The 69,374-nt window shown below is 30.2% G+C and overlaps 3 protein-coding genes, 1 non-coding gene and 1 pseudogene across 10 annotated transcripts; 1 reads left to right on the top strand and 4 right to left on the bottom strand.

The window, feature by feature from the left end:
• The first annotated feature begins 9,064 nt into the window (after positions 1-9,064).
• LOC114191855 (ethylene-responsive transcription factor ERF104) lies at positions 9,065-10,297 on the top strand. The gene has a single exon (XM_028081288.2). It carries the CDS (start codon positions 9,067-9,069, stop codon positions 10,003-10,005), a length of 939 nt encoding a protein of 312 aa, XP_027937089.2. The 5' UTR covers positions 9,065-9,066; the 3' UTR covers positions 10,006-10,297.
• A 17,377-nt stretch (positions 10,298-27,674) lies between these two features.
• Positions 27,675-28,536, bottom strand: LOC114190250 (ethylene-responsive transcription factor ERF107 pseudogene; annotated as a pseudogene). Its single transcript, XR_014996534.1, has one exon. The product of XR_014996534.1 is annotated as an ethylene-responsive transcription factor ERF107 pseudogene (transcript).
• A 5,495-nt stretch (positions 28,537-34,031) lies between these two features.
• On the bottom strand, positions 34,032-39,830 carry LOC114191857 (alpha/beta-Hydrolases superfamily protein). Of its 6 annotated transcripts, none has more exons than XR_003606029.2 (12): positions 39,626-39,830; positions 39,216-39,411; positions 38,953-39,020; positions 38,375-38,445; positions 37,539-37,781; positions 36,144-36,307; positions 35,986-36,041; positions 35,847-35,899; positions 35,645-35,762; positions 34,662-34,759; positions 34,373-34,495; positions 34,032-34,290 (listed from the first exon to the last, which is right to left on the bottom strand). XR_003606029.2 is itself a non-coding variant. In XM_028081293.2 (12 exons), exons 2-11 carry the CDS (start codon positions 39,341-39,343, stop codon positions 34,424-34,426), a joined length of 1,071 nt encoding a protein of 356 aa, XP_027937094.1. In that variant the 5' UTR covers positions 39,344-39,411; positions 39,626-39,830; the 3' UTR covers positions 34,137-34,290; positions 34,393-34,423. The 6 variants fall into 6 exon arrangements, 4 of the variants coding, with proteins under 4 accessions (XP_027937094.1, XP_027937091.1, XP_027937097.1 ...); XM_028081293.2 differs by having other exon boundaries at positions 34,137-34,290; positions 34,393-34,495; XR_003606030.2 differs by lacking the exon at positions 34,662-34,759.
• Positions 39,831-42,159: 2,329 nt separating this feature from the next.
• TRNAG-GCC (transfer RNA glycine (anticodon GCC)) lies at positions 42,160-42,230 on the bottom strand. The gene has a single exon. It is a non-coding gene; the product is annotated as a tRNA-Gly (tRNA).
• A 2,943-nt stretch (positions 42,231-45,173) lies between these two features.
• Positions 45,174-46,106, bottom strand: LOC146884552 (mitogen-activated protein kinase kinase kinase 20-like). The gene has a single exon (XM_085675569.1). It carries the CDS (start codon positions 46,104-46,106, stop codon positions 45,174-45,176), a length of 933 nt encoding a protein of 310 aa, XP_085531695.1.
• Positions 46,107-69,374: the final 23,268 nt, after the last annotated feature.

Below are 69,374 nucleotides of genomic sequence, written 5' to 3'. Positions count from 1 at the left end.
CATCATACAATTATATGCATATACTACCTATCATTATCATCCATCATACTGTAAGCAAACATCATCTTTGTCTCAATCCGTAAAACTATTATTCATTTCAAACAGAGAAGAAAATATAACCCTGCAGTGAAACTCGCCTAAGCTAGCGAATCTCGCCTAGGCTAGGAAGTAGTCTCGCTCAGGCGAACTACCCTCGCCTGGGCGAGACCCTTTACAGTGGTTACTCGAATGCCAGAGCGAGTTCTCGCTCAGGCCAGGCTGGTTCGCCTAGACGAGAAGATGTCTCGCTCAGGCGACCCCAGCTCGCCTAGGCGAGACCTCGCGCAACACTCAGAGACAAGTGAGTAACAAAAATCCATGGAAATGCTATCCCACTTCCACTCTGGTATTTCCAGCTGTTGCAACATTCCCCCAGGTCTCTGGTGCTCTGCTTTGGCCTTCTGACAGGTCAAGCAAGACGACACAAAATGAGCAACATCTTGCTTCATGCCCGACCACCAAAAAGACTCTTTCAAATCATGGTACATTTTGGTCATGCCCGGGTGCATATTAAAGCGGCTTTTATGGCCTTCTTCAAGAATCATACCCTTCACCTCTAAGTCTTCAGGTATGCAGACTCTGCCTCTAAACCTCAACACCCCGTCAACTCCTACTGTGAAGTCCTTGGCCTTTTCGGTGCCAAGTAGTCCCACGGTCTTCTGTAGCTTAGGGTCAGATAGTTGCCTCTCCTTTATTAGAACAAGGAAATCGTTAGACACAGTTAGATGATTGCATCTAATGACTCCCTCCCCTAGGACTATCTGTATATGCATATCCCTGAACTGTTCCACTAAGCCCATCTCCTTAACCATTATATGAGCTGCATGAACCGTTTTTCTGCTCAAAGCATCAGCCACCACATTTGCCTTCCCCGGGTGGTATAGTAACTCAAAGTCAAAGTCTTTAAGAAACTCCATCCATCGTCTCTGCCTCATGTTTAACTCTTTCTGGTCAAACAGGTATCTCAGGCTCTTGTAGTCGCTGAAAACCTGGAACTGTGCGCCATACAGATAATGTCTCCAGATTTTTAAGGCAAAAACTACTGCAGCCAACTCCAAATCATGAGTGGGATAGTTCTTCTCATGATTCTTTAACTGTCTCGAGGCATAGGCAACCACCCTCCTGCTTTACATCAAAATGCATCCTAACCCCTGATGGGAAGCATCGCAAAACACTTCAAATGGTTTACTAGCATCTGGAATCACTAGCACAGGTGCACTAGTCAATTTTCTCTTCAATTCAAGGAAGCTTTCCTCACAACGGTCAGTCCAAGTGAAAGGCTGATCTTTCCTAGTCAGCTGTGTCAAAGGTGCTACCATTTTGGAAAATCCCTCAATGAATCTCCTGTAGTAGCCCGTTAGCCCCACAAAGCTTCTTATTTCTGTCACTAACTTAGGACGCTCCCACTTTAATACCGCTTCCACCTTGGATGGATCTACAGATATGCCCTGAGCTGATATCATATGCCCCAAGAATTGAACTGTAGACATCCAGAACTCACACTTTGACAGTTTCGCATACAACTGCTTTTCTCTCAAGATGCTCAAAACTGTTCTCAAGTGTTCAGCATGTTCCTCATAACTCCGAGAGTATATCAAGATGTTGTCAATAAAAACCACCACAAACTTGTCTAAGAATGGTCTGAAGATTCTATTCATGTAGTCCATGAACATGGCAGGGGCATTAGTCACTCCGAAAGGCATTACTACGTACTCGTAATGCCCGTACCTGGACCTGAAAGCGGTTTTCTGAATATCATCTGGCTTGACCCGAATTTGATGGTATCCCGATCTTAGATCGATCTTAGAAAACACTGTGGCTCCATGTAATTGATCCATCAAGTCGTCTATTCTCGGTAGAGGGTACTTATTCTTGATGGTTAACTTATTTAGCTGCCTGTAGTCCACACATAGCCTAGAACTGCCGTCTTTCTTCTTAACTAGCAACACTGGCGCTCCCCAAGGTGACACACTCGGTCTAATAAACTGTTTCTCAAGCAGCCCTTCGATTTGTTTCTTCAATTCCTCAAGCTCAGCCGGAGCCATCCTGTAGGGTGCCATTGATACTGGCCCTGCTCCTGGCACAAGATCAATAGAGAACTCTATTTCTCTAGGAGGGGGTAAACCAGGCACATCTTCAGGGAACACGTCTGGGAAGTCCCTCACTACAAATGTCTCAACACTCCCACTTCCCTCCTCAACGGACAAGTGAGTCAGAATTAAGAAATATTGAGATCCTTCCTTGATTGCCTGGTCCACCTGTTGCGAGGGTATCAACTGATCTTCATCTTCCAAGCTAGGAAACACCACCCTCTTCTCGTTGCAATCAATAAGAATATGATTAGTGGACAACCAATCCATCCCTAAGATTACATCTAGCCCTTCCAGGGGTAAACAAATAAGGTTCACTCTGTATTTGCGCCCCTCAACCTCTAACAAACACCTCGCGCACAAGGTCGAGGTCCTGACTTTCCCAGAAGCAGGCGTGTATACTACCAGGTCAAACTGGAGCTCCCTCACCGGAAGACCCAACTCAAGCACTTTAGACTCCGACACGAAGGAGTGCGTAGCTCCCGAATCATACAGAACGCATAAACTCCTACCAGCAATCATACATGATCCAATGATGAGGTTACCTGATCTGACCGCCTCTGTACTCGTCATAGCATATACCCGACCGGCTGCCTGAGGTCTCACACCTCCCCTGGACTGCTACGGCTGAGACTGTGATGAAGGTCTCAACAATGCATTCCTGTTGGTAGGACAATCCCTGATGAAATGACCTTCCTTGCCACACCCGTGACACGTCCTCCTGCTAGAGATCCGAGGGCAAGCATTCTTCATATGGGGTCCTCCACAAAGAAAGCACTGTGCCCTATGAGGCTGAAACTGCTGAGGCTGGTGAGTAGGCCTCCTAGGCCCCTGAGGCTGAGGCCTGGAGTATGGTTTCCCCCTGTCCTCATGTCTGCTCATGGACACTGATGATCCTCCCACCTTCGGTTGGGGTCGCTGTTGTGCTTCAACCTCAGCCTTAAGCTTCTCCATCACTCGTGCCTTCTCCACCAAGGCCGGAAATTCTTTAATCGAGAGTGGGGCACCATGAGCTTGAGATCTCCCCTCAACCCATTTTCATACTTTCTGCACTGCTAGTCTTCAGCCATCTTCAAGGTATGAAATCTGCCTAGATGTTTAAATTTCTCAGCATATTCAGATACCGACATGTCCCCTTGGATCAGTTGTAGGAACTCAACCTCCTTGACATACCTCACACTATCGGGGAAATATTCAGCATAGAATTTCTTCTTAAACAGCTCCCAAGAGATGGGGTCCTGACTATCCTCCAACATCATCTTCATGCTAGACCACCAATGAACGGCTTCTCCAGCAAGAAGGTACTCAGTATACGCCAATCTGTTTTCTGCAGGACACCGCTTGGCATCATAAATCCGTTCCATGTCCCGCATCCACTGGTCGGCTCCATCCGGGCTAGTCTTGCCATCGAAGCGGGATGGATGATGCTGTAAGAAATCCTCCAAACTCCATTCCTGCATCCGGGGTGGTGGAGCTTGAGACGAACCGGCTGCCGAACGATTTTCCCCCAATTGGTGTAAGGCCTCTAAGTGTCTCTGTTGAGTTGCCTCAGCTGCTAGCCTAGCAGACTCCATTTGTTGCAAGGATAGATTCTGCTGATTCATCATATTGGCGTTTTGTTGTTGCATGGCTGCAATCATTGCCTCAATCGCTCCCACCAAGTGAGGATTATCTGGGTTTGGAATAGGAGGAGGAGGAGGTCTAGGTGCCATAGCTCTCTCTCTGGCCATACAAAGAGGGAATCATTAGTCTCACTAATAGATACCACAACCATGCCACAACACTAAGAAGAACATACAACGGAAGCTAAGCAAGCTCACATCTACAGGTCCTAAAGGAACCACCGCTTTGATACCAAAAATGTAACATCCCATTTAATAGTCTTTTTAGCTATTAAACAAAATATCATATTATGATATAGCAAAGCAGATCGACAGAAAGACATACAAAAGTTTAATACAGTCATCCCAAAAAAAAAACCTATTTCAATCCTTGTACTACTACCAGAAGCAGGCTTAAGGAAAAGTACGGCTCATACATTCCAAAATGCTCTATTCTAAAAACATGAGTCCATAAACAAAGAAACACTAAGAGTCACTGATCAGGTCCGGTCCGAGGGAGACATACCATCACCTGTATTCTTCTCTGCTCACACCAAGTAATAGGTGGTCATCGCAAAAGAAGATATTCAAGGAAACATGCCAAGCAAGAAGGGTAAGCTAACAACTCACATAAAGAACGGTGAAGTCACATAAATATATACATACTTAGTAAACAAACAAACTTTTCACGCATTGAAAATTAAACCAAGTCGCTACTAAAAGACACACCAGTTCCCGACTCTAACTCAATATCTGGATTGTGTAAGCAAATTGGATCTCTTGGTAGCTTGCACCTGTGAAGGTTCCTAAACTCTGCAGAGTTTAGGCTCAAGGGGTTATCACCCAACCACTCCCAAGGTAAGTCCCCTCGCGTCTATGACTGATCGGGTCCACAGACTAGGACCTCCTGCTACTCCTCACGACATAACCCACTACGCTCTACGTGAGTCTTAATGGATTATTGGAGCGTCAGGATGCCAACCAAAAACGAGTCCTTAAATGCTTACACACACTAAGTACTTTTTCTAGGAATTCCCATGAAATCCTAGTTCACCTCATCCCTTCACAAATTCTCATTTCACCAACTTTCATCATACAATTATATGCATATACTACCTATCATTATCATCCATCATACTGTAAGCAAACATCATCTTTGTCTCAATCCGTAAAACTATTATTCATTTCAAACAGAGAAGAAAATATAACCCTGCAGTGAAACTCGCCTAAGCTAGCGAATCTCGCCTAGGCTAGGAAGTAGTCTCGCTCAGGCGAACTACCCTCGCCTGGGCGAGACCCTTTACAGTGGTTACTCGAATGCCAGAGCGAGTTCTCGCTCAGGCCAGGCTGGTTCGCCTAGACGAGAAAATGTCTCGCTCAGGCGACCCCAGCTCGCCTAGGCGAGACCTCGCGCAACACTCAGAGACAACTTCCTGATACTTTCGCTTAGGCGAGAGCCACTCGCCTAGGCGAAATTATCAGGTTTTCCGCACTGTTCTTCACATGCAAAGCTACGAAATTCAAGCCACCATCCAATTACACCTCATCAGCAGTTCAAACATGAAATTAAGCTAAGAATCATCCCCTCCAAACATACCAAGCCCCTAATTACTCGAAAGTTTAGATAATAGTTAGCTTCCCTTACCTCTTTTGTTAAGATTTGAGCTTGGTGGGGTTGAAATGGGCACCAAGGAAGCAGAGGTCTCAAATTAACCTAGAGATTCAATAGCAAGACATAGAAAAGATGGAATCTTATAATTAAATCCAAACTCAGGGATGAGCAGATGAACTCTAGCGGAAAGTGAACCAAAACGGAAAATTGGAACCTACCGAGGAGGGTGGGAGCTGAGGGTTGAAGCACCAGAGGGTCTAGCTGAGTCTGATCCTCCAGAATCTGATCACAAAGAATATAGGGAACTGGTGAGGGAATTGAGTAACTGGTAAAAACAGGAGGGGAGAACTTGGAAGCAAAGAGGGAGAGTGAGAGTTGTGTTCTCTGATGGTTTTTGAGAGTGAGAAAGGTAGTTTTAATTTTAAGGGATTTCACAAACTCTAAAAAAAAAAGGTATAATTGTAGTCTTCGTAGGATATATATTTTCTCCAAAACTAAGAATGACGAGTTCTTGCACACTCAACATCATAAAACTATTATATAAATCATGTTTTTTTTATCATAGGATAATATATGATTATCAAAATAGATTAAATAAAAAACCTCAATTATCATAGGATAATATATGATTATCAACTAGGATAATATACTTTATCACAAAGTTTAATTAAAAACCTCAATTATTTGAGGTAGTAAATATGTAAATAAAAAAAGAGAGACTAAAGTAAAAAATCATAAGAATCGTCATATTTTAACACTACTTATACAAAAAAAAAAATAGTAAACAGAAATAGTCACCAAAAAAACATACCTTAAAAATATGTAAATAATAGTAAAGACTAGCACGTGAGACTTCATTTTTAAAAGAACATATAAAATCGTAGTAAAAAAAAATTGTGAATTCGTCAGCAATTGGGTTAATACTTCTTTATACTATAATTCCAAAACCAATCACAACATAATATTACTAAATTATACCAATCTTCAATCCTACACTCAAAATTCAACTTCCAGTTATTATTTTTATTTCAGTTTTTTTTGACATTTTTCTCTTTACATTAAATCTGATCGTGAACGTTTTCATATATAAAGTATTTTCAACTATGATATGAACACAAAGTTATAAAAATGACAACTACAATTTGTTTTATCAAAAATATAAAAAGACTTAATTAATACTCTCTTTTTTTTCTTGTTCGCTTTATACATTTTGAGACAATTTCTTAATTAATAAGAGTGGAAAAGTGGTCATTTGTCTTTGCATCGACATGTCAGTTTGTTAAATTTTAAGGAGTTGGATCGAAGTTTTTAATTTGATATACTCCATTTTAATTTATTTCATCCAATCTATTAAAGTAAGAGAGAAAGGAACACAATTGATCCGTCACTTCATTTTTTTCGATTAAAAATTAAAATTAAAATAATTTAAAAACTAATTTTTTTTTTATATTACTAAAAGAGGTAATACTTACGATAATCTATCTCATCCCGTCTATTTTTTTAAAACTAACGATAAACACATTGGCAGACCAATGAAGGGACAGGGGAGTCGTGGTCCTCCCAAACTTTTTTTGAATTTTTTTTAAAGTTATATAAAATTTGTTTTATTTTTTATTTTTTTAATTATGTATAAAAAATTTAATTTTTTGGAATTTTTTAATAATAAAAATATATATTAAGAATTGATAAAAATTAAAATAGGTATCTTTTTATTTATTTTATAAAATATAACATTTAATGTTAATAAATAATAAAGCATAAAATTAAATTTAATAAAAGATAAACAAATTTATTAAGATATTTTTTTATTTTTTCTCTACTGTTTTTTTAGTTTCTCACATATTGTACTCACTTTAGACTTTTACTTGTTTTGTTTTCTTTTGTTTATGAAGAAAAAAAAAAAGAAACTTGAATACAAATTCATTATTTTGTGCTCTCATTTTTATATGCTTTATTCTATTAATGAAGAAAAAAGTAATTCTTTTTTTCTCAATTGATAGTGAAATATTAGTTTAATAATTAATATTATTTTTTATCTTACGAGCATTTGGTATATTCATTTTTATAAATATAGAAGAAAAAACAATGTACTAAGTGTTTTTTAATAACTGGTTTTTAATTGTGACTTGATTATCATATATTTTTCTTTTATTAATTACATATCGCAATTTTTATTTAGATTATGATAAATTATCTTTTAGTATTTTTTTTAAAACATAAGTATATTGATGAAGAAATAAAAGAATAAATTAATTATTTAAAAGTGATAAAATGGAAGCTACCGAGGAAGAAAATAGACAAAATCAATCTTTGACAAAAATAGGAAGTCAATTACATCTACTTGATTGATTTTTTAATCCGTCTCGTGTTATTTTAACTCTTCTTGTTTCTACAACTATATCAGAAAGATAATTTTCTACAGTGAAAATTATCAAAATAAGATTGCAAAATAAAAAAGAAGATGAATTTTTTTGCTGATGATATGATTATTTATATTAAAAACAAAATATAACTAAAAATTTTAGTATTGATTCAATTATTATTGAGTTCAATAATCTTACGAATCCATAATTAAATATATAAATTTTAAGTGTATTTTGGCACCCCATAAATATTGAGCAAGTTCCGCCACTGGATAAACAAAATTAAGGTCTTGTTGACTAGTAACTTAAGAGTACTAATTAAGGTAATTAATTTGCATTGAATTCTATAAAAAATATATAGATAAGTGAAATATTAAATTAAATTTAACTTAATCATCATTAATATAATTTTATTTTATTTAAAAGACAGAAATGTCCATAATTGTTATACATGTGTGTTTCATATTTTATTTAACATTCATTAATAAAAGTTAAAAAATAATTAAATAATAAAATAACTATGTTTTAATGTTATTAAAAATTAAATATAATTAAATATAAAGAAGTTTAATTAACGGTACAATCATAAAAAATAGTGTTAAATATCTATAAAATTTATAAAAAAGAAACAAAAATAAAATGTTTTAGTAGAGATCTTAAAAATTTCATAATCATTCTTCTATATCAGTAGGTTATTGTCTAAAACTTTAAAAGAATATTTTTATCTTTATAAAATTTGTTATATACATTTATATTATCTTAATTAATGTATTTAAGTATTTCAACTTTCAATGTAAAAATGAAGGAACAATGCAAATTAATTATCCTTATGTCTTTTGGGCAAGGATTAACATTCTCCATAAAATTAAAATACATGATAGTAATAGATTTCATTACTTCTAGGGTTTTTAATTTTCTTACAAACAATAGAAGAGTTGTTAAATTGTTGGTTGCATAGGTCATGGTCTCGTAAATATGAGTCAAGTCACCAATTTAATAGAAACAATACATTGAACATATTCATTCTATAATCTTCACAATCGTAATCACATATGACGTATATATTTCTAATATTTCTTTTTTGCAAATTGGAAACAGGAATTCACACGCACACAGATACACATAACATTTAATGGCACGAACACACCAAAATCATCAACTTGAAATTTTAAATAATCTCTGTACTTGATAGCCACGATTACGAAGTAGCCTCGAAGGGTCATTTCTTGAAGCAAGGACCCACACAAACACAAAAACACAACACAAGTCAAGTTGACATTTGAAAATTCCTAAAACGACAATTAACATAAGACGTGACATTTCTTCTAACCTCAATTATTGTCATTGATACTAACAAAACGATGCTTCCTCTCACCATCTTCGAAACCAACCCACTTCTTCATTTTCTTCAATCTTTTCCTACCTTTTTCACATTTATAATCCCCTCACTCCCATTTTCCACTCACCCAATTCAAATTCTTCACCTTTCCAACTTCACAACACCAAAACTTTTCTCCCTTTTTCCCTCACTTCAACACACCATGCAAACCTTTGAACCCAACAATTTCACCTTTTTCATCCCAAATATCACTGATTACTCACTACCCCAAGATCTTCAATTTCAAGCTCACATGACCAACAACAACAACAACACACCAATGAACCAAGTCTCATCTTCCTCCAAGCCTCCAAGATCCTCAAATCTCAGCAACCGCAAACCCTCTTTGAAAAACATCACAATCCCTTCCATATCTTCAGGTCTTGTGATTCCGACAACATCATCAACAACATCAATTACAACCTTGTATAACAGCAACAGTCAAGTTTCTTGTTCTTTGGATGATGCCAACAATAGCAGAGAGGATGATAAGCACTATAGAGGGGTTAGGAGAAGGCCTTGGGGGAAGTTTGCTGCAGAAATTCGGGACCCCAATAGAAAGGGTTCAAGGGTGTGGCTTGGAACCTTTGACACAGCCATAGAAGCTGCTAAGGCTTATGACAAAGCTGCTTTCAAGATGAGAGGGAGCAAAGCCATATTGAACTTCCCTTTGGAGGTTGGAGAGTCTGAAGAATCGGTTTCAATTATGAAGGTTGGTGTGAAGAGAGAAAGAGAGGAAGAAAGTGAAGGGAACGAGGAAAGTAATAATAACAATAAGGTTGTGAAGAAAGAAGAGTGCTCTCCCAAAGGGGTGTGCCCTTTGACTCCATCATGTTGGAAAGGGTTTTGGGACACTGATGTTATGGGAACCATCTTTAGTGTGCCTCCTTTGTCGCCGTTATCTCCATTAATGGTTGTTTGAAGTTATTTTCAATCCATGAAAGAAGAAAGTGGTGTGAAGAGAGAGATGATGCTGGTGATTATTATCCTCTCTGATTTGGTTTTGTTAATTTGACTGAACCATCGATGAAGATGATTATGGGTTTGTTTAGTGTAAATATAGGATAGTAGTATATGAAGCAAGATTTCTTTGTTTGTTAAACAAAATTTCATGCTTATCTTCTTCCTTCCCTTTTCTGTGTTCTTTGGTCAGAGATTGTACTGCACTATAAGCAATATTGAAATTTGTTTATTCGTTTATTGAAAGTTGAAAATGGCTGGTGAAATTTTTTATTGGATTTGAATTCTTTGGTGGTGAATCTTGTCTTATCTGTCCTTTTTCAATAAAATTATTTGCTTATCTAAACAAAAAGTTAAGTTCAAGTTTGAAAAGCAGAAAAAACTGGGATTACGATACTTTAACAATAATTGTTGTTTAACAAAGTTCGAGAAAGCTTTTTCAAATGCACACCAAATATTTTTTTTTTTAAAATTATATCATATATTTCTTTCATCCATTAAAATGGTGTTACACATGAATATGTATATTGTAAAAAATTTGTCAAAAAAATTTTATTAAAAAATAATTTTCCTATAAAAATTTGATATATAATTTAGACTTAACTCAATTCTATAAGATTAATTAGTAAAATGAGGTTTATATATTTATTTATATATTATAAATTTTTTATTTCTAGTCGATTTAAAATCTTTAACAAACTTCTTAATATATATATATTGAGTGTTAGACTAAATATTAATAGATAGTCTGATAATAACTTACTATTGAATGTATGATAGGTCCAACAAACAATAAATCTTACTAGAATAGACCTTAAACCTAATTTTATATCAAGTTAAAATGTGTACTTTAAACATAACTTAATTCTACAAAATTAATTTATAACGTGATATTTGCACTCGATTATATAATATAAACTTGTCTAATCGAGGATTCCAACAATAAATTTTTGGTTGAGAAAGGTTTGAGAAAAATATGCCAAAATTAGAGAAAATAAATTTGGTGAGTTGAATCCTCTATCCAAGTTTAGTCTATTTATTTATATTTAGAAAATTGTGTGTATTTTATTTTATTACTAAGAACAAATGAATATTATAGTAGTTGTAAATTAATTTGTTGTAGTAATTAACTAATTATTTATTGTTTATGGGTAGAAACAATTTGTTGTTGTAAGGAAGGAATGATAGCAATAGGGCTTTACGAGAAAACTTGAACCTTTCATTTATTCTTTTGAACCTCTTTACCTATCCCTTGCCGGTTCTTGTTTGTCATCTTTATTGGCTAACTAAGAGACTAGTCCTCTTCCTGGCTTGAAAAGTCAGTAGGTGGGGTAAACATTATCAAGTGAAAAAAAAGAAAAAAAAGTGCTTGCTTAATCAACAAAGTAAATAGGAGAACTTTAGTCCAGGTGATGGTACAACGCTCCATATATCTATCCCATTTTAAATAGGGCTTCTTGCCCTTGCCTTACGAGGAAGAAAGAAATGAAGCAAGTCATATTATGTTTTAGTTCCAAAAGAAAGTCTGCCAGCGGACTAACCAATGCTCAAGTAAAGAAGGACTTCATTTCTCTATAAAACTTAAGAAGGTATGTAAGAACCCTTTTCTTTTTCAGAGTCTCATCCATGAGCGGTGGATAGGAGAGGTCTTTCTATCTACGACTCATTCTTGGTCTCGAAAACAATTCTTTGACTTGGTTCACTCCGTTGTAGACTCTATCGATCTTGGAATGGGTAGACGTACAAGCATCGGTCTGTATTCGTGTGGCTCTGTGAGCGAGAACTTCCGAAATGCAAGGCATATATAGCTTTCACTCAACTATGTGATACTAGTTGGTATCAACACAGAAAGGCTATAGCAAAAACTCTTATTTGTCATCAACATGATAGGACTTTACAAAGAATGTACTAATGTATCTTCTTTGTGAACTCCCTTTCTTCTAAAGACCTAACAGAGTTCATAGTTTGTCTAATTTGTTTTGGTGTGATCGACGAGAAATTTAAAGAGATCTAAAACAAACTTGAGAATACGACATTTTTTTATAGTTTTATTTAAAATTTATTTTCAAACTTCTTGAGAATAAAACAATTAGTACTAAACAAAATAGTATTTTTCTTAGAGGCCTAAAACAAAGAATTTACCTAATTAAACCTTAAGCCAGCTCTAATAAAAAGTAGTTATGATTTGGAATAAATTTCAACTAAGAGAATGTATTGATATAAAAGGACTTACACTTGAGGAAAAAAAATAGTTGTAAAACTAAGTGTGAAAATAAACTTCACATTAAATAAAAATGAAAAAAAGATAAACATAATAAAAAAAATTTACCCTAAATTTATGACCTAAATATTTAAAGTTAGACATTATTTCAATTTTAAGTAGTTTTCATTATTATTAAATCTTTCTAATATTATTTTGTTTAAAAGATCCATCATTATTCACCTTTTTTTTTTCATTCGATGGGAAAGATTTGTACATAAAGTTTGCTGACCTTGATATTTAATACCCAAAATTACGAGTCCTATTATATATGTGTTGCAGTTTCTAATCTAATATGTCTAATAATTCTGTGACGATGTTGTTCAATATTTTAGTTCTATTCATTTTTTTTTAAAATATCACTGAATAACAAGATTAATGTTTGTTTTTAGTTTATATTTTTTGTATTTAAGAATTATGTATATCTTGAGAAAATATTGATTATAAATTTTTTTATAGTATTTTATAATAATATATATAATTTTTTTTATAATAACACAAATTTTGTTAATTGATTATATACTGAATTTGGAAACTTATAATTTTTTAATATTTTTTTAATTATGTAAATTATTTATTTCATTATTAATCATTTTTTATTTTCAATTTACATTAGTTTTCATTAAAATTGAACTGAGAGTATTTTAATAATTCTCTATATTATCTAAAAATCACATCGATTAAACCTATTTCAAATTATCATTCATTTTCATTCTTTCTAATATCTTTTTGGAAGATGATATTTTAACTTATTTTCTTTGACCCACTTTTAATCCATTGTTTCAATCACCATTAGATCATTTTTTTTGATTTTTTTTAGTGATGTGATATGATAATTTAATGGTGATTGAAGTGGTGAGTTAAAAGTGAGTAAAAAAAAAATGGGTTAAAGTATCATTATCGTATCTTTTGGCCAATCCAATTATGTCTTTTGTTTTCTTTAGTCCAATCCAAATGATAAAGTGGTCCGGCGTATGAACCTGCTATAATTTAATAGGTTGGATCGGTTTTCTTATATATAAAAGAACGAGCTATATAGATTTTTTTTTTTTTTTGGATAAAAATTATAATGAAAAATAATTTAACAAATTAACTTTTCATATTTTGTTATTTTAATTTTAAATCATTAACAACTATAAATTAAATTTTATCTATTAATTATAATAAAATTATTTACGATGTAAAGGTAATAGTTGTTTTAACTTATCACATTAAAGACATTAACTAATTGGTTAAATACACATACATTAAGATACACATGCACGATATATTAAAATAAAAATTATCATATCCATATTTTTAACTTAAATATGATAGATCAATCAAATTGATACATTTTATCAATTCTTTTTGTTATATATTGTTCAATTTTATTTTATTTTTTATTTTCCTTGGTGTATAACTTAGATTTACATTTAGATTCCTAATATATTTTTCCTTTATTTATAGTATAATTAACTTCTTATTGATATATTTCTTTTAAGCGGAAGCATCTCAAACCACAAAAAGTATTATCATAATAGGACACACTTAAAGCAATTAGTTTATTGGTCTTCTTTATTTGACGTTAAACTTTCTCATTTTTATTTAATGTAAAACTTAAACTTACATTTAGATTATCAACAATCTTTCGTTCAAGTGTGAATCCCTTCACATTAGTGCATCTTCTTGAGCTAACAACCCTTACTTGTACAACCGTTCATTATAATAGAACACACTTTGTTGAAGTGCACTGAAGAAGACTTTACATAAGGGACAATATTGTACTGGTATAAGTCGATCACCGAAACAAATCTTCAACTATATTATTATTGATGGAGGATTTACCGAGAAAATTTAACAACACTAATAAGACATGAATTCAACTCACATAAGAAATTGACATAACTTCTAACCCAGAGCCCTAAGACAATATAGTTATGGGTTTTCTTTACTATATGGTGCTCAACTTTTACAATTCTACTCATGTAAGACTTATACTCACTCTTGAATACTCAAGAATGTTGATATTAAATTTGTTTAAAAATTAAACATATTATAGACATTAATTGGCGTCGTATGTTGGAATGAAAACTCTCCTAGCCCTTGACTAGAGCTTTGTTTTGGTACATCTAATAGTCTCACATGACTTAGGAGTTGAGGCCAAGGACAGTATACATTCCTTCTTCAACTCCAGGCTTAAAAGCGGATAATACCTCAGATGTGATGGTTGACTTTAACGATGTCACTCGACAGACTTGAGATCAGAATAGTTGTGTTATTTGTGGGAACGAAAACTCCCATATGCCTCTATTGGGGACTTGTTTCGGTACACCCAATAGTCCCACATAGCTTAGGAGTCGAGATCAATATTAGTTCAAATACACCTTCTTCCTTCAACCATTTAAGTGTTTTTTAGTGACACTTCAAAAAATAATGATTAATTATTTTTTGTCTCTAAAATTAGTTGCTATTTAAAAATATTCTTGTAATGAAACAAAACCGTGAAGAGATTTTAATATTCAAAACAAACAATATCTCATATGGGTTATTAACTCTAGCAACGAACTTGTGATCAAAACAAGTAAAATATTCTTTAAAACAAGCATACACGTGTGTTCAAAATGAAGGATAATGATATTTTTTTAATAAAATTTACACTTTTATTTGAGAAAGTTTACTTTTGATCTATCTTACGAAAATAATTTTATCCAAAACTTGGTTAAAATCTTTTTTAATAAGTAGATTTGTTCCTTCGTTGTTTATATACTATAATTTTGTTAAATTAATGTGTGACGTATTTTATTTTACAAATTTTTTACTTAAAATCGTCTTAAGATAATTTATGTATGAAGTTAAAATTTCATACAGATCAAAAATAAAGTGAATTAATAATATAAATAAATAAAATCTCACTTTATACATATCAATTTATAAAATTGAATTGATTAGAGTTTAGTATATAAAAAAAATTATCTCCACAAAATTTATTATTCATTGAATATACGGTATCATTTACAATTTTACCAATATTTCTTAGGGGTGATCATGGATTGGATCCATTTTTCATGGATTGGATCCATTTTGGATCCAAATAATTGGATTAGATTTTCGATTCAAATCCATTTTTTCAAAAAAAATAGATTGGAGTTTTTAAAAATCTAGATCCAAATATTTAGATCAAGTTTAAATCCAAATCTAAATATTTGGATCAAGTTCAAAATCCAAAATCTATTTTTCATAAAATAAATTCAAATTAAATTATTTAAAACTTGTGTTCATAGGATTGACACCATAGAATTTGACAGATTTTTTGTCGGGGCGAACGAGGCCAAATTTCAGCATAGGATGAACTTGGATGACTTTCGAACGAATTTCGGTCGGAGACGACGTGACCAAATTTGGGCCAAGGTCGACTTGACAAAATTTCAGTCGATATCGACTTGACTGGATTCGACTGAATTTCGGCCAGAGCCGATTTTGCCTAATACGACCAAATTTTGGCCAAAGCCGACTTGGCCAAATATGGCCACATTTAGGCCAGGGCCTGATCAGTCAAATTTCGGTCAGAGTTGACTCCACTAAATTCGTCGATCGAGACCGACTTGACTGAACATGGCCAATTTTCGATCACAGTCGACTAAGTTGAATATAATCAAATTTCGTTCGGAACTTACTTGACCGAATACGACTAAATTTGGGCTAGTGCCGACTCGACCAAATTTTGGTCATGATCAACTCGACTGAATTTGGCCAAATTTAGGTTAGGACTGACTTGCCTAAACATGACCAAATTTTGGTCGCGATCGACTCTGCTTAATACGACCAAATTTAGGCAAGGACCAACTCAGTCAAATTTTGGTTGAGGCCAACACGACCGAATTTTGACCGGAGCCGACTCAACTGAATTCGGCCGAATTTCGGTCCTAGCCAACTCAGTTGAATACGCCCAAATTTCGATCGTGACCGAGACTCATTTGAATACGGCCAAATTTCATCCTAGGTCATCTTAGCTGAATACGACCAAATTTGGGCCAGAGCCGACTCGTCCAAATCTCAATCGGGGCCAACTTGATTGAATTCGACAGAATTTTGATTGGAGCCAACTAGGCTAAATATAGCCAAATTTTGGTCGCGGTTGTCTCGGTTGAATACGGTCAAATTTTGTCTAGGTCGACTCAACCCAATGTAGTCAAATTTGGGTCGGGGTGAACTCAACCGAATACTTCCAAATATTTTCCAGAACTAGCTGGGTCAAATTTCGATCGGGACCGACTTGACAGAATTTGGCATAATTCAACCAAATTTTGTATAAGGTCACGCCAACTCAATCAAATACGACTAAATTTGGACTAGTCCGTCTCAACCTTTAACCTAACCTAACAAAAAATATAAACTGAAAATTTGGATTGGATATTTTGGATTATCCATTTTGAAAATATATATTTAGAGTATGGATATACAATCCATAAAATATATAAAATGTAGATCAAATTGATATCCAAATCCAATAAAATGGATTAGATTTTTAATAAAATGAATATTAAATGGATTGGATCATAGCAAAAATGGATTGGATCATGAAAATTAGATTTTTTGCTCATCCTTAGTTTAACTTTTTAGATCATCCTCTGTTTCCTTTCGCTCATTTAAGAGTTCAATAAATATAAATTATTGTTGTTATCCTCAGAATTTTTATTTTTATGTCTTAAATAAAAGTTAATTATTACTTTTGTCCTCATATTTTTATTCTTTCAATTTTATATGTATTTAATGTCTTTTCATTAATACATTTTTTTACAAGAGTATAATTTAAATTTGTTAGTACAAATTTATGGATACATTAACAATTCTTTTATTAAACTTCTAAAATTTTCAATTAAATTGTAAGATTTAAAGTTTATGAATATAAATTTCAAGGTTTAATGTTTATGGTCGTATCACGTATCACGTCTCACGTCTCTCGTTCCACGTCTCACGTCCCACGTCTCCCACGTCTCATGTCCCACGTCCCACTCTCATGTCCCACGTTTAACGTCTCTCATCTCACGTCTCACGTCTCTCGTTCCACGTCTCACGTCCCACGTCTCATGTCTCACGTCCCACGTCCAATGTCTCACGTCGCACGAACTACGTCCCACATCCCACGTGTCACGTCTCACATCTCTCGTCTTTCGTCTCACGTGGCACGTCCCACGTTTCACGTCTCACGTCTCACGTCTCACGTCTCACGTCTCACGTGGCACGTCCCACGTTTCACGTCCCACGTCCCACGTCTCACGTCCCACGTCCCACGTCCCACGTTTCACGTTTCACGTTTCACGTTCCACGGCCCACATCTCACGCCCCACGTCTTACTTCTCATGTCTCACGTCGCACGTCCCATGTCTCACGTCCAATGTTCCTCGTCTCACGTTTCACGTCTTACGTCTCATGCCCCACGTTGTGTCACGTCACACGTCCCACGTCTCATGCGCCACGTTTCTCATGTCTCTCACGTCTCAGGTTCCACGTCCCCCATTCCGCTCCCACGTCCCACGTCTCATGTCTTCCACGTCTCACATCTAATATTTCACGTCCCACGTCCCATGAACCACGTTCCACGTCCCACATTCCACGTCTCACGTCTCATGTGGCACGTCCCATGTTACACATCCCACGTCTCACGTCCCACGTGTCACGTGTCACGTCTCACATTTCCCTTCTCACGTCTCACGTCCCACGTCTCACGTCCCACGTCTCACGTCCCACGTCTCACGTCTCACGTCTCACGTCTCACGTCCCACGTCTCATTTTTCACGTCTCTCATGTCACGTCTCTTGTCTCACGTCCCACGTCTCACATCCCATGTCCCATGTCTCACGTCTTACATCTCACGTCCCACGTCGTCTTACGTCTCACGTCCCACGTCGTCTCACGTCTCATGTCCCACGTCGTCTTACGTCCCACCTCCCACGTCCTACGTCTCATATTTCTCGTCTCACGTCCTACGTCTCACGTCGCATGTTTCACGGCCCATGTATCACGTCTCATGTCTCACGTCGCACATCGCACGTCCCCCATCCCACGTATCACGCTCACGTCTCACCTTCCACGTCTCACGTAGCACGTTTCACGTCTCACGTCGCACATATCACATTATTGCACTAAAATACTTGATTCTTTCATAAAATAATGGTGCTTTGGTTTACTGGTTGCAGTATTGCCAAGGTTCTTCTTTGCTTTTTATCTTTCTTCAGATAATAGCTTTTTATTGATCGAAAGAAGGAAGAGAAAGAACATTATTTTACCGGAAATAGGAAAGCTAACCTTATGCAACAACAGTAATTTGAAGTTTTTGTATATGTCTGCTATCATTACATAGATGATTTTAGAAAAGTATTTAGATTTTGGCAGACTATATTTTTTTTATTGGTTTTCTGTTCTGACATTCAATATGCGAAGAGATGTGTCACAAAATTCTAATCAAAGGTGGGTAAAAAATCCATTTTTTATAATCCAATCTATTTTTTCTATGATCTAATCCATTTAATATCTATTTTATTAAAAATTTAATCCATTTAAAATCCATTTTATTGGAAATGGATATTAATCTGATATATATTTTATATATTTTATGAATTGGATATCTATTCTCTAAATCTAGATTTTCAAAATGGATAATCCAAAATATCCAATCCAAATTTTCAGTTTATATTTTTGGTTAGGTTAGGCTAAAAGTTGAAACCGACTAGTCCAAATTTAGTCGTATTTGATTGAGTTGGCGTGACCCTATACAAAATTTGGCAGAATTTTGTCAAATCGGTCTCGATCGAAATTTGGCCCAGCTGATCCTGGACAAATTTTGAAAGTATTCGGTTGAGTTCACCCCAACCCAAATTTGACTGCATTGGCCTGAGTCGACCTAGACAAAATTTGACCGTATTCGGCCGAGACAACCGCGACCAAAATTTGGCTGTATTCAATCAAGTTGGTCTCGATTGAGATTTGGTCGAGTCGGCCCTGACCCAAATTTGGTCGTAATTGGCGTAGACGGCCTAGGGTGAAATTTGGCCGTATTCAAATGAGTCGGTCACGATCGAAATTTGGCCGTATTTAACTGAGTTGGCCACGACCGAAATTCGGCCAAATTCAATTGAGTCGGCTCCGGTTAAAATTTGGTCGTGTTGGCCTCGACCAAAATTTGACTGAGTTGGTATTGGCCTGAATTTGTTCGTATTTGACAGAGTCGATCGTGACTGAACTTTGGTTATATTTAGGCGAGTCGGTCCTAACCTAAATTTGGCCAAATTCAGTCGAGTTGGTCATGACCAAAATTTGGTCGAGTCGGCACTAGCTCAAATTTAGCCGTATTCGGTCAAGTAAGTCCCGAACGAAATTTGACTATATTCAACTTAGTTGGCTGATCGAAAATTGGCCATGTTCAGTCAAGTTGGTCCCGACCGACGAATTTAGTGGAGTCAACCCTGACCAAAATTTGACCGATCAGGCCTTAGCCCAAATGTGGCCATATTTGCCCAAGTCGGCTCTGGCCAAAATTTGGTCGTATTAGGCAAAATCGGCCTTGGCCGAAATTCAGTCGAATCCAGTCAAGTCGATCTCGACTAAAATTTTGTCGATTCGACCTTAGCCCAAATTTGGTCATGTCGTCCCCGACCGAAATTCGTTCGAAAGTCATCCAAGTTCATCCCTTGTTGAAATTTGGCCTAGTTGGCCTCGACAAAAAATCTGCCAAATTTTATGGTGTCAGCTCTATCAAAAATCTAATACACATCCATTTTGGATCCAAATAATGGATGTGGATCCAAATTTGTGTCCATAGGGCTGACACCAAAGAATTTGACAGATTTGGCCAAATACTTCCAAATTTTGTCTAGGACCAACTAGGTCAAATCTCGATCGAGACCGACTTGACAAAATTTGGCCTAATTCGGCCAAATTTTGTACAGGGTCACGCCAACTCAATCAAATACGATTAAATTTGGGCTAGTCCGTCTTAACCTTTAGCTTAACCTAGCAAAAAATATAAAGTGAAAATTTGGATTGAATATTTTGGATTATCCATTTTGAAAATCTAGATTTCGAGAATGGATATTTAATCCATAAAATATATAAAATGTAGATTAAATTGATATTCATATCCAATAAAATTGATTGAATTTTTAATAGAATGAATATTAAATAATTGGATCATAAAAAAATGAATTGGATCATAAAAATTGAATTTTTGTTCATCCTGAGGACATGGAAATCATAAGTTTTACACTTCAAATTTGTAAATCCTTTTTAAAGAAATGTCATTTATTGAGCATCTTAACCTGTGTGAAAGAATTGTTTGTTGGTCTGTTCAACATTTGTCAAATCACGAATTGCAGAGGAAGACGGAAACCAACCAAACTAGGGTTTGTGTTTCTCTCACTTTCTCCCATTGCCTGTGTTTCGTTTTTCACATCATTTCAACATCTCTCTCATCTTCTCAAACAACCCACACACAATGAATGACTTCATTTCAATGTCTCTCTCACTTTATAATAACTCACTCAATCAACTTGTTTTATCTAAAAAAATTTATAAGATTACTCAGGTTTGCCAAATTCACTTCTAAAAGAAAAAAAAATGAATTTTAAATTATTTTTTCTAAGTTAATTTTCTGGAAGCCCTTTGGGACACTTTTTGCATAATATTTTCTTGAATGTTTCAATTCTTACGTGATTTTGAGACTTTGATATACTTCTTCCAACATGAATTTGACAATTCTCCTTCTCTACTTAACCAGGTTTGTTGCTGGCTTTTTTGTTGTTAAGTGCAACCTTTCCAAATCTCTACACTTGTTATATAATGTTCACAAGCATGACAAAAATATGTGGATGGTTCATGAAAAGTTGTGTGTTGGACATAGTTATAAAGGTATTAAAGCAATTCATTATACACAATTTTATGAACCAACTTAGGGTACAAGATGTATTGTTCATAACCAATTTTAGTGATAAAAAATTATTAGTCATTAAAATTTTAGTGACCAATTTAGAAACCAATTTATAAAATAAAAAATGATTGGTTACTAAAATAGTTACTATTATGAATACAAAATTATAATTGGTCTCTAAATTAGTTTCTGAAATTTAGCTACCAAAGAAAATTGGTCACTACACATTAGCTACGAATGTTTTTGTTACTAAAAAAATTAGTTTTTAAATTAGTCTCTAATTAGTTGGTGACCATTTAGCGACTAATCATAATTTTTTTATTCATAATAGTGATTATTTTAGTAACATTTTTTTTAAATTGGTATCTAAATTAGTCACTATAGTGACTAACAACTTTTGGTTACTAAAATTGATTATAAGAAATTTTATATTGTCTTGTCATAAACATTGACATATTTATCTAGACTTGTGGTATCGTCATACTTACTTATCGTAGGCTCTTCTAGACTTGTAAGAGGTGAGTTTTCATAATACCATCTACGAAAGGATATTTATTACAAATTCTCACATCTGTGTTTGACAAGTTCAAGTGAAGAAACTTAAGGTGAACTTGTGGATTGTTATCTTTTCTTGCTTTCATTGTCTTCTGAATGGGCAAAGATTGATGGAAGGAACTCAATCATGTCATTACCATAGTTCTTTAGTAGTTTGGCTAGTACAATACATCTTGATTCTTCTTTAGTCACCTATAATGATTACAAATTCAAGTATTTTCTTAGGACTTGAATCTCTTTTAATCTTGCATTACTTCCAGCTTTGGAGCTTGTGAAAAGTAGAGAAAATGTAAGAAGAAAAAAGTCGAATTGTTTCTTAAAACTTGTTGGATACGTGTCACAAATATTGTCAGATAAAGAGTATTCATACTATAGTTTTATATGTTAAGCTTTAATTGATTTACTTGTTATATAGAAAGTTTTAGTTTTACTTGTTTAAAATGATTTTTGTATTAAATGTTTATACAATGCCTCTACTTTTATGTTAGTATAAATGGAAATAACATTTAAAGCAAAAGAGATGAACAAAAGAGAGAGAGTATTACAATCTTCCAAACCAAAGTAGAATAACTTTGCATTTTCTCATTTTGTTATATCAAATTTATCTTAAAACATTCAATTCCAACTCTAATATTTCAACACAATGAATACACTTTACACTTTAACTAGAAAATCCAAAATCAAAGCAAATCATTTTATGAATTTTTCAACTTCTACATGTTATAATATTCTTAAAAGCACAAAATAGAACTACTCAAAACTTGTATTTAGTGAAGTACTAATGGTACAGAAAAGGTTTATCCCAATCTCCATCGTCCAATCAACTTTGTAATGAATCAGTCACATAATTCATTAAATTTAAACCTATATCCTATCTAAATTCAACTAGAAATAAATTAAAATTATCAACTCCTTTAAATTGATTAATGTGTTCAAGGAGTGTCTCAAAAAACTTGAAGTTAAGAAAAATCCTAATTTGCTTTCATACGAGGCTTGATTCACAAACCAAACATATTAACTTAGCCTAAGAGAGACTTATCTATTTAACTCTCACTTTATAGACAATAACACAATTCTTTACTTCAAATCAAAACTAAACAATAAAACTTGAGATATAAAAAAAGAGAAAAATGTACTCTAATTGAAACTATGTTCTATTATCATCTTATCATTGTCTCCATGTCACTCTATAATAAAAAAAATGAGAATTACGTCTATCAAATTAAAGAAAAAATATATAGGAAAAAATGATAAAATTTATAAAGAATAACTAAAATTATAATTTATATACTTAATTTTGACTCTACTTTCCTTTCTAAAGTATAATGACCCAAATTTCTTCTAATATACATTAATTAAGTACTCAATATTCATCTTACAGGTTAGACAACATAGATAATATTGTGTTTCAAAATACATTCAAAATAAATTATACATACTTCAAAACATAAAATAGAAACTTAATACATTTTTTTATAAAGTTAAAGGGATTCTCTAAAATATTCATATACTAATCCTTCAGTCTCTTGTTCTAGCCCCCGTGCTAATATCACCATCATTGCGTAAGAAAAGAAATAAGAGACACACAATTGTAAGAGTAAGCTAATTTTACAAAAGAATAAACTCAATTAGAAAGAGATCATATCTTATCACAAAAATTGTCCAACTAAAACTTTGAAATAGTATAAAATTTGTAAAAACAAGGGTAAGTTAATGCATTTAAAAATGATGAGAAATAATATTAGAAATTATAACCATGAAAATAAATATGGAGAAAATCAAAGTATAATTGAGAGGAAAAAATAAGCTCTTAGATTATCTTGTCTCATTTCTCCATATATCACAACTCATTTCTCCATATATCATTTGCCATGGTGTTTCAACACTCAGGACCACTGTCCCCAACCAAGTCATGATAGGATTAACATGCTAGCTCCTTAAGTATAATCCTCTTTAATATCATGTCGTCTTCCATGTGATGTGAAGCTTTCTTTGACTCACACCACCTACAGGGGCGGAACAACTTAATGACAGAGGGGAGCCATGGCTCCCCCAACCAATTTTATTTTATTTTATTTTTTATATTTAAAAAATAATATTTATAAATTATTACTTTATTTATATTTTTTTATTTTATTTTATTTTATTTTTTATATATTTAAAAAAATATATTTATATATTACTACTTTATTTATATATTATTACTTTATTTATATATTATTACTATTTATATTAATTTAGTTTGAAAAATCTTTTTTAAAATTTAAAAATCACATTTTATTTCTCTATTATAATTTCTTATACTTTTTTATTTGGTTTCTCTCTTCCGTGCCTCCATCTCTTTCTCTCGTTTTATTTTCATCTCAATTTTCACCATCAATTCCTTGTTATTTTCAAAATCAAATTGCACTACAGCAAGATTGAAGAGTTAAGGAACATTTTGGACCGAACAATTTCTTCTTTTGAGTAAGTTCATCTTTTCCTTTTTTTTTAAGCAATATATTTCCCTCTTGTATGTGACTTTTCTACGCTCTAGACATATCTCTATCTGTTAGAGATCATAAAATCACGCTTTAATTGTTGATCAAGCTCTTCTTTGTATAGATAGAGCTATTTTAGGCTTTGAAGTTGTGTAAGGGAAAAACAAGATTAGGAATTTACTTTAAGGTAAAGGAAGCTAATCATTTAGAAGTTATTAGTTTTCTTAAAATATTAAGGAAGGCGTGTGATGAAGATGAAAAAAATGCATCTACGTCATCTAAATTTGAGAAACTTCATGAGAATCCAAATATTGAAGAAAACGAAAAAAAATTCTCTAATGTTTCTAAAGTTATATATAATGAATTTAAAAATACTTTAGAACGTGATCCGGGGAAGTGTCTTCAAATTTGGCAATACCCACCAAATCAAATTGACGAGGTACGAAGGGCTTATCTAAAATGGGATTCATATCAAATGCATCTGACTAAAGATAACTTTTGTTTTTTTTATATATATTATTGTTGATGATAAACTTTATGTTACTCTTTCATATATATTATTGTTATATTGTTTGGATTCTATTGTCATGAATGCTTATTTTGAATAAAAAAATGATGTAAAGAAATTAATTTTTTTTAATTAAAAGAAATTATTATTTTTTAATTAAAAATAATAATTTATATATAACAAATATAATTTGGCTCCCCTAAAATTTTTGATCAAGTTCTGCCACTGACCACCTATATATCTAACTCTATGTGAATGAGATACTAGTTGAGTCAAAATAGTTTCACTCCTCAAAGTATCTTTCAATGCACTTAGACTCAACCTAAGTTAATATTTCTGTTTGGAAATACTAATTTGACTAACACATACTAAACTTTATATATACACATACACTGACAAACATAAATTCGTACAATCATAATTATCTTAAGTAGCATAAAAGAAAACTATTTAACAAACTATAAGTCACTTCTAATTCACACTTTAGAACAATCATATAGGCATACCACGAATCTCATAATGCAAACATCATGCCATATTCAATACCACATTATTGTAATACAAACATCTAATAAAAAATATTCAGTTTTTGCAACAATAATACAAATTCACAAGTTTTTAATCTCTTTAAAAGTGTTCAATTACTTTAGGCTTTTAAGAAAAAATATTATACCATACAAAAAACATCCAATCCTACAAATTCAAACAATATCTTTACCATGATAATATCAAAGTCACATCATTCCTCTTGTTGGACTTAGGTCGAATCGAAACAATTCCTTTCTCATATTATAGGCTAACTCTTCCATATATATTTATGAAATTTCATACTAATACATTATCAACCACCCTTAACTATCAATTTTTCTTTTAAGCCAATCTCACCTCATTTTTTTTAAAATAAAAAAGTACCAACCACATAGCCTATCCAAAAAAGTAGTTTCTCATCACAGTTCCACAATTTCATAGTTCATATCAAATCACCCTTCTCGTAAAGATTGTTTCCAAATTTCAGCAAATATAAAGACAACATTCATACTACAAATTTTCAAATTCAACAAGACCTAAAATTTTTAATTAAATTACCTTTCCTTAATTAATAAAGTTTGTCTTGCCTTCCTTTCTTAATCGGTGTCACACACGAAAAATTATTCTATATACACAATTAAAGGCCCGATCAGCTATTAAAGCACAATTTTAGTATCTCCATTAGAGGAGATTTCAACAAATAGGAAGGAAAATCAAATGCAATGAAAGAAGAGTCGCATGGAGAGAAGGAGAAACATGTTACTTTATATTATTTTATAGCAAAATGACAAAAAACAAAATTACCTAAAAGGAAAGATGGATTGGAAGCTTTGATAGAATCGTGTACATCACAGTGTTAGTTTTTAAAAAGGATCGTGGATGTGTTGTGGGAAAGAAAAGGAAGATGATATTAAGGAAAATTAGAGTTTGAGATAAAAGGATTTATTTTTTTTTAACGATGGATGTTCTTGTATAAAAAAACCATGTAAAATCAAATCTAATAGTATTTATATTGAATATGAATAAAAGAATTATATAAATATAGATTTTATAAAACTCTTTCAAATAACATAACTTATAAATCTTTTTATAAAGATGATGTAACATATTACATAAAATAAAAAATAAAATTTTATAACATGACTATTGGATATAGCCAAAACAACCTTATCAAACCAAAGTTTAACTAATATATAGCTTGTAGCTTGCCACTTGTATTACTTATCTTTGTTGCACATGGAAACCCTACAAATTGCAGAAGAAAATGGCGACAATTGTCATTTTGGAGGAAGATAGAGTTGCCACGTTAATGAGGGTGAAAGATAATGCAGCCAAATGCTTTCATGCTACCCACAATACAAAATTAAAGAAAGAAAGCAAGCTAGAAGATTATTCTCATCTTTTTTGGCAGATTCAACTCTTCAAGTCACTTTTAGAAGAAAGAAATGTAACACAGAGTGACATAAAAGCCTTTAATGCTTTAATTTGTCTTTTATATTTATAAATTTATATTTGATACTTTTTTACTTTTATTTTTTCTAATTTATATTAGTAATTATTGTTAGTTTAATATTGAAATAAAAAATATCAGTTGATATAGTTAAGACAATAAATAATATTTTAGATGAATATAATTATATTTTTAGACATATAATTTAATTAAGCAATATTTTTATTAATTAATATAAATAAAGTAAGTCTATCTATACTATTTTTTTTCACTTGATAATATATTTTAATATATGATAAAAATATTTTTACTTAGATTTTTATTTTTTATCGAAAGATCAATAAAATTTAATCAATTTAATGATTTTATTGTAGATTTTTTGTTTTCTGAAAACTTGAGGCAGTACTAAACTATTTCATTTAATGTCTTTTTCTGACAACTACTCCGACAAGATACAGAAATGGTAAAAGACACAATTTATGAACCCTGTTTTAATTTTTCTTTTCATTGAGCTTCATCTATCCACCTGAACTCCCTTATCTTCTTTTTTGTACACTACCTTATAGATAATTACATTTTTATTAGACCGTTAAAAGTAATATTATTTTTTATAAAAAAATTCCCTAATCATCAATTAAATTTATTTTTGTTGATTTATTAAGTAACTTGTGGAACACATTAATTTAAGTATTTTGTAGTTGCTTTATATACTACATATAGTTTTAGAAAATTTAAACACATCTAAAATATATTTAACATTATCCATTAGATTAATCAACATGTTGCAGGAACGAATGCTGGAGAATGAGTCCACAAATCGAAGGTGAACTGAAAAAAAAGTTTTGAAGTTTGGCTCAACAACAGAGACAGAAAAACAAGAAGAAAATGTGTCGGTTCATTTTGTTTCAGTGTATTCTGTAACAGAAACTGATTAACATTCTGGTCTTAAGCTCCTCAAAGTTAGTAAAACTTCCATAACATAGATTTTCACACAGACATTCGACATTAGCATTGCTTCTATGTACAGATTAAACAGGCAAAAAAGCAATCTTATTTTTCCAGAAAACAAACTAGCTAATGCTATGAACTGTTATGTTCTCAGTTTCTCATGATACACCATGATGAAGATGGACCTGTGGGAGCTCCAATTCAAGGGTGTCCCTTCTTCTTTTCCTGCCACAAGTGTTTGGTTTTGGATCAGACACTCCAGCCTCAAGAGGGAAGTTAAGAATCGCTTTGTGACCCCTCATCTTGAAAGCAGCAGAATCATAAGCCTTAGCAGCATCAATTTCAGTGTCGAAAGTTCCAAGCCAAACCCTTGTACCTTTCCTTGTAGGGTCACGGATTTCTGCAGCAAACTTACCCCAAGGTCTTCTCCTAACTCCCCTATAACGTTTTGCTTCATCATGTTCTACCTTCTTTGCTTTCTCTTCTGATTCTGATGATGACACCAATGGTTGAGGAGAATTGCATTTGTTTAAGGGGGGTGTTGATGTGGAGTTTATGATGGTTTTGTGATCGAGAAACTCCATGTCTGCAACCAAGTCATAGCCTTCAAGGAAAGTGAAGAAGGTGGTGTTGTCTGAGAAATCAAAATCAAAGTGTGGTGATGAAGGTGATGAAGGGGCTTCAAGCTTCACAGGGTTGAGGTTGGAGAAATTGGAGAAAAAGGAGGTTGAGATGTTTTCACCTAAGAGGTGTTGGCTTATGAGATCCAAGTTTGAAGTTTCTTCTGCTGTTGTCATCTTTAAGGAGTGGTGAAGAAAAATATGTGTGAGGTGGATTAATGGATTGAAAAATGGTTAGAAGCTAAGGTAGATATTTATATTTGTTTTTCAAGGGAAAATAGGTCCCCCACGACACCAAAGTCTTTGTTCAAATAGTTGTTTTCAATTAACAGGTCATTTGATGATGTAAACACAATCCTCTGTTCTTTCTACCGTATGCTCTCTCCACTTGGAATTTCGGGAAACCTTCCAACTAAGATATTTCTCATAGAAATACTAGGAGGTTGGAAATTTTGAAACAACAAGAATAAGAACATAAGAACAAGAGTACGTAGAAATTTAAGTGTGAGTCTAATCCTATATTGGTTAGAAATAAGAAAATAGAGCAATATATAAGGATAAAGATCTATAAATCTATTATTTGAAGGTTTTGAGTTAAGAATGGTATCAATTTCTTATATAGTTGGGTTTAAGTCTCATTAATATTGTATTTCTTCCGTAAAATCTCCTCCTTGTTCCTAACAAGTTCTATCGATCATAGAACTGATAGTTAAAACCGGTTCAAACGTATGGTCCTTGTATCAAAAGTTCTTTTAACAAGACTTTTCATATAAGCATGTCCTCTCAAGAAGAATGACTGTACAGAAAAAGCATGCAAATTTCAGCACAACGTTCATGACTTAATGTTTGCATGCAAATTTTGTACCTTAAAATTTAAAACTACCATGATGTTTTAGTGAATTTGATCTTGTTAATTATTGTTAATGGTCCTTGGCATATCAGACAGAAAAGGGTCCTATACATTCAGTTGTGAGACATATCAGAATTGATGGTTGGAGGAGAAAGGAGGCTGTTTTAGGTGTTTTTTTTTTTGTGAGGTGTTTGTGGACACTGCATCTTCTTATCCAAACTGTGATGTCAGTGTTGGAGGTGTGCCCACAAAGAAAAACACAATCTTTAATTGCATTTCACCAAGTTGGTCCTTGGCATATTCTCATGTCCTCTGTTGTTCTTGCTGGGAAGCAATGGACATGGACATCAGGGACAACAAAATTATGCAACTTGTGCTACCATTTTCTGCAATATATAATTCTTGTTTACAGATATTTGTACATTTCTTTATTATTTGAAAAATTGATATAATTTAATTTTTTTTACTAAATCAGATATAATTTTAATTTTGATAAAAAATTATTTATCTGTTTTAAAAAATTTAACAAAAATAATCAAATTATATCGATTCTTAAAATCAGAGTTAAATTATATCAATTTTTATAAATTAAGACCAAAATAAGATTAAAAAACACTTAAAAACTAACTAAATTGATATTTTTAAATAAATAAAAAATCAAATGAATAATTAAAAAAAATTTAATATGAATTTTACTTTAGTGGGAAGTTTTGTCCATGTCTAGAACTCAAAAAGTTGGTTTTGGTTTTTGTCTACTCCCTATATCTGAATTGCAAGTTATAGAAAGTGGTTTTTAATAGTGTTGATTTGATGGGACCCTAATCCTCAACTTGCACCAAAACCATTGGCCATGAATTTTGATGCCATTAACCTTTCACATAAAATCAAATCACCCTCATTAATACGTAGCAACACTACTTGCCCAACTAGCTTACCAAATCCAACAACGATGAAAAAATAGGTGTTGAGAAATAACATTGTGTTCAGTCCAAAATTAAATTAAATTATTTCCTCTGATGGCTTTTAAATCTGAATGTTGAATTCATTATCTGGAAATAGAACTTTCTGAGATAATTTAAAACAACACTACATCTATTTCAGAATTTGATTTATTAAATTCATGTTATGAAAGGTCATTATTATACTCCCAAATTCGTTTTTTGTGATTGGATGATAAAGATTAAAAAAACATCAATTTGTTCAACATTTTTGTACAAATATGATAATATTGTTGGATTATTATATATACAAAATATTCGCTTAAGTTCTCATTTTGATTATAGGAGTTTGATGCAGATTTTTTTGAGATGCGGACTTATGAAGTTTTATAAGTTATATTACCATATGAAATATTATGGATCATTTAATTACAATATTAAATATTATGAGTGTCGGAAATTTGTAAGGATCGTGAAAATATGAGATATAAGATATATGTTACCGAAACAATTTGCTATTTTATTTTATTCATATGAGTAAGTTGATAGATTCTCCTTATTTACCATCAAATCAGTTAAATCAAACTAAAAGTGTGTTCTTCACCCTTTGTCGCATCTTACATAATGGTCAATCGATAACCACGTGGGAACGAACTGAAAATAATTTTTCCTTTTCAAATATAAATTTAGACGATATACGGACTTAAATGAGTACGGACTTAAAACGAATGTTAAAACGAATGTTTATTATATTTGACAAAGAACATTTGAGAATTCATTCACGTTTTATGTTGATTGTACAATACCTGTGTAAGCATTCATTAACACAAACATTAACATTATCTATGAAAGATTTGTTTTTTTCATTTTCTTTAAATCGAATGATAAAAGAAGACTTATTGATCAAAACATTATATTAGAAGAAAATAAACGATGGGAGATGATCCTTCTTAGTTATTAACAAGTTTTGATGATGATGACGAACAAAAGGGTTGGTGATAGTTAGAAGAAGAGACTATTTTTTCAATTATTTTTTAAATTAGCTTCTCTTTCTCTTTTAGGAGTAAATTAAATATTACAATAACATAATATGAAATAAAAACTTGGATACATGTATTAGAATATTTTTTGTAACTTTTTTGTGTGATATGATTAATTATAATATTTTGTTTGGCTAAGAAAGAGTTAATATTATGATTCGTGACGTCTTAGTCAATGAATAATGTCATTAATTTCATAGTGTGGGACATTTAATTCTAATTATGCAAGAAACATTGTGAATTGAACCACTAGATCACAGTAGGGTGCCTAGGGTAAATAACTCCATGTTGTTACACATTATTAATTTCTCTTTAAAATTGGTCATTGAAAACTCTAGAATTTGAAACAAGCCGAAGCACATATAATAAGAGCATGAACATTAAAATACATAATAAGTAATAAAGTAGGATTTGTATTATAACTTTTAAGGATAAAATTATAAACGTTTTCATATAATTTTTATAAGAATAAAATACAAACTTTTCTCACATAACTACATAAATTTTCTTTATTAAGTTGTGATGAGTATAGTCAAATTAATTCTTTAATTTTATGTCCTTCTTGTTGCATGAAATATTTTTATCTTACTTTATTGATGGATTTATCAATAGAAAATTTGTTCGAAAATAAATTTATAAGTTACTACAAAATAAATTTATCAGTGATTCATTATCGATGAAAATATTTGTCGATAATATAAATTTTAATTTATTAAAAGATCTAATAGACAAATATTAGTTGCAAATTCATTACTAACAAAAATATATGTCGGTAATTTAAGTTTAAGTTTATTGATAAGTTTAAGTTTATCAACGAATTTAATTATGTTGATAAAAATTTATTAACAATTATAAAAATTCTTATAATGTATAAGTGTAACATCCCAATTTCTATTATAAAAATTTATTGTCAATTTATTGTTAAGATATCTTTCTTAGAGAAATTATAAAATGATTATAATTCTAAAAATTTGATAATTTAAAAATAGCATACTAAATAAAGTTGAACATATAAATAAAACCAAGCTTTTATAATGTTAAAATAAAGGTAAAATGAAACTGAAAATTTATGACATTTTTTTGGAAAAATATTTTTTTATGAAACTTAAAATGATCATTTTAAAAATTTAAAAATTCTCAAAGAAATTGTGGGGTGTAGAAAGTAAAAGACTAACAATTTGACCATGGGTTGTTGTAGAATTCTTAAGGCAAAATTTTGTTTCATTTTTTAAGACATGACAATGTGGGATGAGTCACGTGAGTCGACCCTCAAACTCAAAAGAAAAAATGTCGAACAAGTTAGTGTTTTAATCCATATTTGGCTGCATAACCTGCAACTTGCTGGGACTAACGACGAGTTGACCTATATTTGTCTCACATAACTCTTAAATTCCTAAAGTTTAGTAACACTAACATAACATGTTATATAAGTAACTTACTCATTTGTGTTCCTTTTTTAATCCATTCAAAAGTAGCTTGTTCATTCATATTATCTTCCCTATATTTTTCTCTTTATCTCACAACCACTCAAAGCAAAAGGAGTGGTAAAACTCTTTTTATTCTTTTTTACCTCTCCCTAAAGCTTATATTACATGTCAATATTCTTAAATTCGAACTAACACTCTCGTCCCTCCTTCCCTCCTAAATTTTCAATTATAGTTAATTGTTTTTTAAATTTTGTAGACTTCTTTTTTAGTATCTATCAAAAAAAATCTAAATTAAACACTAATCATCATATAAATTACTTAGTACTTGTAGTAATTATTCAAACAATTTAACATGACGCTTAATCTTATATATATAAATGCTTTAAGATTTACCTCGTATTATTTTTATAAATGATCCATTGTATGCTATTAAAGGTAAAACTCTCTATGTATAAGAAAGTTAAATTAGGGGTGGTAATATGAATTTGTCCTGGTGGTTCAGTCTGTAAGCTGCCAAAAAAATGCGGGATGGAGCAAGATATTGGACTCACTGGCTCGCAGAAGTTCGATCTGCATAACCTACGGTCCACACGGGCTAGTTCTTAACTCGTATAAAATAAATTACACTTGTGTAAATTGATTACTTTTTTTTTGGACTTCTGCATACATGTTTCAAGTTTTTGTGTAAATGAAAAATAAAAATATTATATATTTTTAAATGTGATAAAATTTTAAAAAATAAATCGTATGAATATAACAAAAATTTTGAATTATTAATTTATCATTCAACTTCCCAAAGTCTTTCTCAAAGTCTTTGTTTAATTTGATGAAATTATTAGTTAATAAAATTTTTTAATTTATTGAACATCAAAAACTTTATCATTAAAAAATTAAAAAAAAAAGTTGACCAACTCGCGACCTACTGAACAAAACTTATGAGACGAACTAAACTAGCCTAGATACGACTCTCATGAATAAATTACATTTACTTTTACAAATCAAGAAATTGAATTAAAACTAAAAAAAAATTAAAAGACCAAATTAACATTTAAAAAAGAAAAACAGAAATCGTGACTAATTAAACCTGAAATCAATTTACAATAATAATAATAATAATAATACATTCGCCTAATATATATTTTTTCGAATTCACTGCCTGACTTCAAAATCACTACTGTTATTATGATCACCGTAAACTCTTCAATATAGAATTAGTATAACCTTAAAATCAGGGCTATTAGAAAACTGAAACAATTATTATATATTATATTATTTACAGGCTGTATTTTATACAAATATTTTTATTTATATATAAACTGTTTTGAAATATTTAATTTTTTATTATAGAGAACGATGTGGGCCAGATGTAAAATAAATAAATAGTTTAATTTTAGTGCAGTCGATGTAAATTGTCAATTAATTAAAAATCATCACCTGACCTTTAATTAGTTATTATATGGTTAATAAATTAACTGTACATACCATATGAACAGATTAAATTACAATGTAAAAAACATTTACATAGGTGTATATATACAAATCAATTTCGTAAATAAATAACCTTAAATGCGGATACACAAAAAATGGAATATAAATATTTGAAATTCTATTGTCCCCGTGCATTTCACGGTTTCCGACTAGTTTATACAGTGTCAAGTTATGGATGAGATCCATAAACAAAAAAATCATTTTCTTCTTCACGGCAATTTCATCACTCAGGAAACCAATTGTTTCCATCCTACAACGAATTCAATTTCAGATAAATTCGATAATTATCAACTCTAGCTTACTTATAAATAGCATAGTCACTTTAGATTTACCTATAGGAAGCATATATTACCAAGAAGGCATATTTAAGAGACAGAAGGCTGCTAGAGAAGAAAATGATCAATCATATGCTGTATAACATCTGCACCTTCTATTTGTGTGATGTGGTCTTTGACCTGTAAAACATTGTAAGGGATGAAGGAAGAACATGCGCAGATAAAATAAAACAAAGCATTCAAACAAGTCAGTTTGAAAGACTGGGTATATCAGAAGAGGATAATTTAAATGGTGATTAATTATGAGCCATACATCAAAATTTAAAGGGTATAGCAAGACACAGACCTGAATGATAGTATGAGAAGCAAATCTATTCTTACTATTGCGGAAGCTAACATCTACTTTTTCCCATGACACACGAGATAAGCCTGTTACAAGCTCCTCTGCAAGTTTTCATTCGAGTTAGAAATAGTTTAAAAATTGAAGATAACGTAAAATAGAAAGAAACAGACCCCCGTGACTCTGTGGCCCAAATTCAGGACACTTTAGTTATCCAGGGCAAGATCAATGGCACCTATAACAACCAAATCTTGTCCTCTTTATTACCTAGAGCCAGCTACAAATGGATCAACAAAAATTGCTGGGGTCTACAAAATTAAAACAAGTGTAGAGCCATCTAGCATAAAGACCTTTCTATGGTCTCTGTTAATGAAGCTGACCATAGCTGATTCATAAAAAGAAATTTGTCATTGTTTATCAGGGTTGGTTCGGGAACTGTTCAGCTTTTCCCATGGTTTGATTGCACCATTAAAGATATTCACCTTCCTACCTACGGGATTATTTAATGCTTAAAAGTTACTTGATGCACAAGATTATGGATTTCTTTTTAAAACAAACAATTTTGGATATTGTTAGAATATTCTAAAAAATATCTCATAGTATCTTGATTTTGTACCTTCCGAATAGTAATTTAGAGTATGCTAGATGACCTCCGGAGTGGTTTCCATATTTCATTATTTGATTTTATCACCTACTGCAAATAGAGGTTGGTGCATTGTCTTGTTTTTGTAACACATCAGTACACACCATACTCTAAACCAAATTGCAATTGACGGACAAAAATAATTTAGGGAACGGCAGCATTAGATTAATATTAATGACATCAGTAGTATTCACACGACTGATTGGCCAAAAATTATATGGATGCAGAAAAGTAAGGGAAGATTAACCATGTAGAGGGGGTGTAGTGGAACGCAAAAAACCTACAATGAGTGAAGATCCAAAACCAAGAAAAGTTTACATTCATAAAAAATACTGAAGACGCTAACCTTCTATCTTGTCAGAGTTGTTATCTTCCAATATGTCATACTGTTCAGCATCAGAACAAGCCTTGCAGTGCTCTTCATATACAACATGTGTATATTTTTCATTGACGGTATCCTTCCACTACCAACCAAATAATTTAGCTCATTATATGATAACAATGATCCATTAAATCAGACAACATAAAAAGATAAGTTAGTAATATACATTTGCAAGTTCACTTTGACGTCTAATTGATGACGTTCTCCAGCCAACAATATCTAAATTATTTTATAAAGGAAAACCAAATAAAATAATGTGCAATTAAATGCACCTAGAATCAGTAGAGAGAAGCAAATAAGGATACGATCATAGTCCACATTTGAATATGCAAATCGGCGTTTAAAACTGCGCAATGCAGACCTACACAAGACAATCAGAAGACATGAAGATCCTTTAGAGGAATCAATCTCAGCAAATTACATGTATATGAAAGCAAACAAATATATGGTGCAACAAACATACATGAAATACAAATCACCGTAGTCTTCAATCATGCGTTTAAGTAATGGAGGTTTTCCTTCATCATCATCAGTAAGGAAAAGATGCCGACCAGTTCTTCTAAAAATGAAATGAATAACACAACTGGCAACTTTCTCAAAAGCGGGTACCCCCAAAAGAAATGGAACCTGGTTCAAAAACCATTAACATATTTAAATCCCCAAGTAGCAAAAGGTGATACAACTTTCTTTCCCGAAAATAGCTCCGGTCAAACATAAGAATTTTATGTCATCCCTAATGGTATTGCAACATACTTTATAAAATTATCTTCATTACAACCTATGAAAGAAATCCAAAAATAATCATTTTCTATGGAAGACAGACTGATGGAGAAAGAAATAGAAGACTCTTTAGAAGTAATTATTTATACTGAAAAAGTCTAGTTACACTCCAACAACATCAGGTCAACTTTGGACCTTTTTAATTATCAATTAATAATTGATTTAGTGTATTGTTCCTGGGCCTTGGGGAGTACCTTCAAACACTTACTATTGGTTTCATCAAATATTGGAACAAGTTGTAGGATGACACTTCAAATTTGCAATGATATTGACAAGCCAATAGATATAAGTTATCTGGATGAGTAAACGGAGTGATAGAAACCCAGTATCTTATTAGAAAGTCCAAGGGATTGCTCCCCTCAATACAGTGCCTAACGTGCAGAACTTAAACAATCTGCACCTCCCCATGCATAATGGCCCAAATTCTCTCATAAATGAGCAGATATCTCTCTCTGTTCTTTTCACCTCTTTATTTATAGGCAATATGCCTTATTTCTCTTATTATTCTGGTCCAAAAGTAACTCACTCGCTAATATAACTAAGAAACCGTTAAATAGCATTACTGTAACAAACTACTAATGGGGGTTAGTTAAAAGAAGTCTACGTAGGTGTGTTTACCAACTCCAAAGCAACACGATCAATACTTAATTATAAAACCATTCAGTTTAGTGAGAAAAAAAGTCACTTCCAGAAAAGGTTTAATCAACTTAACCCTAAAAAAAAATAACCATTTTAAAAAACAAAAGTGAACCATTTTATAAAGTGGTTTGGTTTTTAAAAAGCCAAACCATACACAGGTCTAGGTCTATACACATGGATAATTAATTTTGCAACAATAAAAAATAGAATGACAAAAGATCAATAACTCAAAACCTATACCATACTGATTAAAATTCATTTCCCTCTTCCATAAAAAGTATTATAGGGGTTACATGTGATGAGTAGGCCAAAATTTCCCTAATGTGCACATGAAAAATGAATCTGGAAACTAAGCTACGCTAGATTTATTACATTGCCAACAATTTCTTTGGTTAATCATTATGTTTGAGAAACCAAGAAAAAATTAAGATGTTCGTACCTGCTTATTGCCCCTTGATCCTAAATGAGGTGTGGCCACAGCAATGAAATTCATAGCCTCCAAGCCACCTATTGTGCCCACTGGGCTCTCCTTATTTTCTTCATTGCAAGAGTCCTTCATAGATCCTTTTTCAGGTGGCCTATACAGCCTCCCAATTGCGTATCGTGCCACTAGTCCTCCCACAGAGTGTGCAACAAAGGATATCTTACGCATATTTGGCTTGCTTCGAATCACTTCAAGCACCTAAATGTTAGAGTGGCTGTTAATAACCAATAATTATATACAGGAAAATCAAGAGTAAATATCTTAAATTTACATTTATTTGGTTAACAAATAGATTCATTTTAACATAAAGACACAGAATTTATCCATCTCCAGAATAGTACAGAAATTGACATATCTAATAGAAATAGTGAACAAACTTTAAGTTCCCTTCTTCAAACATATAGACTTCCAAAATTCTAATGTAGGAACAGTTCTTTTGTTTTCCAATAAATTACAAACATTTCATGACAGATCCATGTAAAAACATCCACATGGCATGCTTCACCATTGGCACAAAGGATATGTAAAAGACAAATTTGGTGCAGCATACTTCATATGATTTGATACAGAACTTAATACTAAGATTATACTAATATGTTCACTTGTTTCGTTTCCCCTATACATACTCAGGATATTCCTTCTTGTATATCACAAGAATAATAACATTTATGATATAATGGCAAAGATAGGTAATATAATCAACAGAGTGAATCCAGTGAGAATAGATTAAACAGACTTTCACAAGACGTGCTAATTCATAAAACAGGTCTCCATTATAATCAGATACTGACCTCTTCTGCTAATCTCTCCCCCATTACATCCACACCATCTAAAGTGAGAATAGACACATTTCGTTCGCTACCTGGGTGGAAAAATGGAGAAACGTAAAAGCAAGCACAATATACAAAATTTATAGTCCATTACATTACTTTGAACAATTTCTTAATGATACTTTCTACACAGTTTACAATCAAAGCATAAAAAAGGAAATGCAGGAATAAACATTTGGTTCAAACACAACAAACATTCTAGAGGTCAAATCACACTTCGGTCGGCCATAGCCATTACAAACACAATATCGAACGACTACAAAGCGTTCAATTTGAATAAACTGTTAATGTAAATGTCATTATAATTTCAACTAATCAGATATCATCATCATTCATATGATTTTCAAGGTGAATATTATAACAACTAATGAACTTACCGTACATGAAACTCGAAACTTTTACATTGTAAAAGACTTCTACCCTTTTACCAGTTAGCATTATTTATTCTTAAGATAAATCAAACAATCCTATACAAAACACCAACAATCTCTTGTTTTAACCACACCAGTACAATCACCAAAGTTTTCAAAGTGCCTTACAGTGAACAAACACTTTATCAGGCAATTCCTTGACAAATTGCTCCGCAGCATATTTCCAATCCGTTGTACTGCAGAAACAAACAATTAACACACGAATCAGAAAAACCAGTTAATTTCAAGAAACACGCACACTAAAATGAATCCACAAAGCAACAAGACTCAATTCAAACAAACACTCCGCAAAACCTCAACACCAAACCAAAACACAACAAAGTAAAATCACAGCATCTCATCAAAATCGAAGTGAAGCAACGATGATATACCGTCCGAGAATTCCGTTCACCATTACAACGAGGTGATCTGCGGAGGTAGCGAGCGACGGTTCCGAACTCCAAACATCGCGACTTCCTTCAACAACCGACTCCGACGAGCACAAGCTCCTATCCTCCATAGGAAAAACAGAAACAAAACCCTAGCGATTCGCGAGGCGAAATCGGAGTCCGAATCCGATAGCGATCACTGCACAAAAAAAACAGTAGAAACTCCAAAATTTTCCCGAGAAAATCGCGCAGCAAGCGCGAGAAAAAGAAAGCCACAAAGTGAAAGTAAAGTTCGAAGATGATCCCGATGAAAGTGCTGGAAAAGGGAACCTGAAATTGATGATTCGATTTCGATTTGGTGTGATTTATACGAAGAAAAAGTTACTGTTTTTGGGAGTGATCGGTAGTGTTACCTGAGAAGGAGGGAAATAAACGCGGAAAACGATGGGACACGTGGCGGCACTGCGAGAGTTGGGAGCGTTGGGCAGGAGAGAAAAATGTGAACGCCACTTCTGACTGTATATGGTTTTGGATAACGGTGGCGAGGATTTGGGTTATTTTATTTCCAAGGATCGAGGGAATGCGTTTGTTATGGTTAGTTTGCACCCGAAGAAAGAAAGAGAAATACATAAATGATGATATTCTCTAAACACGGTTCTTTTAGTGTATTAAATTATTTTTTGACTTGAATTTTTTTTATTCTTGATTCTTTTCAAAAGAAAAATTACTTTTATTATTTTTTTTTTATTTTTAAAGTTTTAAAAGTATTTTTATTTTTTCCTCCTTGACAAAATTTATTTATATTAAATAGTTTTGGTAGTAGTTTTTTTACAAACAAATGATATGTAATTGTTTAGTATCAGTGATAATTAATTTAAAAATAAACAAATGATTTAGTTCATTGATAGCGTAAAAAATACACTAACTTCAATTCTACACTTCCATTTTGTTGTAATTTGTTCTCTCATCCACCATTATTTGAAGGAGAACAGAGTATAATATACTAAATTGCATTGTTGATAAAGATGATAGTAAATTGAAAATTGGTTTGTTGAAAAATACTTCAGACGACATAAACCAAACTGTTTTATGTTCTAAAAAGTTGAAAGCACCGAATTAAATTACACTTCAATATGAATTGAAATAAATTATGATGAACTGAATTATTTTTTGAATTATTATATTTTTGAACTGAATTATATTAATTTTGAATTGAATTGTAATATTTTTAAATTAAATTGTGTTATTTTTTAATCAAATTGTACTAACTTTGAACTCAATTATACTATTTTTTAACTGAACCACATTAATTTTTAATCGAACGGTATTATCTTTTAATCGAAATATATTATTTTTGAATCAAATTGTACTAATTTTGAATCACTGTATTGTAGATATGCATATACATTGATGTTATTTAATCATAGATTATTATAAATAATAAAAACATTAAAAATTATATTGGATAATTTTTTATTCCTTAACCGTGTCTAAAAAGTATACACGGATACAATAATTAAACTAATTAAAAAACTATTACCAATATATTTGTTTCAAAATGAGATAAACCTGGCAGATTAACCTTAACTCTTCCGCACTTAAGGTCATTTGAAACCCTACTCAAGGTGTGTTTGAAAAAACTTCGAGAAAATTGATTCTATTTGATGTGAAAAAATCATTTTTAGTTGATGGAGAAACTAGAAAAAATTGTTTCTCTTTAATATGAATTTTTCATCTACAATTGATTTTAGAAATTGATTTTGGATAACTCCAAACAATTTATTAGTATGAATTGATTTTATGAATTAATTTTGAATGTTTCCAAAGTGAAACCAAACATACACTCACTCCATTTAGAATTCGTAAACATGTACAATCCAAATTTAATTAGTCAATGATAGTATGAATCAAAATAATCATCTTAAAAATTCTTACAAATTTTTTCTTACAAATTAGTGATAATTTCTTACAAATTAATATTTATAATAAAATTCATAATTATTTTTTGGATAATTTATATATATATATATATATATATATATATATATATATATATATATATATATATATACCGACCATGTCATCGAAAGTCAGTTGTGGAGTCTACTTCAAAAACTGTTTCCAAAGATGTTATCAAGTACTTGACAATATTTCATTTAGTTTGTCTAACTCGACTGAAAGCTACAATTTTGGGTTGCACCAACATCCAACGAACTTCTTCTAAAATCTATAAATAAGGCAAAAGTTTGGTTGTTGAAACTTTTATCTCACATTAATTATAATATTTATTGTTTTAACCTATCGATCCTATGATGACTTTAATATCAGAACACCTCTAACATATAAACACTCATTAGTTGATGAACAAAAATATCGAACGGAGAACTAGACAAAAAGATTGAATGACTAAGAAATTGTTTAAGTATATGTTTAATTCCTACTCCTGAAACGATATATATATATATATATATATATATATATATATATATATATATATATATATATATATATATATTCTAATAAAATCAAATAAATATATAAGAATATTTGACAAAATGCATATCATCCCAAAAAGAAATATAAGATCGGTTAATTATTTATAAAGTTTTTTCAAATTTTATTCATATTAAAACTATATTATAGTCTACTGATTTTAGATGAGTCGAACCATTTAAATACATCATAGTTAAATATTAGTTTTTTATTAAGATAAACTATATGTGATATCAATTTTCTTTTATATTAAAGTAATCAAATAATACTTAATATTCGCACGATAAAAAAGAAAAATTTATGTCCATTGCAGTCATGATAAGATAATTTCAGTGGTCTTTTTGGAACCCATTAGATCTGCTGTGCACTCCGAAGGAATGGATGTATTGAATTAAAATCCATTTCTCCAAAACTTGTTATCGTATAATGACATACACATTGAAAGAAAAAGCTTTGCACCAGCCGGGAATCGAACCCGGGTCTGTACCGTGGCAGGGTACTATTCTACCACTAGACCACTGGTGCTGTTGTTTTAAAATTTAACAATTTAAAAATCTATTCACTGTCCTGCTTTTGACAGCCTAATCATGATCCTTAGTCTCCCACGGTGCATACACACAGGTATTTTGTTTTTTGTTTTTATTTTTTTTATAAGATTGTGTTAACAGAGATCATATGATTATTGTAATAATTTTGTATATTTATGAATAACATCTTATTAAAAAATGTGTATAATAAAAATAATGTAAATGTAGATTTTGATAATATGGAAGAAAAACATTATTAATGAAAAGCATATTAAATATTATTTATCTAAACACATATAACTTTAACAGTAAAATATAATAATGCAAAGGATTGTTATTTTTTTCTCTGAAAGTGTGACGATGCTAACATAACATCTTTAACTTTATGCATAAAACCCTTGGATCTATTTCAGCAGTCAAGTGGGCTACGCTAAAAGAACATGAAGTGAAGACAGGGTCTTTCTTCTTACACCTCCAAGTATTTCTTTTACACCTCCAAATTTTTTTTAAATTTCCAAAAAACCTTTTGATCATTTAAGAAAACTCACAGACATTACACCCCCAAAATTACTTTTGGATGTCGACTTTTGGAAGTCAAAATATATGATTCTCGAAAGTCAAAATATATTTCCGAAAGTCAACTTTCGGAAGTAAAATATCATTACCGGAAATCCACTTTCGGAAGTCAAAAATCATTACTGGAAGTCGACTTCCGAAAATCGAAAAACACTACCGGAAGTCGACTTCCAAAAATTAAAAAACATTACCGGAAAGTCGACTTACAAAAATCAAAAAATTAATATTATTTTAAATATTTTTAATTTTTTTTCTAAAATTTATGTTTTCTACCTTTTATTTTATTTTATTTTATTTTTTAAAATACGTATTAAAAATATTAAAAATTATAAAATATATAAATTTAAAAAAATATTTTAGAAAATAAAAAATAAGTAAAAAAAATGCTAAATAAAAAATGAAAAATAAAATTAAAAGAATAAAACTTTCAATTCAATATATATATATATATATATATATATATATATATATGAGGAATTTATTTCTAAATTATGTTACTCTATTTCTTTTTTTTTCGTCTCTAATAATTGAATTTATTGAGGAATTGCCAATTTTGAATTGTATCTTTCAAGTAGGATTTTTTATCTTCTTTTTTCTCTCAAAAATGGAAATTTAGGGAGGTACTTTATAAACATATGTTTAGAAAGAACGGACATATTTCATTTAGTTTCTATATGCCCACTATCACTAGTTATTTCGGTTTTTTACTATCGGTTTTAATTATAACCTCGTCTCTATATATTGGTCTTAGTAAAATACGACTTATTTGATTTGTAATTTTGAGAGGAATAGTAAATTTTGGTATAAGACATTCTAGAATTCCTTACTATGTCAATTTACAATTCTCGATCGTTGAGATTTATGATCAATACAGATTTATGTTTAAGGCTAGATATTACCTTTCTTTTTTACTTTTCGAACAAATAAAAATGATTGAAGTTTTTCTATTTGGAATCGTGTTAGGTTTAATTCCTATTACTTTGGCTAGATTATTTGTAACTGCATATTTACAATACCGACGAGGTGATCAATTGGATCTTTGATTCATTAATGTCTCTTATTTTGTGATTTCCTATTTATTTAGTTTAATCCTAATCGACAAGGATAAAATTCAGACTTTCTCTTGAATGTTCAATTATTTCAGTGTAATTATCAGGTGAACAATACTAGAATCACGCTATGTAGGATTTGAACCTACGACATTGGATTTTGCAGACCTGCGTTCTGCCGAACTGAACTAAGAGCGTTTTGTTTTCATAAAATTATATGATCTAAATCCATTTTGCATATAGATATTCAATATGTATGTTCAATTGGAATTCGTCTTTACAAGTTCCTAATTTATTACTCATCTCATAAAATATGAAATATCATATAGAATACAGAATATCATAAAATAAGTAATTGTTAAAGATAGAAATGAGAGGATTTGAATCCGTCATATATATATATATATATATATATATTAAAGTTTTACTATTTTAATTTAAATCATTTTTAATTAAGAACTTAAAAATATAATTAATTCTTAATTTTTTTATCCACATAATATATTTTATAATTATTTTTATATGTATATTATACATCACTTAAGAATGGAGTTAGATCAATTACACTTGTCGACCTTCATTTTGCAGTAACATCTTAAAATTAAAGAAAAGCTGATTTTAGTTTTTAAAAATTTTAAAACTAAAAGCCACAACAATGATACCTAAATGTTCTCATCTACCTTTCCTTTTAGTTTAATACAGAAATCTTTATTCATCTCATAATACTGAAAAAATTAAAATTATTTTCTTCGATCACTCAATTTTTATTCAATTCGAGATAATTGTTAAGGGAAATGCAAGATAACTATAAAGAAGATTACACTTAACTCAATAGATGAAAAAAATTCCTATTGTGCATTTCAAACACATCTTTCATAGTCTTAAATATAATAATTAACTTGCCCAAAACTTTAACCCATTTAAGTTTTTTCTTTAGACGTTGTTTCAAAAATTGAATTATAAATTTTATAAAATAAATTTATCCCTTTCTAAAATTAAATTTTCTTGGTTCCCTCGTGTTGCCGAAAAAATTTGATCAGAATTGTACAAACATTATAATTATAATAACAACACAAACCAACCAATAATAAAACATGATTTATTGAGTCTGTATAAAAGATGGTACAACGTAAGAGTCTGCACTCTGCTGAAACTTTTACATAGAAAGACACACTGAACAAAGAAAATATTTTGTTTACATTAGATACACATGACAACTCAACCTTTTTAAGACACTTTTAGGAGCATTTTACACTAGATGACCTACATAAACACAATCATCAAACATACTCAATTCAATGGTTATTATTCTATCCCTAATGTGACACATAACTAACAATATCATATGAGAAAAAAGATGAGGGATTAAACATAGAGGAACTAACAATATCATATGAGAAAAAAGATGAGGGATTAAACATAGAAGAGGTTGGATATTCCTTTTGAATGAAAGGATGATCAAGAAGCATTGCAGCACTCCACCTCTCTCTATGATCCTTTGCAAAGCACTTACTGAGGAAGTTTTTGCAATCCCAGTTAAGTTCATCAGGTATCTTTGGTACTTCTTGAAGGAGTCCAAGCTTCCACATTAGCTCTTCGATGCTTTGTATGTTAGTCCATGGCGGAAATCCAGTCATCATCTCAATAACAATGCATCCAAGAGACCATATATCTAACGCGGTTCCCATCAAACCTATAATTGATTCTGGTGACATGTAAATAGGTGTACCTCTGAACATGATCTCTCCTAGACCAACATTTGCATCTCCTATAGTGTTGGACAATCCAAAATCAGCGATCTTTAGTTGATACTTTGCATTATCATCGGATGAAGGAAAGAGAAGAATGTTGGCCGGTTTGAGATCACAATGAATAATTCCTTCTTTATGAATAGAGCGAAGTCCCTTGAGAAGCATCCGAGTGTACGTTATCACTTCCTTCTCTGACAGCGACCCTTTTTTTATTAAATCACCAAGAGTACCACAAGGAGTATATTCCATGAAGAGATTGTAGGTCCTACGACCATTCTCAATAGTCTCTTGATAGAAATAACATTGAAGAATTTCTTCACAACCTTTGAATAACTCCAATATCCTTTGCTCCTTTTGGAGTGAAACATAGCAACAAGGCTTTGAAGATTTCACAGCTACAACATTCGAAGTATGTTCTTTCTGAGAAATCACAACAACAAGATACACTATAGCATATGAACCTTCTCCTAAAACTCCTAATCTCTTCCACTCTTCCATGAATTCTAATTCTTCTGCAGAAGTATCAAAATCCAATTAATCCTTCAATATATATATATATATATATATATATATATATATAGCACAAATGTAATTTTGATGTTATCTTTTGAAACAATAATTCTTGATGTGAAAAAATATCGAAAATATACATATCTATTATTAAACGGTCTTATTAGGATTTTAACTAATTGAGTTGTTGAAAATTTGAGAAAAATTTGCATGAATGATTTATACGATATGCATATATCTTCATCATTAGATTTCTTATCTTATAATTTAGGAAACTAAAATTTAATCTAGTCGTAAATTAATTATTGAAATAAGCAGTTGTTTACTTTCAACATCTATATTAATAAATAGGGTAATTTAAATATAAATTATCATTTTGAATAATATATATATATATATATATATATATATATATAATAGTAAATATAGCTTAATCGCATTAAAGAAGGATAAATATAATAAGATCATTTACTGTGTGATTTAAAAGGACTAAATATAAAGTATTACAATTTATTTTCAAAGAGATTTAATAGAAAACTACTTACAAACCAACTAATAATCAATATAAATGTATGCGTGAAAAGAAAAATAATAAAAGAAGTGATTTTATGGTAAAGAAAAATAGAATTATTTTTATAAAGGAGTCTAAAAAGTTAAAATTCAAAATTTATTGATAACACGGTACTTGAAATGTAAAAAAGAAAAAATCTTACTTTTTAAAATTTTACCAGGATAAAGTATAAGATTTCACCCATTAAATATTAAATAAAATATATAAGGATAGATGATTTAATGATTACAAGTTTTATGATAATCTTTATTATCTTTCCTTTCTTTATTATCTTTTTGAATTATTTAATCTTTATTATCTTTTTTGTATTAGTTTTGGTTTACAGCTTTGATTATAAAACGAATGTAATCTATCTTTATTATATTTTTATCTCATATATTTTTTGTTATCGTATTTCATATATTTTTCTTCTCCTTACAATTAATATATTTATAATTTACTCAGGATTTATCTATATAAACATGAAAAATATTATCTGAATATTTAATCCATTACATAAATTAAAAAAAAATCCTACAAGTGTGAATTTGATACTTGATTTATGTTCCTTAACTTCTTCTTAAAATAAGTACTTTTTTTATTAATTTACTTCTTTAGTAGTTTTTTTTTTTTATTGATTCACTAATAAATGGGTTAAAAAAGTCCCAATACTAAAAATGTTCATATAAAATGGGATTAAGGTCCAAATCAAAATGAATTTTACCTGAGACTTTAATTAAATTTAAAATACTTTTTAAAAGTGTATAAATCCTTAGGATTTTAAATTATAAAATTGATTCATAAATATTTTATATTAATTATAAATTGACACTTAATTCATTTTTCTTGATCAATTTCAAGACTGAGGTCCAATCTAATTAGGGTAAGCACATTATAAAATTTATAACAATATAATATATAAAAAGATATATTTTTTTATGTTCTATTTTAATTTTAGCATTAATTATTATTTTATAAATAATTTATTTTTAACTGTTATTTTAAAAACTTTTTTGGTATACATATTTTATTTTTTGAATTTTACATTTAATAATTATGTTAAAAATACAAATACACATTATACACTATGTTTTCGCTAATTATATTAAAAAGTTTAAAATGACGGTTGTGCTTTCATTTTTTTAATATAGTTTGAATGATATCAGATTTAAAAATACATATTTTAGAATGCCTTAAACAAAAATATTTCAGATTATATCCAGAAATATCTTTCGCATAATACAATTTAAAATTTATTTAATATAAAGTGTATTTTAGAATGAATATATATATATATATATATATATATATATATATATATATATATATATATATATATATATAGATTCTAAAAAGTATTTTCAAATTTTAAAATATCTTTTGAATTATCCTATCCAACAATATATTCTGTTTATGCATTCTAAAATGTTTTTTTCTAAAAGATTCTTTTTGGATTGGTGAATTCGAAACTTTATTTTCTATGATTTTTTTTTAATTGCTAGCTGGTTGTTTGTGACAGTTCCATTTCTAGGTGCATTTTAATGGCTCAATGTCATCAACATTTAGGAATTCTGCAATTTAGTTTGTTTCATCCTTAATTTTTCTACCATTATGTTGTCTGTGATGATAAGTTTTCGTGTTTGTAATGACTTGATTATTTTTGTTAATTTAATTTCATTAACTTACCCTTTTTCTTGCGTTTTTGTTTTTTTTTTTGTCTTTTCTTTTACAATGATTACTAAAATTGGTGTAATTAGATGAGGAGACATAATGATCTTGATTAAATATCCAAAGTGATGCTGCGGTTTAGATTGTAAATTTCAGAAAAAATAATTATAACAAAATTGTTCCAAGGATACATTTTTTTTCCTCACAATATATACAACATTTTTTTTTCAATTTTAATATTTTAAATGAAAATAAAAAATCTAAAATAAAACGCAAAGTTAAGTATATTATGAATTTAGTAAATTTATATTTAAAACAATTTTAGATTATGGTAAATCTTAGGTTTTTCTTGCCTCTATTTAATCATTACTAAAATTTTTAATATATTGTTAAATTTGTTTGCAAATTTGTTATAAAATTTTGCAAAAAAAGAAAAAAATTCTTGTCACTTTTTTTAAAAGAGTTTTAAGTGACATATAATTTTTTCGTGAATAATATTTTTTATAAAATTATAAAATTTGTAAGTATTTTTTATAAAAGTTGTCTATAAAAAATATTTTACAAAAAAATTAATAACAATTTTTTGTAAATTATTATTCATAACAAATTTATAAGTATTTGTTATTAGTATTTTTGACAAAAACAAATTGAGCATTAAATATTGCTCTTAGTTTGATTAATAATTCATAACAAAAAAATTCTTCTTAATAGGCTTCATTCTGCTAAAATCTTTTCTAAATTTGATATGAAGTCGGATTTTGGCAAATACAGATCCAAAAAAAAGATTGGTACAAAATTGCATTTATTGTTCCTTTTGAACAATACGAGTGGAACGTTATGTCATTTGAACTTAAAAATGCACCATCTGAATTTCAAAAAAATAATGAATGATATCTTCAATTCGTATTCCAATTTCACAATTATTTACATTGATGATGTGTTAATATTTTTTAAATCCATAAATCATCATTTTAAGCATGTTAATATCTTTATTAACATTATTCAACATTATATAAGTTTAAAATTTGTTTTGGATATTGTATTATGAGACATGATTGTCAGATGTTAATTATTACAAGAGAGATTTGTTTAGACAGTGTTTTTTTTTTTTATTATTATAAAAGCTCCGTGTTTAAAAACGATTGTATTGTGTTAGTTATTATTATATTTTTAATATTATTATTAATTATTTGTTTCTTGAAAAATTTTGAATTTTTTTGTTGATTATCAAGATTTTGATTTTTATAATTGTAATTACATATATGATATTTAAATAATAAAATAAAAATTAATTAAGAGTAAGTAGAAGTTAATGTTAAAATTTTAAATAGAAGTACATCTAGATGCAGTGAGATTAAAAGAGAAATAATATTGAAAGGTAGTGACTTATGGAATCAGAACAAAAAAAAGTTAAATTTAAATTATTTTAAATAAAAAGTAACATACAAATATGAATAAAGTGCAAATATATTATGAAATGTAATTTTATTAAAAATTTAACATGAATTCAAGGTTAAAATTGAGAAAAAAAAAAGATATTGTTATCAATGTAGACATTGATTCTAAGTTAATTGTTTGATGTATATGCATTTATGGTTAGAGTTGTTAGTTATATATTATATTAAAATCAAATGCATATGTACATATGGTTATTATAATAAAATGTAAATATATTGTGAACTTTGGTCCCGTGCAAAAAGTATTGTCCACACATGAATAATCAACTTAAAGAAAAATGGGAAAAGGCAAACATATTGTAAGATGATATAGTCCATATTAAAAAAAAGTTAAAGTAACTTGAAATTGATGTTAAAATTTGTAAACAAAAATATATTCAGGTGTTGTTATTAACGTAGACATTGAATTTGTAATAAAATTTAAACATAATACAATAATTTGTAATATGATCATGTATAAATTAAATACAACATGAAATTGATGTTAAATTTTTTAAATAGAAACACATGTAAGTATAAGTACATGTATATTACATTAAAATAAAATGTGTATGTATGGGTTATTGCTAAATTAAAATGTAGGCAATAATAGTCTTATACAAAATAAATACAACATAAAATTGATGTTAACATTTTTAAATAGATACATATGTAGACACAAACACATGCATATTACATCAAAATGAAATACATATGTACGGGTCATTTTAAAATAAAATATAGACATACAGTGTAATATGGTCCCGTATAAATACACTTAAAATTAATCTTAAAATTTTTAAATAGAAATACATGTATATTATATTAAAATGATATGTGTATACACAGGTCGTTACTAAAGTAAGATGTAGATATATTCTGTAATATTGTCTAGTACAAAAATAAATACAACACATAATTGATGTTAAACTTTTTAAATAGAAACACATGCAGATATAAATAATAATAATAATAATAATAATAATAATAATACCAATAATAATAATAATTATAATAATAACAAATCATAAAATTAATATAATAATTAATAATTAATTAATGATGCGTATTAAAACAATAGTTTTATGATCCCGTACAAAAACAAATAGATGCTAAATTTTGTAAGTAGAAGCATGTACAAATGTAAAAAAACAAAAATATATAGAATTAGATACATATATATATATATATATATATATATATTTTTTCAATGATAAATATTAAGATTATAAAATAATATTTAGATATAAATTTGTTTATGCTAATTAATTCAACAATTAAATTTCATGCTATTGTTAATAATATTAAGTATTCCAAATATCACCTTCATAGTTGATTTTAACTTATATAATATAATATCTAAAAATATGTAAATATTTGTTATTATATAATATATCTATAAATTTTAAGTTATGCAATATATATATATATATATATATATATATATGATAATTAAAATAAAATATTGAATTGCTTATGTAAGCCCCTGTTTTTGCCCAAAAAGGGGTTGGGCCTGGCCTTTCGTAGGCCCAGGGTCAGCCCCTCTGTGGGACCCCAATACCCCTTCTAGTTGACTCATTGTTCACTTGTCACCTTTTCAGAATCAACTCCTACCCTGCCCTCCCTCTCAAATCTCCAACGAAGTGCTCTGCTAGGGCACAACTTTCATTCATCTCCGAGCTAGCCAAAATCCTTCTCACCTTCAAGTAAGTTAAACCTTAAGGTTTTGGGTCTGTTTTCCTCTTCTTTACACCATTTAAGTGTGTTAGACCGGTTAGGGTTTTGTCTCATACCCTGGTTTGTCTTCATTCCATGTTTCAGCTCACTACTCTAGCCCTTGGAGCTGACGTGCTTCTCAGTTGCGGGTCTATTGCGTTTTAGCATCTAAGCAAGGTAAGGGAAGCTAGTTTATTTTCGTTTTTTGGAGTATGTTGCCTGTTTCGCCACTGTTTCATGTTTAAAAGGATTTGAAAACGTTTGGGCTTGTGTGAGATCAAGAATAAAATGTTTGGTTTGTTTGTTCTGGGTTGCATGCGCAGAACAGTGGGGGAGAACTGGTATTCTCGCCCAGGCAAGCTCGCCTCGCCTAGGCGAGAATAGCAGAAGCTCGCCCAAGTTTCTGCCTCGAGCGCTCGCCCAAGCGGCCAGTCACGTTTTGAGCGACGCCTTGTCTTGCTCAGGCGAGAAGGGCTCGCCTGAGCGAGAGCTCGTGAAATCTCCCAGGGGTCACTGTTGCATGTCTCGCCTAAGCGAGAGCCCGCGATTTTGAGCGAGGCAAGCACCTCGCCTGAGCGAGGTCCCTAGCTTGGGCGAGGTCAGTGCAGTGGTGAGTGCGAGCACTGTTTTCTTGACTGTTTTGATGATTTGATGCATGTATTGTCTGAATTATTCTTCCTAAATATGATGCTCGTGAATATGCTTGGGTGTTTGGACTTATGAATGAAATTGGCATGCTTGGTATGAGGTTGATCATGGATTTATGGCTTTGTGATGTCTTAACATGAGAATTGGATGAAGGTAATAAGGGAAGTGGAATTGTATGAGAAAAATGTTTCTGATTGTGTGATAGGCGTAATTCTATGAGTCTCGTGGGGAGATCTCATGGTGGTGAGTAGTGTATATGTTAGGATAAGGATTCAAGTAAGGATCACATCCCGAAACTCTAAAGGGTCAGTGAGTCTCAAGTAGAGCAAACTGACCCAAGTGGTGAAAGTAGCGGGAGGCCCTAGTCTTTTGTAGGATAATGGCCTTAGACGCTTAAAGGCTAACCTTATGTGTGCTAGGGTGAAACCCATTGGCAATGGCTCTGCAGAGCAGTAGAGGCCACCACAAGTGCAAGCGTCCAGTGAATTCGATCCTAGTTTATGTATCCGGATAATCGAGTCATAGAGTCTTGCTTATTTGTTACAATGTGATTCTTGGGCCTACTGTGTTGTATGTTTGGACTGTTTCTAAATATTTCGCTGCAGTAACTTGCATAATTTAATTCACTCTAGCTTACCCTGCTATTTCTTTTGTGTGTGTGTGTCCTTGTTCTGATTTCCTTTTTGCGATGATCACCATTGGTGGGAGCAGATGGAAATACTTCTAGGGGTAGGACTGATGGTGGTAGCGGTGCAACTTAGTGGGCTCGTTGATGTGGCCCTCGAAGGACTATTCTATGGCCCTAGTGCCTTTGTAATCCCTTACTCTAGGAACTTTTATTTTGCACAACTGTGAACTTTGTTGTTTCTCTTTTTGGCTATGGCATGGTTATATGCCTAGAACCCCTTTCAAGTACATTTGTGGATAACTGTAACAGTTGGGATTCTTATGTATGTTGTTCCAAATCTGACTGCTCTTGACTATGACTGTGTGATGTTTTATTTTGTAGATTTTATCTATTCAAATAGGATGTCACAGCTTAAATACATATTCAATAAAACACTAAAAGTATGTGTAGTTAAGTTAATTGAATTCAATACCAACTAAAATGTTTAAATGCCTTTTGTTGAAAGGAAAAAAAAAAGACAGATGGAAATGACAATTATATAATTAAATTAATTATAGTTATGAGGAATGATCCAAACAATACTCATGCAAAATTATTAAATTCATAGGTATTTTGAATGCCTAAATATGAATAAAATTATTTGATATACATGAAAATTTTTTAGTGATGTTTAAGTATGAAAGCTTAAATTTCTCTAGATGATGGCATGGTGTAATGATAACACTTTCCAGTTTTCGGATTTTGATATTCAAATGCAAATTGTGTTTACATGCAAAGGATTCTTAATCATATCAGATTTCCTTGTACATTGGATGGTATTACAAAAAAATGAAGAAATCTGATATCTTGCCACATTCTTATGCATATGTCAAACACACACATGCTATCATCTCATGAAATCTCACATATAGGTATACTAAACAAAGCATAAAAGTATAATAATAATAATAATAGGTATATTAATAGGAATGATAATAAAAAATAATAATAACCCATAAAGTTTTGCTTGTCAATCAATTTATTATAACTATCTTTATTTTTTCAAGAAAAGATTAAGCACATGCTTGGCTTTTACATGATAATCTTGCACAATTTTTGTAACAAATGAATGACAGAGAGGTTGACTCAATAAATACATAAATAGGTTGAGGACTTGCAAAAGGAAGTTAAATATATGCTGAGACATGATCCTTTGTTGTTAGCCATTCAAATATTATTCAGCAAATACATGACAGTTGACATAACACAAGTATTTCTGAAGATGATTTGTTAACTTAGATGTATTCTAGTATGAAATGTGCCCTACAGTATATATAACTGATATATCTAAGCCATAAAATCTAGCATTTGTTCCAAAGTTGGTTGCGCTAGTTTTTGCACCAAATCCTCTGTGGTTAGACTAACAATCCTAAATTATTTAGTTCAATTTTAACTCATTAGATAAAGGCCAAAACCCTTGTCTTTCAAAATTACAATTAAGATTTAATCATTATATAAATAGTTTCACCTTAGAACAAAGGAAAAACTGAGTTCACCAAAAAATTCTTCAAAGATCATAGATAGATGTATAACAGCACCATGCACATATACCAAGAACACTTTGGAATGGACTACAACCTATGGCAGTGAACAAAAAATCCTTCAAATCCCTGTGTACACATGTAGCAAGAAGTGCTACCTATGACATGTGACAAACCATGCAATGAAATATCAAACTTATGACAACATAATAGTAATGAGCACAAGATAGGAAAACAATTTTTATTCAGTTTTCTGAGGCCAACCAAGTCATACTAGCATGTGTGCCGATATGAATTATCCATCGGACCTCATTCATATATGGGTCCCAAAATGTTTCATTTCATAACTTAGAAGCTAAAGAATCGAATGAAAGAAAAGTAAAACACTATGAAGATTGTACTTACTTGGCAAAACACTTCATTAATAACCCGATTTCCGATACATGAAATATAGGTATGTAAAGATTGAAATAAGTAAAGACAATATTTAATGGTTATAGAAAGATTCATATCAACTTCATTAAGTTGAAAGTATAAACACCAATAAAATGAAGTAATACAACCAAAATATATATACCAACTTCAAAGCCCAGTGGACTTGAAGGATAGTCTAAACCTCAAATCTTATAGCATCTTCAATACACCTATTTTACAACATTGTGTTTCATGCAGTCACACAAAGAAATCAATGACAAAGATTGCAAATACATTTCACAACTAATCTAGCAAACTAAATAATACAACTTCAAGCACTCGAAATAATCAAAACAAAAGATGAATTCGAAAATACAACTTGAAGGAGTTCAAGTATAGTTGAGCAAGCATATTTGGCTATATCACAATCAAAGCTTTCGAAAAATTACTCGTGTTTATCAAACATCATACCAAATGTCACACCAACTAAAACCTGAGTCCCAAATACAACTTTTTGTATTTAGCCAGCGGAATAACAAACTCTGATGGGAAAACCCTGCAAATTTGACGTAAGTTATACACAACAAAAAACACATAAGTCAATATCGATCTTCGCTCTCATCTTTGCTCTCCATGCAATGAAGATTTTAGGAGGAAGGTAGCAGATAAACGTAATTTCTTCAAGAAATTTTCAAATCACCGTCAAGTCAATATACAATGTTCCCTCCTTCTGCACAAACCAGAAGCAGGAAAAATAAAATGACTCATAGCCCATCATATGTTGTTGTTTAAACACAAAGCAGAATGAGGGCAAATCTGTAAAATGAAGACCACAAATAAAGAGAACAGAAAATCATTTTTGAAAGAGGTGTAATTTACTCAAAAACCTATAAAATGAATAGGTGTCAACAAATAGAGTTGGGTTATTTCAGTAATATCCAAAGATGTTTTTACGAAAAAACCTGTAAAATGAACAGGTGTCAACAATTAAAGTTAGGGTATTTTGATAATTTCCAGAAGTGTTTGTTTTCATATAATTTAGACTTCATTGTAGCTTTACCAAAAAAAAAAAATTAATCTTTTCAGAAGATATCATTTTGAAATGAATTAAATCTTTTTATGGAAAGACCACTGACAAAGACCAACATCCTTACTCTTGTAAAATTCGTATAATGAAACTTATTTTCAGAGTAAATTGTCGAAGAGAGTTTATAATTAATTTTGGAATGATCTTTCTATAACGATGATATTCTTACAAAACTAAGCAATTGTGTTTTTGTTTCGGCCAAAGTACATGTTACAATATCAATAAAAGATAAATAATATATTTCCATTTTTTTAACTTTTAGTTTTATTTATCAGAAAAAATAATATATATAAAAAAATTACAAAGTTGTTTTGGTTGTGTTACCTTATTATATAATTGAACTTAACAAAATTCAGCTAATTTCCCGTTTAGTAATCAAAGTACTTTTGTATAGAGTGATTACAAAGCTACATCAGGTCTAAAGTTAGGGTTTGTAATCAAGTTTTGTATTCTAACATATCTGTAATATATTGTTTAATCCTCCATATCTATTTGCTGCTACACATTTGTTCTGCATATGATTTTGTTGATATCTCTAAGTTGCCTCTAAATATGTTAAGGGTCATGAAACAAAATTCTTCTTGGATTTCCTGCATAAAGAGAAAAAGTACCAGACTAAAAGTCATAATATTACACAATTCTAATCATTTGGTCACACTCAAATTCCGAACTAACAAATTAATTCATTACAGTTGGACCACAAGTCATAACAGATGTTTCAAAAATACAATCCTAATTTGAAGAACTCATACCTAATTTTTCAAAAACCATTCAATAGAAAATCAGCACTCAATTTCTCACAAAAAATTCTAACAACAATAACTAACACATTTATCATCTTCTATTAGACTAAATATAAACAAATTTGAAATAAGAAAGAGAGGGAAATTCATTTGTAGATATTTTGTACTTTGTGACATTTGAGATGTTGTCATTGTCATTACAAAACCATAGATTTTTAGTTGTCTAATTGTTATGTAACATTGGAAGTGATTCTTCACCTTGTGGTAGCACTGGAATTCTCCAATGCCAGGAAACCTCCAAGTTCCATTGCTTTCAGGATAAGATGAATTTCCTACAAATGAATTTACTCTCAAGACTTCATATCTCAAACAAATTCCTCAGTTCCTACTTTATTATCTATTTATAATTCCTTTCCCTCTGTTCCCCTCCAAAATAGTCTTCTAAATTGATGAATATGGTTGAAAATTAAAGATTGAATAAAGAACTAATTAAGAACTTAAAAACATAATTAATTCTTAATTTTTTTTCTTTCCACATAATGTATTTTATAATTACTTTTATATGTATATTATACATCTCTTAAAAATGGAGTTAGATCAATTAGACTTGCCAACCTTCATTTCGCAATAACATCTTAAAATTAAAAGAAAAGCTGATTTTAATTTTTAAAAATTTTAAAACTAAAAGTCACAACAATGATACCTAAATTTTCTCATCTACGTTTCCTTTTAGTTTAATATGAAAATCTTTATTCATAAAATAATAATGAAAAAATTAAAATTATTCTATTCGACTCAATTTTTATTCGATTTGAGATAATTGTTAAGTGAAATGCAAAGATAACTAAAAAGAAGATTACACTTAACTCAATGGATGGAAAATTTCGTATTGTGCATTTCAAACACATCCTTCATAGTCTTAAATATAATAATTAAGTTGAATTATAAATTTTATAAAATAAATTTACCCCTTTCTAAATTTAATTTTTCTTGGTTCCCTCATGTTGCTGAAAAAAAATTGATCAGAATTCTACAAACATTATAATTATAATAACAACACAAACCGACTAATAATAAAACACGATTTATTATTTATTGAATCTATACAAAAGATGGTACAACGTAAGATGCACTACATAAACACAATCATCTATACAAAAGATGGTACAACGTAAGATGCACTACATAAACACAATCATCAAACATAACTAACAATATCATATGAGAAAAAAGATGAGGGATTAAACATAGAGGAACTAACAATATCATATGAGAAAAAAGATGAGGGATTAAACATAGAAGAGGTTGGATATTCCTTTTGAATGAAAGGATGATCAAGAAGCATTGCAACACTCCACCTCTCTCTATGATCCTTTGCAAAGCACTTACTGAGGAAGTTTTTGCAATCCCAGTTAAGTTCATCAAGTATCTTTGGTACTTCTTGAAGGAGTCCAAGCTTCCACATTAGCTCTTCGATGCTTTGTATGTTAGTCCATGGCGGAAATCCAGTCATCATCTCAATAACAATGCATCCAAGAGACCATATATCTAACGCGGTTCCCATCAAACCTATAATTGATTCTGGTGACATGTAAATAGGTGTACCTCTGAACATGATCTCTCCTAGACCAACATTTGCATCTCCTATAGTGTTGGACAATCCAAAATCAGCGATCTTTAGTTGATACTTTGCATTATCATCGGATGAAGGAAAGAGAAGAATGTTGGCCGTTTGAGATCACAATGAATAATTCCTTCTTTATGAATAGAACGAAGTCCCTTGAGAAGCATCTGAGTGTACGTTATCACTTCCTTCTCTGACAGCGACCCTTTCTTTATTAAATCATCAAGAGTACCACAAGGAGTATACTCCATGAAGAGATTGTAGGTCCTACGACCATTCTCAATAGTGTCTTGATAGAAATAACATTGAAGAATTTCTTCACAACCTTTGAATAACTCCAATATCCGTTGCTCCTTTTGGAGTGAAACATAGCAACAAGGCTTTGAAGATTTCACAGCTACAACATTCGAAGTATGTTCTTTCTAGAAATCACAACAGCAAGATACACTATAGCATATGAACCTTCTCCTTAAACTCCTAATCTCTTCCAGTCTTCCATGAATTCTAATTCTTCTGCAGAAGTATCAAAATCCGATTAATCCTTCAATATATATATATATATATAGCACAAATGTAATTTTGATGTTATCTTTTGAAAGAATAATTCTTGATGCGAAAAAATATTGAAAATATACATATCTATTATTAAACGGTCTTATTAGGATTTTAACTAATTGAGTTGTTGAAAAATTGAGAAAAAATTGCATGAATGATTTATACGATATGAATATATCTTCATCATTAGATTTATTATCTCATAATTTAGGAAACTAAAATTTAATGTAGTCGTAATAACTTAATTAATTATTGAAATAAGCAGTATTTAGAAAATTAAGCATGTTGTTTACTTTCAACATCTATATTAATAAATAGGGTAATTTAAATATAAATTATCATTTTGAATAAAGATGATATATATATATATATATATATATATATATATATATATATATATATATAAAATAGGATTATTCATTAATCATCATATCCAAAATAATGGAGATATGAAATATAGCTTAATCGAATCAAAGAATGAAATTTTTTTTTATGTATATATTTCATTTTTTTTAATTTCACATTTAATAATTATGTTAAAAATTAATTATACATTTTTTTATTATTTTTAACTCAAACTTTTTTGAAAATTTAAAAATACAAATACACATGATACACTATGTTTTCCCTAATTATAATAAAAAGTTTAAAATACACTATGTTTTAACTCAATCTGATGTTTGAATGATATCAGATTTAAAAATACATATTTTAGAATACCTTAAACAAAAATATTTCAGATTATATCCAGAAATATCTTTCGCATAACAAAATTTAAAATTTATTTAAAATAAATTTTATTTTAGAATATATATATATATATATATATATATATATATATATTCTAAAAAGTATTTTAAAATTTTGAATTATCCTATCCAACAATATATTCTGTTTATACATTCGAAAATGTTTTTTTTTAAAGATTCTTTTTGGATTGGTGAATTCGAAACTTCATTTTCTATGATTTTTTTTAATTGCTAGCTGGTTGTTTGTGACAATTCCATTTCTAGGTGCATTTTAATGGCTCAATGTCATCGACATTTAGGAATTCTGCAATTTAGTTTGTTTCATCCTTAATTTTTCTACCATTATGCTGTCTGTGATGATAAGTTTTCGTGTTTGTAGTAATGCTAAAAAGCCAAGTTCCTTTTACCCCCATTCCTCAAGCCAAGTTAAATAAAATAATGACCAATATTCTCATTTAGACAATATACAAGAGAAACTTTTGGATGTTGAAGTTATGTATGAATAATGTGGTATTTTGAGACTTGACTTAATGTGATTTACATGATATATGAATTATTCTAATAAGATAACATGTGACAGATGTTAGAATTTCATAGAGAAATTCCTTTGATGGTAATATAGTGTATGTAATAATTTATGGATTCAAGTAAATTACATTAATGATTATTCAGACTCACATAGAGTATAGTAGTTCATGTGGTGAGAGTAGAAAGAGGTCTTAGTTTAAAGTAAAATAATGACCTTAGATGGATTAATCTTGTGTGTGGTAGGGTGAAACCCATTAGTAATGGCTCAGCAGAGCAATAGAGCCACAAGTGCAAGTGTTCAATGAATCTGATTTCATTACATGTATATGGATAATTGAGTTAGAAAGTCTAGTATTATTTAGTATTACATGTTGCTTGTGTTATAATGACTAGTATTATAAAATTTGCAAGTATTTTTTATAAAATTTGTCTATAAAAATTATTTATAAAAAATATTTTACAAAAAATTTAGTAACAATTTTTTATAAATTATTATTCATAACAAATTTTCAAGTATTTCTTAAAAAAATTGACCATTATATATTGTTCTTAGTTTGATTAATAATTGTTGTCAGGTTGATATGGAAACAGTAAATCCATTGTTACATTTATCAAGTTAGCATTACATTTCTATTTTTGTTACTTTTTTTCAAACATGTAGGTAATTTTGTACCCTTGTAACTACATCCAGATTCAATCAGTATGTAATTATCTATGAAACAATTTATATAATTATCTATACAAATTTTGTAGCATTGTATAAAATTTGTATGTAATTATACGGATTTCGGGGTATATGAATTTATCTATCGATTTTGAAAATTTGTACATAATGTTTACCTAAAGTTTATCTATGAATTTTTTATCCTAAGTACAGTGGTCGATATTTAGACAAAATTTAGAGAGTCTTAAGACAAAGAGTTAAGTATATTTTTAGTTTTTGAAGTTTGACGTGAAATTGATATTTATTATTATTTGAAATTTTGACATATTTTAATCCATAAATTTTACAAATAAATTGATATAGTCCCTTTAACTTTTTGTACGTGTCTAACACGTTTTTTTAGCAGATATTAAAGCATGAACATGTTAAACCGTGTAAAAACTTTAAATAATAGCATGAATTGTATTTGACACTTAAAAAAAATCCTAATTGAATAAAAAAAGCTATGTCCATTTATTTTTAAATTTAGAGACAAATATATATTAAAATTTTGAAAATAAACAAATTACACTTACGTATCAAAGTTCAAATGCTAATACTTAAACTAAAAATAATTGTTTAAAATTTTTAAAAATATTAAATGCATAAAATACATTAAATTTTAAAACATTATATATATATATATATATATATATATATATATATATATATATATATTTATATTTGGCTGGACCATGGCCCTATGAATGATCTAAGACCCGCCCTTGCCTAGGTAATATGTAAGTAATAACTTAATTTTATCTACGAATTTCTTACATTACTCTGTCAGAGGTTAATGATTTTTCTTGTTAGATTTTAATAAAAGTATATTTAGGCAAACGAATAAACTAACATATATCATTTTTTATTTTATCGTACTAAACTTTTCACTAATTTTTCTCACATTCCATTTTCTTTTTCTTCATCTAAAAGAACTAATTTTTTCACCATCGTTTTCTTAAACTCGATTTTTAGCTCGGTTTCTCTTCTTTCCCTTCTTTCTCCATTCTCTATTTTTTTCATTCCTTAATCCAAAGAAAAGCTATAAACATTCTGTGTACTAATGTATTGTACATTGTTCATTTGTTGTATCAGTTTACGGAGAAGATGCACTATTTTTATTGGACAATGATATTTTAATTATTAAATTTTGACAATTTTTTCTTACAATATAAAGTGTTATCTTCTAAGTTATTTTGAAAGGGTTAATTATGTTATTTGTCCCTCAAGTATTGTGCGTTAGTCTCCCAATTACCGTTTGTCCAATTTGGTCCCTCATATTTTGAAACGATTGGAAATAGTCCTCATTTTTTGACGTCGTTAGTTGGGTTTGACACCTGGCAACCTTAGTTGTTGTAAATGACACACTGCTTTTTAAACATTAAGTTCATTAATTACTGTATAGGCCATGCCATTTAAATATTAATAGCTTTTGATGGATGTTCAACTGTTTGCAATATTTGTTGAAACCCAAGAGCGAATAAATGCTAAACTTTGCTTTAGTTATTGAAATTATGCCCATAAATTTAATATAGATTATCAAAAGTTTCCAGTTTATGTGCGAAGCAGGGGTCTCGTAAGTGCGAACTTGAATTTTTCTGCATAATTTTGTTATCCCTCACCGTGGTTTGCTAACCTACGCTAAATGATTTGAACAAAACCTTTTCGCTGGTTGAGTTTGATTATAAGTATCCTTCTAGACAGACCCCTTGGTGACATCAATAATTTATAAAGTTTGTTAATTAAGTAACGTTAGATGAAGTTTTAACAATAAATTTTGCAGATTTTTTAAAATTTATTGAATATGAAAAACTTCCAATTTAAGTGTAAAGCTGTGTTACTCTAAGTGCGAAACTAAACTTTTCTACATTACATTGTTTTTCCTCTCCCACATAAAAGTAGTAGCCCTTAAGTTTTGAGAATTTAACATGTTTGGTTCGTGGATGAGGTGGATTGGTATAACACGAACCCATTTCAATAGGTGGTGGTGTGACAAGTGATCCAAAATTTAAGTGTCAAGCCAGGAGTCCCCTTCTACTGACCTGCGTTATATGATTTGAACAAAATGTTTCCACTTGTTGGCTTGGATGATAAGTATCCCGTTTGGCGGCGTGAGTAAATTATAAACTTCATTAATAAAGTTAACTCACACCAATTGATAAGGAATAATGTTTATAAATTTTGCAGATTATTTTAAACTTGTTGAATATAAAAAACTTCCAGTTTAAGTGCAAAATTGTGTTTTCGTAAGTGCGAACCTGTACTTTTCTGCGAAACATTGTTTTCACTCACCCACATAAAAGTAGTAGCCCTTAAGTTTTGAGAATTTAACATGTTTGGTTCGAGGATGAGGTGGGTTGGTATAACATGAACCCATTTCAATAGGTGGTGGTGTGACAAGTGATCAGAGATTTAAGTGCCAACCAGGAGTCTCCTTCTGCTAACCTGCGTTATATGATTTGAACAAAATGTTTTCACTTGTTGGCTTGGATGATAAGTATCCCGTTTGGTGGCGTGAGTAAATTATAAACTTAATTAATAAAGTTAACTCACAAATTGATAAGGAATAAAGTTTATAAATTTTACAGATTGTTTTAAACTTATTGAATAGAAAAAAGTTCCAACTTAAGTGCAAAGTTGTATTATCATAAGTGCGAACCTGTACTTTTCTGCGAAACATTGTTTTCCCTCACCCACATAAAAGTAGTAGCCCTTAAATTTTGAGAATTTAACATGTTTGGTTCATGGATGAGGTGGGTTGGTATAACATGAACCCATTTCAATAGGTGGTGGTGTGAGAAGTGATCCAGAATTTAAGTGTCAACCTAGGAGTCCCCTTCTACTAACTTGTGTTATATGATTTGAACAAAATGTTTTCACTTATTGGCTTGGATGATAAGTATCATGTTTGGTGGCATGAGTACATTATACACTTCATTAATAAAGTTAACTCACAGCAATTGATAATAAATAATGTTTATAAATTTTGGAGATTGTTTATAATTTATTGGATATGAAATATTTCTAGTTTAAGTGCAAAGTTGTGTTATCGTAAGTGCGAACCTGTACTTTTCTGCATTATATTATTTTCCCTCACCTACATAAAGGTAGTAACACTTAAATTTTGAGAATTTAACACGTTTGGTTCGTGCCTCTTCACCAATGTAGACCACAACAGAATGAAAAACACCAATCCCGCTTCACCAATCTGATCTTGAACAACGCTGTTTAAAAAAAAAATCCATACTTTATCATATATTAACCAAAAACAGAAATAAAAAGTCTCATTTCCAAAAACATCAACGAATACAAAATTTTTTTGCAGTGGGTAAACCCAAAACTTTTTCTGCTCCACCAAAAGGGAAATGACGAACCCAGTCCGAAAATATCTTCCAAAACGGACAAACAAGAAACTTGCAGAATGACTGAAGAAGAAAATTACGACCATGGAGGAAGAAGAAAAGTATATGGGTGACGAACAATAGACTACGGAGATGGAGGAAGAAAAAACTTGGGGAAAAAAGGAAAAACCAAACCTGAAGATGAAGAAACCACAAACTGCTCTCCATTACTCTCACCACTTCCACTCCGCTCTCTCTCCTTGCTTCTCTCACTTTAAAAAAAAAAAAAATTAATCTTTTTTCAGAAGATAACATTTTGAAATGAATTAAATCTTTTATGGAAAGACCACTGACAAACACCAGCATCCTTTCTATTTTAAAATTTGTATAATGAAACTTATTTTCAGAGTAAATTGTCGAAGGGAGTTTATAATTAATTTTTGAATGATCTTTCTATAATGATGAAGTTTATAATTAATTTTGGAATGATCTTTCTATAATGATGATATTCTTAAGAAACTAAGCATTTTTGTTTCGGCCGAAGTACACATTAGATTATCAATAAAAATAAATAATATATTTCTATTTTTTTTAACTTTTAGTTCTTTTATCTGAAAAAATAATATATATATATATATATATATATATATATATATATATATATAAAATAATTAATTTTTTTTTGTTGTGTTACTTTGTTACAAAAACATTTATCTATTACAAAATCATATAATCAAACTTAACAAAATTGAGCTAATTTCCTGTTTTATAATCAAAGTACTTTTATATAGAATGATTACAAAGCTATATCAAGTCTAAAGTTTGGGTTTGTAATCAAGTTTCGTACTCTAACAGATCTGTAATATATTATTTAGTCCTCCATATCCATTTGGTGCCACACCTTTGTTCTGCATCTGATCTTGTTGGTATCTCTAGGTTGTCTCTAAATATGTTAAGGGTTGCATGAGACAAAATTCTTCTCCGATTTCCTGCATAGAGAGAACAAGTACCAAACTAAAAGCCATAATGTTACACAATTCTAATCATTCAGTCACACTCAAATTCCTAACTAAAAGTCATAATGTTGTCAAGCCATAGATTTTTAGTTGTCTAATTGTTATGTAACATTGGAAGTTATCTTTCACCTTGGTAGCACTGGAATTCTCCAATGCCAGAAAACCTCCAAGTTCCTATACTTTATTATCTATTTATAATTGATTTCCCTCCATTCCCCTCCAAATTAGTGTTCTAAATTGATGAATATGGTTGAAAATTAAAGATTGAAAAAAGAACTAATTAAGAACTTAAAAACGTAATTAATTCTTAATTTCTTTTCTTTCCACATAATATATTTTATAATTATTTTATATGTATATTACACATCACAAAAAAATGGAGTTAGATCAATTAGACTTGTCCACCTTCATTTTGCAATAACATCTTAAAATTAAAGAAAATCTGATTTTAGTTTTTAAAAATTTTAAAACTAAAAGCCACAACAATTATACCTAAATTTTCTCATCTACCTTTCCTTTTAGTTTAATACAAAAATCTTTATTCATCTAATAATACTGAAAAAGTTAAAATTATTTTCTTGGATCACTCATTTTTTATTCAATTCGAGATAATTGTTAACTGAAATGTAAGATAACTATAAAGAAGATTACACTTAACTCAATGGATGAAAAAATTGGTACTGTACATTTCAAACCCATTTTTTCTTTAGTTGTTGTTTCAAAAGTTGAATTATAAATTTTATAAAACAAATTTACCCCTTTCTAAAATTAAATTTTTTTGGTTCCCTCATGTTGCTGAAAAAATGTGATCAGAATTGTACAACATTATAATTATAATAACAACACAAACCAACTAACAATAAAACACGATTTATTATTTACTGAGTCTATACAAAAGATGGTACAACGTAAGAGTCTGCACTCTGCTGAAACTTTTACACATAAGACACTGAACAAAGAAAATACTTTGTTTACATTATTATTCTATCCCTAATGTGACACATAACTAACAATATCATATGAGAAAAAAGATAAGGAATTAAACATAGAGGAACTAACAATATCATATGAGAAAAAAGATGAGGGATTAAACGTAGACGAGGTTGGATATTCCTTTTGAATGAAAGGATGATCAAGAAGTATTGCAGCACTCCACCTCTCTCTAGGATCCTTTGCAAAGCACTTACTGAGGAAGTTTTTGCAATCCCAGTTAAGTTCATCAGGTATCTTTGGTACTTCTTGAAGGAGTCCAAGCTTCCACATTAGCTCTTCGATGCTTTGTATGTTAGTCCATGGCGGAAATCCAGTCATCATCTCAATAACAATGCATCCAAGAGACCATATATCTAAGGCCGTTCCCATCAAACCTATAATCGATTCTGGTGACATGTAAATAGGTGTACCTCTGAACATGATCTCTCCTAGACCAACATTTGCATCTCCTATAGTGTTGGACAATCCAAAATCAGCGATCTTTAGTTGATACTTTGCATTATCATCGGATGAAGGAAAGAGAAGAATGTTGGCCGGTTTGAGATCACAATGAATAATTCCTTCTTTATGAATAGAACAAAGTCCCTTGAGAAGCATTCGAGTGTACGTTATCACTTCCTTCTCTGACAGCGACCCTTTCCTTATTAAATCATCAAGAGTACCACAAGGAGTATACTCCATGAAGAGATTGTAGGTCCTACGACCATTCTCAATAGTGTCTTGATAGAAATAACATTGAAGAATTTCTTCACAACCTTTGAATAACTCCAATATCCTTTGCTCCTTTTGGAGTGAAACATAGCAACAAGACTTTGAAGATTTCACGGCTACAACATTAGAAGTATGTTCTTTCTGAGAAATCACAACAGCAAGATATACTATAGCATATGAACCTTCTCCTAAAACTCCTAATCTCTTCCACACTTCCATGAATTCTAATTCTTCTGCAGAAGTATCAAAATCCGATTAATCCTTCAATATATATATATATATATATATATATATATATATATATAGCACAAGTGTAATTTTGATGTTATCTTTTGAAACAATAATTCTTGATGTGAAAAAATATTGAAAATATACATATCTATTATTAAACGGTCTTATTAGGATTTTAACTAATTGAGTTGTTGAAAATTTGAGAAAAAATTGCATGAATGATTTATACGATATGAATATATCTTCATCATTAGATTTCTTATCTTATAATTTAGGAAACTAAAATTTAATCTAGTCGTAACTTAATTAATTATTGAAATAAGCAGTATTTAGAAAATTAAGCATGTTGTTTACTTTCAACATCTATATTAATAAATAGGGTAATTTAAATATAAATTATCATTTTGAATAAAAATGATATATATATATATATATATAATAGTAAATATAGCTTAATCGCATTAAAGAATGATAAATATAATAAGATCATTTACTGTGTGATTTAAAAGGACTAAATATAAAGTATTACCATTTATCTTCAAAGAGATTTAATAGAAAACTACTTACAAACCAACTAATAATCAATATAAATGTATGCGTGAAAAGAAAAATAATAAAAGAAGTGATTTTATGGTAAAGAAAAATAGAATTATTTTTATAAAGGAGTTTTTAAAATTTAAAATTTATTGATAATACGGTACTTGAAGTACTTGAAATGTAAAAAAGAAAAAATCTTAGTTTTTTAAATTTTACAAGGATAAAGAATAAGATTTCACCCATTAAATAAAATATATCAGGATAGATGATTTAATGATTACAAGTTTTATGATAATCTTTATTATCTTTCCTTTCTTTATTCGATATCTTTTTTAATTATTTAATCTTTATTATCTTTTTTGTATTAGTTTTGGTTTACAGCTTTGATTATAAAACGAATGTAATCTATCTTTATTATATTTTTATCTCATATATTTTTTGTTATCGTATTTCATATATTTTTCTTCTCCTTACAATTAATATATTTATAATTTACTCAGGATTTATCTATATAAACATGAAAAATATTATCTGAATATTTAATCCATTGCATAAATTAAAAAAAAATCCTACAAGTGTGAATTTGATACTTGATTTATGATCCTTACCTTCTTCTTAAAATAAGTACTTTTTTTATTAATTTACTTATTTAGTAGTTTTTTTTTTATTGATTCACTAATAAATGGGTTAAAAAAGTCCCAATACTAAAAATGTTCATATAAAATGGGATTAAGGTCCAAATCAAAATGAACTTTACCTGAGACTTTAATTAAATTTAAAATACTTTTCAAAAGTGTATAAATCCTTAAGATTTTAAATTATAAAATTGATTCATAAATATTTTATATTAATTATAAATTGACACTTAATTCATTCTTCTTGACCAATTTCAAGACTGAGGTCCAAGGGATGGCAACGGGGCGGGGCGGGGACGGGTTTCGCTATCCCATACCCATCCCCGCATAAAAAATTCATCCCCATCCCCATACCCAAACCCAACGGGTATCAAACTTTTTTCCCATCCCCATCCCCACCGGGTAACGGGTATAATCTCGTACCCATACCCGTACCCGTGTTCTAACTACTTCAATATTAATTTTTATAAAAGAAAAATAATTACGGTAAAGAAAACATAATATTATGAAATATTCAATATTAGGAGGATTTTCTTCGATGCCAAATACCTTAAAATAAATTATAATTGTTTACATTTTATATTAGAATACCAAATAAAATTTCATGTGAACCAAAACATTTGTTAAATTTGCAAACTACAACATTGATGAACTTAGTTGATAAAATTAAAAAATATTTCAAAAAAATATAAAAGGAAAACAAATATTTAAATTAAAATATATTTTAAATGTTTGTTTACTTCAATTTTTTAAATTCTAATGAATATCTTTTTTATACACTAATAAAAGTTATAATATATCACTTGATCAAAATGACACAAAGAATAAATAATAAACATAATAATAAAAGGAAAACAAATATTCAAATTAAAATATATTTTAAATGTTTGTTTACTTCAATTTTTTAAATTATAATGAATCTCTTTTTTATACACTAATAAAAGTTATAATACATCACTTGATCAAAATGACACAAAGAACAAATAATAAACATAATAATAAAATTTTGACATAGATTTTGTATCTTTTGAACTTCAATATATGTTGGATAGTGACAAAAAAATATTCATAGCAATTACATTAAATTTTTATATTGTAGTAAATAAAAGTTATTTATACAATTAAAGTGGAAAAAATTACAGTATGATTAATAGTGAGTTATAAAATAACAAATAATTAGATAGAATATATCAAAATATTATTCTACATGATGAAAATAAACA

The sequence above is a fragment of the Vigna unguiculata genome, chromosome 7 (assembly GCF_037176805.1).
Source record: "Vigna unguiculata cultivar grain cowpea cultivar isolate G323 ecotype 2 chromosome 7, ASM3717680v1, whole genome shotgun sequence".
In the NCBI taxonomy this organism is placed as follows: domain Eukaryota; kingdom Viridiplantae; phylum Streptophyta; class Magnoliopsida; order Fabales; family Fabaceae; genus Vigna; species Vigna unguiculata.
Note: the sequence above shows the minus strand (reverse complement) of the source record. Positions and strands in the feature narration are given on the sequence as shown.

Coding starts and splice junctions, on each gene's coding strand:
- LOC114191855 (XM_028081288.2), top strand. CDS start 9,067: ATGCTTCCTCTCACCATCTTCGAAACCAACCCACTTCTTCATTTTCTT.
- LOC114191857 (XM_028081290.2), bottom strand. CDS start 39,343: ATGGAGGATAGGAGCTTGTGCTCGTCGGAGTCGGTTGTTGAAGGAAGT. Junction 36,308..37,538: donor GATCAAGGGGCAATAAGCAG/GTACGAACATCT, acceptor TTTTTGAACCAG/GTTCCATTTCTTTTGGGGGT. Junction 35,900..35,985: donor TTCAAATGTGGACTATGATC/GTATCCTTATTT, acceptor AAAATAATTTAG/ATATTGTTGGCTGGAGAACG.
- LOC146884552 (XM_085675569.1), bottom strand. CDS start 46,106: ATGGAAGAGTGGAAGAGATTAGGAGTTTTAGGAGAAGGTTCATATGCT.